At 37.5% G+C, this 72,089-nt stretch overlaps 1 protein-coding gene and 1 pseudogene across 1 annotated transcript; both read left to right on the forward strand.

Annotated features, from left to right (window-relative positions):
- Window positions 1–18,186: 18,186 nt before the first annotated feature.
- LOC137744454 (DEAD-box ATP-dependent RNA helicase 13-like) lies at window positions 18,187–43,543 on the forward strand (annotated as a pseudogene).
- Window positions 43,544–55,647: 12,104 nt separating this feature from the next.
- Window positions 55,648–61,313, forward strand: LOC137745629 (mitochondrial fission 1 protein A). The gene is made up of 5 exons (XM_068485614.1): window positions 55,648–55,784; window positions 55,961–56,099; window positions 60,180–60,301; window positions 60,837–60,900; window positions 60,987–61,313. Exons 1-5 carry the CDS (start codon window positions 55,692–55,694, stop codon window positions 61,067–61,069), a joined length of 501 nt encoding a protein of 166 aa, XP_068341715.1. The 5' UTR covers window positions 55,648–55,691; the 3' UTR covers window positions 61,070–61,313.
- Window positions 61,314–72,089: the final 10,776 nt, after the last annotated feature.

The following is a 72,089-nucleotide window of genomic DNA, read 5'->3' on the forward strand; positions in this document are numbered from 1 at the left end:
AATCAAAGAAGGGCACCAGAATAGCTTGTCAAAATGTCTAGCACATAAGTTGGGGTGGTAAACCTCCAGCCCGCGTTCATAGCGGTCATTCCTTACTCCCCAAGCTAGGTCCCTTGGTTGAATACAACTGATAAATCTCTCTCTGCAGAAGGAGTTAGCGTCTTCTCCAAAAGCATCTTGGAAAGCTTGGTCAGAGAACCAAGGATATCTCTTTAACACGGATACTCCCCATTCCAGGTATGCCCGAGTCCTGCAGACTCTGAAGAAATAGAGACAAGCGAATGTAAAGTGATTAGTTGGAGAACCTTCGGCTAGAATTCGGGTAGGAGCAATACCCTTGGGGAATTCAATGTTGGAAGCCCAAAGCTCGAGGAAATACCATTTAAGCCAAAGCTGAATCATCCAAGTTGGACTATTAAGATTGGTTTCAAATGGTTCACCCTTAGTAATCTCATACAGAAGATGGTAGAGATGAGAAAGAAGGAAAGGGCTCGTGGCTACATCGTCAAAGTTATGAAGAGCTTCTACTAGAGGAATCTATTCCATTTTCACTCCTTTAGATTTATTGGGGAAGACATGTTTGTTGAGCCAGTAGAGGAGAAAATACATTTGCTCATGATCTCTCTTGGCGTTAGAGGAAGAGAAGCCATATTCCTTCTTGGTAAACGAGATGAAGCCTGTAAATGAGGTCTCATAACTCTTGAAGGTTGAGGAGTTATACTCCATTTGAAGAAAATGAGCAGAGCTGCCCAAGCTTTCAGTGGTCGGGCAAGAAGAATGAGCCCAATCATGGGTAACATCTACAACCCTGCCCAAGGGCCTTAGCTCAAAGACCTATGCCATATCGAGGATGGTCGGGGACATGGGGCCCATCCTAAAGTCGAAGGTATTGGTGCCCAAGTTCCAAAAGAGAAGAACCGTAGTTAACAGCTCGGGCTTAGCGATCACAGTCGACTTGGACAACATTATTAGCTTATAAATTTCGTTGTTTGTCCATTTCCTTTTAAAGACGGGCTCGAGTTCATTTATCCATTGTGTCCATACCGTATCCTTCATAAGTGGGAAGCCGCGACGGTGGTTTGACCATTTAGAAGACGAAATGCCTAACTTAGCCTGAAATAGGTTGGGAATATACCATTTCTTCTTGGGCATATTGTTTTCTACAGCTACAGGGACCTGAGAAGTCCATGCAGGCCCCAAGAAATGTACTCTTCCCTCCTCGAAGAAAAGTTCAGTATGTAGGCATGCCTGAGGACGATGAAAGCAGTTGAGCAAGTGGCGCATAGTGGAAATCCCCTCACAAGTCTCGCAGAGAGATTGAGTTCAAGCAACTTTGGGTGCCATTGAGGATTTTGAGGAAAAGATGAGAAGAAAATCAAAATTAGGGGGCAAGAACTGAAGAATGAAAGAAGTTTCTGGAAAGTCTAAAGGCTCTGAGAGTTTTGGGAGGTTCTAAGGATTTGAAGGCTCGAAATGGCTAGAGTATTTAGCCAAAGGGTTTCAGTGATAATTATATAGTAAGTGGTTAATTAACGATGGAATTTGTGGGTTAGTGCAAAGGTTTAGTTAACAACGGCTGTTTTAAATGATGTAAGTCCTGAGTGAAGGCGTGCGACAATTATTTAATCATTATTAGCGTCTTGGGTTGCAGACTTAACAATGAAGGGACTTGCCCGAAGCCCAACACCAAGCCCAAAGGAAAATTGAAGCCTTCTCAGCCAAATACAAGCCACGTGTTTACCATTGAAGAAACAAGTGATGGAGACTAACCTACTACTAGCCAAAGAACACTTTCTAGTGGTATTCCAAGTAAAAAACTGATGACTTACTACCCTCCAAATGTTTTCGGGCAAGAGCAAAGTCACAGCAGTTGGGCTAAATTGCCTATAAAAGGAGGAAAAGGCCCCAAAGACAAGGACACTCATCCAATCAAACAAACAAACATTCAAACTCTGCTCTCAAGCCAAATTTGCATTCAAAAGCTGAAATCAACCCAGATTTAATCATTTTTAGTGACAAGATATCTCTTACCCAATTTAAAGGTTTGCTATCTCCCTTAGTGGCGTATTATCGATTCCCTTGTGTAAATTTGTGTATCATCCATCCTTTTTTAGCATATAAACCCCTGTTAATTCAAAGAGAAGTGATTGCAAGAGGTTCAACCTTGACAGACAAGGTGAAATCTTGCCCGACACTCTTTGTTTGTTTTCTAAATTTGTAAATTTATCACTTAATGCATTCTCTAGTATGTATTCAAGTTATTTCCATCAATTTTCCTATCTTAAGAGTTTCCATTTGCATCTGGATCTGGTTAGTTTAATGGATATGTTATCATTAAAATCAATCAAGAACCACGTAAATGGCTTAAAGGGACTTGGACTCCCTTCATTTGAACATACAAGACTATGAACTAAAAGTCCTTATTTACAAGGCAAGAAAAAGAACTTAATGTGGACTTAACCCATTTACGACAATCCTTTGATAATAAGAAGTCTGATTAACTTGGGGCGCAAGTAATCAACTAAAAACACTCTTGTTCTACATCTGCTATACTAAGATAGCAGTGACACGCCTAGCACTTAGTTAGTTTTGATTGTGAGCCTCAAGGCCTACACCTAAGGCCCCACAAAGGCACCTTTCAGAACTAACTTTGTCCTCTTCTTGTAGCACATCAACAAGCAAGAGCCCGACTACACATCCAAAGTGCCAATCCCTTGGGTAGCTGTGCTGAGGTCCAAGGATCCTTCTCTAGAGAAATCTTCGCCCGAACAAGTGTAGTGTTCTTACGTGGTTGAGTAAAATGACATTGGCAGGTTACTAGGTGTGCTAAATCCCACATCACCTGTATGATGACATGTTAAGTGTCTTTATATGTGCAACCCCACATTTCCATGTAAGTTGTGTTTCTCAGCCTAAGAACAAATTCGTTTGGGCGTTGCTTATTAGTATCATAGTTGAACAAATCTGTGTTAGGACACTGCTGAGGTACTCGGTCTAAGTGTGATAGATCCTACATTTGTTGGACTCACATTAGTGTGTTTATTACCGAATGGAGATCCTATTTGGATCTCAGTGTTTGGAGCTGGCATACTCAGAGATCTAAACCACTCATTTTAAATCTTACGAACTCATTATCTCATCCCACTGGCTCACCTCCACACAGAGTAAAGGGTCTAGATCTCTTTCTCTCTTTCTTAAACGGCCTGAATCTTTGAATCTGTGGTTTTTGGACTTCAAGATTCGGAGAAGATTTCAATTCATTAGTACCACCATAGGATTGGATTTAAAAAAAAAAAAAAAAAAAAAAAATCCTTGTGGGTGAAACCCAAAGCGAGCAATATCTTATTATGTGAGACAATTTATGGTGTACAGTTACAACTAAAGGTGAAAACACTATTTTAGATTTCGACAATTTTACTATAGATTAAAAGTAAACTATTGACCAAATCGACCTATCATGTTTGGTTATTTTGCCTCTATTTTAGCAAAGGTTAACAAATTGGGTGACGTGGACCATTTGTGGTCGTTGGTCTTCACACATGAGACAACCTGTTCCGGTACCATGAATGAAGGAAAAATTGGCTAAACTAAGATTATTTGAGTATATATGCACTAAAAAATAAATCTTAACCGTAAAATTCAAAGCCTAGTGGTGAACCGCGACTCAACTCAAATTTACAAGAGAGAGTTGAGAACCATTATACCTTTGTAAATGTCTTTGCATTTGCACAGGTTGTTCACCCAAGAGAGGGCCTTCATTCCTTTGTTCTCCTTTACTTCTTCGGATCCTTGACTTCTTGACTTTGGTTGGTGGAATAGGAACCTCCAAGTTTCCATGATCATTATGGAACTAGTCCAAGCAAACAAAAATGCTCCATATAAAAGAATTTCTCCAAATAAACCTTAGTTGTTATTTATTCGTTCCATCTTAATCATAGATGTGTGACCTCTTAAGTTCTAACTAAACCAGCAAGTGAAATTAATTAATAAATTAACTTAATCCCACAATCCATAAATGACACCTAACATCATGTCATGGTTACTTGGATTAGATAAAGGTATTCATAAAATAATCATAATACTCTTTCAAACTTTGATTGTAATTACAATGTAATTCGATTCTTTTATCACTCATATCTCAATCACGATATATGTGATATAAAATTATGTCAAATCATATGTAGATATGTTATCACCATGATGCATCTCATGTTGAAGCAGGTCTTACAAACATAACTTGATCAACAATTACTCTGCCATAAATTTTCGAGATGGATCTTCAAGCAGCTTCGAGGGAGATCTCCTTATATTGAACAGTTACCACAAGGTGATAGATACCGTATTGCATATTCCTATATCTCCATACTCATACACATGAACCCGTGCCATACACTGTCGAGCCCTGCGAGGTAGTGAGGCCTTTGTGGTGAAATTGAAAGTTCATATTTGTAAGCACAAGATATCCGATGATGCTTCAAGTCTAAGAACTATTTGCATACTACAATATAAAGATTTGTATCGTTTGACATATGGTAAGAATCCATTTGTTTAAGCTTCTTTGGCGATCAGTGTTTAGTGGATTTGTTCAACAAACAGGCACAAAACCATGTTAACCTTAATGCGATATGCATCGGCCTTTCCAAATAGTTAATGTCCAGTTGACTGTCCAAATGGTGAGAAATTTTTGTTTATGGACTAAGTAGGAATTTTGTTTATGGACTAAGTAACTATGGAATATAAGTTTCCCTACCCTAACCTCGTTTAGAACATTGCTCTCATACCTTTATGCCTATGGACTCATCCATAGTATATAATCTCTATAATATCACTACAAAAAGATAAGGTTTATGTGACGACATATATTCATCACGAAAAGTGAAAATGTGTCACATCCAATGTAACTACTAATGTCACTCATAAGGCGTCACCAAAAGTCCATGTGATGAATTTTATGCTTGTCACATATTTTACGTATGATGCCATCTACACCACCCATTAAATGATTAGGATACCGGATTCAAGGAGATATGTGACGAAATAAGCGTAACAAAACACAAAATTTAGTGACTTATAAATTCGTCACATATCATATGTGTGAGTGACACTAAAATCGTCACCCATTCCTTTGATAAGTGGGGCAGCACGCGTCACATATGTCAAAATCAAATAGCCATTGGTTTTCAATATGTGATGAACAAACTATCACATATTCATGCATCAATTGAAGGATAAGTGGAAGAAAGATAGTGAAAACATATACAATTGAAGATGAATGATAAATAAACCAAACCAAATGGAGCTCATATAAACATACTAAACACCCATTTCTTCAACAATGTTCAACTAGCAATGCAAGAAAAGTCAATTACAAAGATAAATGGAAAAGAAAGAGAATATGCATACTAGAATGAAAGGCAGGTGGACTTTAGAAATTGCAAGGCCAGTCTAATAGCAATACCTAGTCAGCAAGCAACAGTAAAGTCGTTGCCAACTATTTTCCGGTATTTCATAAATAATCATGATACATAATTTCGGAGCAGAAAATATTAAATCTTCAACAACTCAGACACATCATAACTAAGCATTTAGTAGAACACACAAAAGAATTAAAATTTGGCACAATGAAAGTACAGAACTGCCCCCATTTTAACAGTTTTGTCTTTCTTTTTTCCAATTGCACAGTAAAATGACGAAAACAAGCATGGGGTACGTGTTGCTTTTCTACGTTTGTGCATTGTCATTGCCTCTTTACGACAATGTTCCTCCTCTTTCTATCAAACTCATTGAACTAAAATCCACTACCTAGCTTCTCCTCCAGTTCCCAAACCACCGCTACCACCATTACCACCACTTCACCTAATCTAACAGCGCCGCATCACACCTGGAATCTCCCTGTACCACCAAACGCCACGATGTTTCCCAAATTCTTCTTGACTGAAGGTAAGCGAATTAAGTATTATGGATTATATTGGTGTTGAAATAGGTTTGTTTACAATAACTTTTGGAATTATTGAATTTGTAGGCTTTGTTTGGTATTCTGATTATTTTGGCATTAGAGTCTAGATTGGAATTTGATTTTCATTCACAAATTTTTGATAATCCCCAACAAGAAATTTAGGAATGTGAATTAGTTTTTTTTTTGGGGGGTTCATTCGGCTTACTTTTTTTATGACTCTCTTTCTCTCAGATATCTGCTTTTTCTTCTGTCTTTGCATATTTTGTTTTTATGTCAATTTTGCAAAGTCCCCAACAATTGTGTGTGAGTGTATCTTTTTTTATTTATTTAATTTTTTGATTAAATTGTATTTTGTTGTGAGGTAGTTGGGGGAAGTGGAAAATGAATTGTATAGATTGCAAAGTTCCCACAATTATGTGGAAATTGGAATTTGATTCAGAAATTTTTGATAAAGTTCCCAACAAGAAATTTAGGAACGTGTATTAAGTTTTATTTTGGGTCTTTTTTTTTTTCCCAATTTTTGGGTTTTTGTTTGGGTTATTCTTTGAACATTCTCCTTTTCCTTTACGCTTGGTTTCGTATATGATGTTGCATGCAAATAAATAACCTTGAAGAAAGCCCGCAAGCCACTAAAATGGCAACTAGCATATCTGCTTATTTCTATGTTTCAAAATATGGGTTTTAGATATTTTTCTTTGTTTTTGTTAATTTTGGAATTTGGCTCCTAAATTTTTTAAAGTTTTGAATTTTTTTTTTGTTATTTAGGATTCAAGATTGGATTCTCCCAATTTCTGGGCAAAAGAAAATAGGGAGAGAAAACCAGTATTGGTGACAATGTACCTGAAAAAGTTCAACTTAAATGTATCGCTGTTTCATTTTCAAATATAGTTAGGAGACTTTATCCTAAAAATGGTTACAAAATTTAGAAAGATCAAAACATCATAATGTGTTTGCTGCTAATACGAATTTGTGCTTTCTTAAATTGCATGCTGAAGTTATATTTTAGTATACATGAGACGAAATGCTTATCTCAATTGATGCTTAATGTTGCACATAGTCTCTCAAATTTCTATAAAATTGAGTAGTTGTAAATGTGTTGAATATATTTATCATCTTAATAATTCCACTAATAAAGCATGTGTCACATCCCGGCCCGAGACGGATCATTTCCTGGACCCGCTCCACCACCGTAGCACGATATTGTCCGCTTTGGGCTTATCATTCCCTCACGGTTTTGTTTTTGGGAACTCACGAGCAACTTCCCAGTGGGTCACCCATCATGGGATTGCTCTAGCCCCCTTCTCGTTTAACTTCGAAGTTCCTACGGAACCCGAAGCCAGTGAGCTCCCCAAAGGCCTCGTGCTAGGTGGGGATGAGAATATATATTTAAGGATCACTCCCCTGGGCGATGTGGGATGTCACAATCCACCCCCGTTAGGGGCCCGACGTCCTCGTCGGCACACACGCAACCAAGGTTAGGCTCTGATACCAAATTGTCACATCCCGGTCCCGGACAGATCACTTCTCGGGCCCGCTCCACCACCGTAGCACAATATTGTCCGCTTTGGGCTTACCATTCCCTCACGGTTTTGTTTTTGGGAACTCACGAGCAACTTCCCAGTGGGTCACCCATCATGGGATTGCTCTAGCCCCCTTCTCGCTTAACTTCGGAGTTCCTACGGAACCCAAAGCCAATGAGCTCCCAAAAGGCCTTGTGCTAAGTAGGGATGAGAATATATATTTAAGGATCACTCCTCTTAGCGATGTGGGATGTCACAGCATAAGACTTTTTTCAGATTAAATCCATATTTAAAGCGAGCCAAAAACATGATTACATTTATTTGTGTTGACATGAATAACCCATGAATTTTTATTTTGTATTAAATTACAAATAACTAAAAAAAAAAAAAAAATTATACATATGTGTTTAGACTTCTATTCTATCACATGTATATTGGCTTCCAAATTTGTAGCACAATGAAGATAGATCCGTTTCGAAGTTTGTTACCTTTTCAATCTAACAAGAAGATCAAAGTTCGTGTGTGCAGGATTTGGATACCAAAAGTTATAGGAAAGGATTATAAGTTTGGTGGTGTTCAGTGTATATTGGTTGATGAAATAGTAAGCAAATATTTTTTCCTTTAGTTATAATAATACCATATTCTATGAATTTGTCAGTAATATTAACCTAAATTCTACTGAAAAGGTATATGTATTTTAGTTATTTGCAAACTTACAAATGACCTTCTTGAAGAATGAAAGAAATTAGATTTCTACTTTGAATGGTTATTAATTAAGACCTAAGCAATAAAACACCATTGAAATAACATGTCCATGCGAACAAACCTAGAGTGAATGGATTGTAATCAATCCATTGCTTCATGTGATTATATAACATGCTATAAAAATAATGACGACTTATGTTGAATGAGTATATATCATTTGAGAAACGAGTTCCTCAAGAAATAAGTGCATATTATTTTACTGAACAAGATTAGTTGTAGAAATGAGTTCAAGGCCATTTGCATACTATATACCTCATATCTATAATCATAGACTGAGTAGATTTTCTTTAACATAACCATGCATAATTCTTCTAATAATTTGAAAATAGTTACTCAACATAAGACTTATGGTAAGAAAATATTATATTATAGATTTTGAGCATATTAACAAATGGTATTTATGTTGCTAATGACATTTATTCTTAGGTTTAATCGATGTAGCTTTAGTTCAGAATAAATGTATACTGATGTGATTCAATGGTGATTATATCATTGCTATAGAGTTGCTTAATATATTGAAAAACACTTCCAAACAAGCCCATCGTTTGTGTTATTATTTTTTGTCTGCATGACTTTGAAACTTAAGTAGGCTATAATCAAGCTTTTTTTAGCATAAGGTTTGCCGAATACTTCACTGCACCTTACCTGCAAATTAAAGCACTAAGAAAATTTGGGACAATCCATTAATCATAAATTGTATGATATAACAACTACCCAAAATTTCATTTGAAGCTACAAACTAGCCAAACAAATTTGTTTCTTTTAAACTTAAGCAAGCTACAATCAAGTTTGGCAAAGTCTACCAGGTTGATCTGAATCATTTAAAAGACAAGTAGAAGGACCTAAATTTATCTGCCTTTATAGTTCATGTTTATTAATTTTTGTTAAGGTCAAATAGATTAGCTTATTAAAACCCATGAGATAATATTTGTCCTTATTGCCAATAAATTTGCTTATCAAAACATGTGTGACATCCCACATCGCCCAGGGGAGTGATCCTTATATGTATATTCCCATCTCTACCTAGCACGAGGCCTTTTGGGAGCTCACTAGCTTCAGGTTCCATGGGAGCTCCGAAGTTAAGCGAGTAGCGCGCGAGAGCACTCCCAGGATGGGTGACCCATCGGGAAGTTCTCGTGTGAGTTCCTAAAAACAAAACCGTGAGGGAGCGGACAATATCGTGCCATGGTGGTGGAGCAGGCCCGGGAAGTGGTTCCCCCGGTTTGGGATGTGACACATGTACATTGATTTAGTCTACCATAATAGCATTTGTATTACACTTGGACAATAGTTTATAGAATCTAGCCTTCAGAAACACAAATCACGTTTGTATATGCATTGGATAGTAATGCATTAAATTTGTAAAAGTATGCAAATTATTCTTCAAAATTTGTGATTGTACAATGCTTTAATTTTTTACTTCAATTGGTCAATGCTAAATGAAAAAAGCTATCACCATCCTTTTTGTAATTTTGATCTTAACTTGAATAAAAAAAACATATGCATCTTTGTTGGGCCGACTCATTCTGTAAAAATGTTGCCAACATCAAATGGGATCGAAGCAATTAAAAGCTATCAAAAAATTGTATGTTCAAGACTTAAGTATTCTAGATCCATATTTGTACAAGGTAAACAAATTCTTCCCAAAGTTAGAGAATTTTGAAAGTAAAGTACTTCTCACATGAAATAAAAAGAAATCTAGTAAGGATAAAAATTATATGATGCTTTAGATTTATGGATTAATAGGGTGTACAAATCTCAGTACAACTGGGATTACAAAAGCTAGAAAAGTTTACAAAGCACATACTTAATGTCAAGCCATTAGTAACCATTAAAAGAAAAGGATAAAAAAAATACGAACACTTTAGGTTCAACTTTTTGCAAGCAATGCATGATATATTGATACATTTAAGACCTTTCATTTACCTCTAGTTATGCCAAATGTATTGCATAGATATTATGCTAGTTATTACAACCTGCCATTCATAGGTTTTGAACTTAGAAGGTAAAGAGCGTAAAATTAGAAGAAAAAAAAAATCTGAGCTTTGATTTCTCTATTCTGCAACATGAATAGTATGCATAAATATTGTTTCACAAAACATATATTTCAAGAATCGAGTAATGATTTTGATATATTATGTCATAACCATTTGTCTCACATCAGTCATAAAAAAATATTATTGATATGTTAATCACTATCTCTACACATACTTCAGAATACTTCAGTCTTATATAGCCATTACAGTCGAATGGTGGTACAACGCATGCTCATGTTGCTACAAACAACTAAGAAAGAAAGAAAATAATGAATTGGTAATTTGTCTAAACACAATGTCCAAACTCCCCTCTTCTAGTAAGACAGATACTTATGACTACTTTCATGTTATTTTTCTTTACACTTTATACTCAAATATTTTTGTCATATATTTAGGTTTAAAGTTTAGACCTTGAAGACACCAGCAATGAGACCAGTGCCATCATCATTGGTTAATAAGCAGAACAATTGTTGAAAATTCATGCTATGACTTAATTGTTGAAAAAAGGTTTACTAATCAACAAGAATTACTAGATGGAATTCTCCAAAATAGACGTAGATAAAAATTTTCAACTTAGATCTAGAACCTTGAAAAATGGTTTCAACAGAAATGATCTTATGATCCAAGCAATATTTGATGACAAGGTACAAGATATTCAATCAACCTCCAAAGCTTCTTATAAAATAGTGGTAGAATTTCAGGAGGAAGATACAGCTGCTCAAAATTTTTCATCGACTCCACCACATTTTAAAAAAAAAAAAGTTAAAGTATGACTCTCCCACCGCTTCATCCATCATTGTCACAACATCATATGCTGAAAGTTCAGCTTGGAAGGCTCTTTTCAGCTCCGAGACAAGAAAAAAAAAAAAATCAAAAAAGGTAAGAACTTCCACAATAACTCAATAAGTATCTCATTCGCATCTATATTTTCACATTACCAAACATCTACTAATACCTTAATCCCTTTTTTTATTTATATGGATTTAAAGGAAACTAAAACTTTTGAAGAAACTGATGAACAAAATATTTCAGACATTAAAAATTTTCCCCCATCAAATCTCGAAAAAAAAAAAAAAAAAAACAAACATTAATACGTTACATCTATTAATTATTAATACATATATTTTCAAAATTCAAATTTTATCACATTTCTTATACAAAAATATAATCTCAATCTACAGGAAAAAGAAGTACAAGGATGAATGAATCACTTTGGAGCAATACATAACAATAAGAAAATTTTGTGATGAGCTCAGAAACAGGAAAGTTACATGAAAAATAGGGCAATGCGGGCAATTTTTGTAATTGTATATAGTTGGGACTTGGAAGTTTGTCCTTATTTGTTGCAGAAATCTACCTATTTTGTTGTACATGACTTTTAACGTAGAGTTAGTAAAATGTGGGTGAAACCGAACGACTAATTGATGTGGAAAACTTTTGAAAGCTTATATAACTGGGACTTTGAATTCTCCCCTTTAAATTTTACATATGCTCTTGATGTAAAGTAAATGTAAATAAAGGACTTATTTTACCATGTGAGTTTTGAATTATTTAAAGATAGATGTGTTGGTTGGTTGTTTTATGGTTATGAATTAGATGTACAATGAAATATGTATTTGTGAATGCGATTGAGTTCTGCTAGCTTTTGAGTATCATCTCATTGCTAGGTGCTCTTATCCAAATTTTTTTTGGTTTTTTTGGAAATTATTCATAGTTGTAGTGAATTAAGGTTTAAATGCTAGTTAAGGTACCTGAAGCTTATCCAAAGTTGTTGAGAGAGAAATTGTTATTGATTTTGGTCTATCTTCAAATATCTCTCTATTTTCAAGTCAATCATATTTATTTTGAAAAATCTATTCGGAGTAATTGTATATCTAAGCAGTGAATTATTTGGGATTGTTCATGGAGCATGAGAACGTCAGTGTTGGGTTATCTGAGAGATAAATGTATGGCACACGTGATTTAAGTATTTTATTTTTATTTGTTTGTACACTTGTAAGGTTTCCAAATAATTTGTATCAAATTTTGTTCATTTTTGTTTTTATTTTATTTTTATTTGTGCACTGGTGGCTAGATTATTTTTTTCACTCACCTCAGGTCTGGAACCTGACAATGCTGCTGCGAGAGGGGTCGCAAAGATGGTTAGGGTTATAGGAGACTAGGCGGAGGGGCCTTAATGGAGACCTTTGGACAAAAAGGAAATTTACAAGGGAAGGAAAAGATTTTGGAGAATCTTCCATTGCCATGCCAACCCGTAGATAGATCGGCCGACTATGTCTAGTAAATTTTACATGAAGAATTGAGAATGCAAAGAATAAGGAAAGTATGTATTTTACATGAACCACTTTGGTTTGGTTGGACGAATTTCATATGTTTAAAGACTATGAGCCGAACCGATTTAAATCGATTCGGTTTGTTCAAATCAATTTGATTAAAAACCAAATTTTTTGAATTGGTTCAAATCAGTTTGATCAATTTGATCGATTTGTTGGTTTTTGTTACCACCCTAAACTCTGATTATACTCGTTCCCCTTGCATCGAAGTTGAAATCCATGTCCTTGAAGATAATACTGTGTTTGGATGAGGGAAATAAACTTGAAATTTTGACAAAAGTCAGGATTTATAAATTAGCATGCATAAATTCCTTTGTTTGGATTGATAAACATAGAAATTTAGAATTTATGCATGGAAAAAAAAAACTTGGAATTTGGGACCTTCGCTCTTTGTTTGGATGATGAAATTTAAGATTACTAAGGAATTTAAAATGACGAAAATTGAAATGACGGACTTCTATTTTCTAGAATTTCTGAATTTTCTTGTTAACCGAGAAGACAATGAAATTTGAATATGGAATGTGCTATTTTTAAACTCTCACTCATAGAAATTAGGAAATGACACCTATTTACATGGAATTTAAACTTGAAAATTGAACGTCCCAAATTCTAGAGTGGTTCGATATGAGATCACAAACCCTAAAATGGGGTCCCGAATCCCAAACCAAAAATTTTCGGTATGGGAATTTGAAGACCAATCCCGAACCGAAATTTCGGTATTCCTAATTTTTGGGATTCGCGATCGAGATGCATCGGGATTGGATTTTGGGTTGAAACTTGAGATTTTTTGGGTTGTGGGCCAAAATTTGGAATTTTGGCTTGAAAATTTGTTGTCCAATTTCATATCAATTGAAATTTAGGTTTTTTTACCTCATACCAATTTGAAGTTTCATACCAATTAAAATATCAATTCATTCATATCAAGTCAAATTGATGTTCCAAAGTTTCAAACAACTTAATTTTATACTTCTATTTCTAATATAGTCTACTATCAAACTACTTAAATTCAACATTCAACATGCTATATGCAACCAAAATATATATATATATATGGTTCAGTTCAGGATTCCTGAACCATTGAATATGTAATCCCGATTCTCGTATCGAAAGGTTTGAGATCGGTTCGGTATGGATCCCAAAAATTTCAATATGGGATCGGGAATTTTTTGGTTTTGTTTAGGATTTTCAGAAAAAATTTCCAGCTCTAACAAATTCCAAGTTTTTTTTTTTTTTTTTCTTTTTCCACGCGAAAATTCTAAATTTCTATGTTTATCAATCCAAACAAGAGAATTGATACAGTCAATTTATAAATTTTGACTTTTGTCAAAATTTCAAGTTTATTTCCCTCTTCCAAACATAGTATCAATTCCCAAGTTTAAATTCCATGTAAATAGGTGTCATTTTCCAATTTCTATGAGTGAGAGTTTAAAAATAACAAATTCCATATTCAAATTGCATTGTTCTTATAGGTTAACTAAATAAGAAAATTCATAAATTTGAGAAAATAAAAATCAGTCATTTTAAATTCCTTGGTAACCTTAAATTTCTTCATCTATTTATTTACAACGCCAATTGGGCGGAAAAATTTAAGGGACCAAATGGAAAAGAAAAACCACACTAGGACGGATAAAAGTTCAAGGACCAAAATGAAATAAATCTCAAAATTGTAGGGTGAAAATCATGAAATTAACCCAAAATTATAAGTATACTATTCCCCAACCCTCCCCCTTCAACCTGCCACCTCGCTCCTGCAGCCTCAGTAGGCCTGGCAATTCCTGATACGACCTGATAACCCGACACGACATGACACGAAATTAACAAGTGTTTAGGTCGACACAATAACGAACCGGGTCGTTATTGAGTAACCCGATAAGCACTTGTTAAGATAACGGGTTGGTTCGGGTATACATGTGGGCAACACGATACACAATAAGCAGAATATTAATTTAATAATTTTATAACCCTACAAAAATATTATAATAATTATATATGTTAATTTAACAATTTTATACCACTAAAAACTATAATATATATATATATATATTAAATTAACTATAATAATTATACCCCCAAAATATTAACTATAATAATTATATATATATATATATATATTAAATTTTAAATTAAATTTTATACCCCTAAAAACTATAATAATTAATATGCATCATGCCACCCTTTGAAAAAAAAAGGGAGGGAAAATGAAAATTATAAGAAAAGCTGAAAGGGAAACAAAAAAGAGAGAGAAAGATGGGACCTAGAGGTATTTTCAATTTTGCTTACTAATAGTAGGGTGGGTTTTTCCACCGTGGTCTCTCATGTGTGCACTTGTTATTGTTAGGATAAGATTCGACAGCTGTGTTCCTGACACGTGTACGTCATTTACTTCTCTCTCTCCTTTTTTTCCTGAGAAATTTTTCATTATAACGAAAACACAAATAGTACACCATGTGTTTTAATAAAAGTGGTGAGAATTTTTATTTTTTTAAGTTATTAATTTTTTATCACACATATCCCACTATTTTTATAATAATACTTGATTTACTACTCCGTGTACCGGTCAATTATACGTACAAAATAAATAGATTTAAATCTACTTAATAAATGATATATACACACACCATTGAACTTGATGGAATACGCATTTTACGAAACTAATTTCAATGATTCAACCGTCAAACATGTTTGTATATACTTCGAGATCGCATACGCCAAAAATTGAAAAAACCAAACATTCTGAGATCAAGTAACGGTACGAAATTTTTCGACGATTATAAAAAAAAATCACGATTTAACGGTTATTTGAACTCTGATTTTGATGATTTTTTACATGTACACTCATTGACTCTATTTGAATACAATGATTTTATTTGATCTTCAATTTAAAATATTTACATTAGTGGATACCACAAAATCTTATGTTATACTTAATGAAAGTATAAATAAACTCTTAAGTGTTAGTGAATCTATTGTTTTGATGGGATACGCATTCTACGAAACTAGTTTCAATGATCCAACCGTCAACCATATTTGTATATACTTCGAAATTGCATACACCAAAAATTGCAAAAAACAAACATTCTGAGATCAAGTAACAGGATAAAACTTTTCGACGGTTATAAAAAGAAAAATCATGATTTAACGGTTATTTTAATTCCGATTTTAATGATTTATTACAGCTATACTCCTTAACTCTATATGAATACAATGAATGAACTCGATCTTTAATTTAACATATTTACACTAGTGGATACCACAAAATCTTATGTTATACTTAATGAAAGTATAAACAAACTCTTAAGTGTTAGTGAATCAATTGTTTTGATAGGATACACATTCTACGAAACTAGTTTCAACGATCAAGCTGTTAAATATGTTTGTATATACTTTGAGATCTTATATGCCAAAATTTGAAAAAAAAAAAAAAATTTCAGAAATTAAGTAACGGGACAAAACTTTATCAATGAAAAATCATAATTTAACGATTATTTTAACTCCGATTTTGATGATTTTTTACAGCTACACTCCTTGACCCTATATGAATACATTGAATCAAAAATATTTACATTAATAGATACCACAAAATCTTATGTTATACATATGAAAGTATGAATAAACTCTTAAGTGTTAGTGAATCTATTATTTTGATGGAATACGCATTCTATGAAACTAATTTCAACGATCCAATTGTCAAACATGTTTGTATATACTTCGAGATCGCATACGCCAAAAATTGCAAAAAACAAATATTTTGAGATCAAGTAACGGGAGAAAACTTTTCGACGGTTATCAACGATAAATCACGATTTAACGGTTATTTTAACTCCGATTTTGATGATTTTTTACAGCTACACTCCTTGACCCTATGTGAATACAATGAATGAACTTGATCTTCAATTTAAAATATTTACACTAGTAGATACTATAAAATCTTATATTATACTTAATGAAAGTATGAATAAACTCTAAGTGCTAGTGAATCTATCGTTTTGATGGGATACACATTCTACGAAATTAATTTCAATGATCCAACCATCAAACATGTTTGTATATACTTCGAGATTAAATACGCCAAAAATTGCAAAAAACAAATATTCAGAGATCAAGTAACGGGAGAAAAGTTTTCAACGATTATCATTGAAAAATCATGATTTAACGGTTATTTTTACTCCGATTTTGATGATTTTTTACAACCACACTCCTTGATCCTATGTGAATATAATGAATGAACTCGATCTTCAATTTAAAATATTTACACTAGTGGATATTACAAAATCTTATGTTATACTTAATAAAAGTATGAATAAACTCTTAAGTGTTAGTGAATCTATCGTTTTGATGGGATATGCATCCTATGAAATTAATTTCAACGATCCAACCGTCAAAGTTGTTTGTATATGCTTCGAGATCGCATACACTAAAAATCACAAAAAACAAACATTCAGAGATAAAGTAAAGGGACAAAACTTTTCGACGATTATCAATGAAAAATCACGATTTAACGATGATTTTAATTCTGATTTTGATAATTTTTTACAGCTACACTCCTTGACCCTATACGAATACATTGAATCAACTCGATCTTCAATTTAAAATATTTACACTAGTGGATACTCTTATGTTATACTTAATGAAAGTATGAATAAACTCTTAAATGTAAGTGAATATATTATTTTGATGGGATACGCATTCTACGAAACTAATTTCAATGATCTAACCGTCAAACATGTTTATATATACTTCGAGATTGCATACGCCAAAAATTGCAAAAAACAAACATTCTGAGATCAAGTAATGAGACAAAACTTTTCGACGGTTATCAACGAAAAATCACGATTTAACGGTTATTTTAACTTCGATTTTGATGATTTTTACAGCTACACTCCTTGACCCTATATGAATACAATGAATGAATTCGATTTTCCATTAAAAAATATTTACCCTAGTGGATACCACAAAATCTTATGTTATATTTAATGAAAGTATAAATAAACTCTAAGTGTTAGTGAATCTATCGTTTTAATTGAATACGCATTCTACGAAAATAATTTCAACGATTCAACCATCAAATTTGTTTATATATGCTTCAAGATCGCATACGCCAAAAATCGCAAAAAACAAACATTCAAAGATCAAGTAACGAGACAAAACTTTTCAACGGTTATCAACAAAAAATCACGATTTAACGGTTATTTTAACTCTGATTTTGATGATTTTTTTACAGGTACACTCCTTGACCCTATATGAATATAATGAATGAATTCGATCTTCAATTTAAAATATTTACACTAGTGAATACCACAAAATTTTATGTTATGATGATCGATGAAAATTGAGGATTTTGTAAAATGAATAATATGCAAGCTTTGAATTCTATTGGCAAGGTTTAAACTTTTGAGAAAGGCTTCACAACCTTGAAAACAAAAACTCTTTCATTTTGTATATCCTTGCACATTTAATATTTTGTAATAAACTAGTAGTGTATGGATGTTTGTTTATTAAGCTCTTATTTTCAAGTGTAGATGTAGTACTTAAACGATAAATGTGTTTTAATGTTTTGAAATAATATTTATGCGGCAATGTGTGGTATGTGAAAATTTAAGAAAAAAAATATTTTTCTTAACGGGTCATAATGACACGATACGATACGTTAAAATTACACTGTTACAGGTGATACACGAATACCACAGATACGACTTGGGAGACTAAGGGCTGGTTTGGTATTGCTGTGCTTTAAAAAAAAGCTGTTTCTGCTGTGCTGTGAGAATAAGCAGCTGCAGTAGAGTGTTTGGTAAATTTTTTTATAAAAGTGCTTTTGAAAAAAAAAAAGCAGTATTAGAGTGTTTGGTAAACTTTTATGTAAAACAAATGTGAAAAAAAGCCGGTTTTTCAAAGCTAGGTTTTACAGCTTCTTGTTTTTGGCTTTTTTTCATCCAAAACTGTGAAAAAAAGCTGAAGCTGAGTGTTTACCAAACACAAAAACAGCTCCAGCTTTTTTTTTGATAGCAGTTTTTTCAGAATCAGTACCAAACCAGTATAAGCCTCAGTCGCTGCCTCCTTCCTGTTACAATGGCGCCACCCCCTCTCGCGCGGATTGAAGAGAAAAGCCAAGAAGCAGCAAATTCAACAGCAAGACGCAGAGCTCGAGCGCTTCGATTCGCTCCCATGGAACCCCTCTCTCCCCAACGACGACAACGCCTTCTCGCAAGTGGTCGGCAACAACGAGCTCGTCGTGCCATCTCTCTATCCTATTACATTGGTTGACTAATGATAACGACTGTTCAACAAAATTGCGTTTTGTTTTTCTGTTTGGTTACTGGGAAAATTTGGAAAAGAAAATAGGGGAAAGTTGATTTCTGGGGTTTATGGGTTTTATGTTTGCTGTTGTTATATGAATGAATGCAGGTTTCCTAATGCTTGAGGAGATTGATGAGGCCGCATATGGGTTTGAAATTCCTGAACCACACGTAGAAAATAGGAATAGCAAGGAAGACAGTAAGCAAAGGGAAAAGTCCAAGAAGAGGAAGCGCAGCAGCGGAGTTGATGGGGGTGCTGGTGAGGGGTTGAGGCTGATGGCGAAAAGATTTTGGGCAAGGCTGATAGCGAGCTAAATAAAAAGAAGAAAAAGAAACAGAAAAAGAAAAAGAAGCTGGACCAAGCTCAGAGAATTGAGAGTGTTGATGGAAATGGTGACAATGAGGTTGAAGATAAAAGCAAGGATGAGGATGTGAATTCTATGAAGAAGAGGAAGAAGAAGACGTTGACGAAGAAGAAGAACAAGGCCAAGAAGACCCTGGAAAATGTGGAGAGTACAGTTGGTTAGTCTTGTATTCTTTTACTTTTAGAAAATTTAGTGCTGTTCTTTATTTTATTTGTTTATGTTTTGTTTTCTGCATTGGTGCTGGGCTGTTTGTTAGAAATTTTGGCACTGTGCATGCCAGTGACAAATTTGATCGAATTCATATGATTTTAGAGCGTTGTCCTTGTTAACTTATCAGGCTATAAATTGATCTGTAGTACTAGTTTCATTAGGTTTGGATCAAAATTGTTTGTGTTACTTATGTTGGGAAGGAGAGAGTGAAATGAAAAGGTAAAGAAGAAACGGGGAAGAGTAATTACAACTAAAACTAAACAACAATTTGAAGTTGGTTTTGGTTTTTTATTTATAGACTGTCAGATGTGTTGTTTCTCCTATCCCCCTCATCTTTGCCACTTTCTTCCCATATCCATAATCTAAATAACAAAGAATTATGAAATGTGCCCATAACACGTTGATGGATTGGTGATAATCTCAATTCAATGTTATTGTCAAACATCACTTCGTGCATATTTAATAACTGCATTAAAGATTATGGGATTAGGAAATTTTTTCAGACTTTGAACTGCACTTTCATTATCTTTTCTTTGATAAGAGGTGTACTTTCAATTGATTGATTTTCCAGGCGAATGACACGGAAATTTATTCGTTCTGTATAAAATTTGATGTTTCTTACAAAAACTAAACCTACATAGTAGTGTGTGTAATTTCTTACTTTCTGGTCTTGGTTAGTCTGGTCGGGTGGTGCACCACCATAGGTCGATCACTTTTTCCTTCCAATCTCATCACACAAATAAAATATTCACACGTTTAGTTCAGTTTTTTATCTTATTGTATATTTTCTTGAAGCACACATAATTCTGACAATGCTTGTTGGACGTGTTACATTAAGATACTCATGCCACTTTCTGCATTGATGTATGTGATTCTAGATGATGATAGCAAAGGAAAACAAGAAATTGACGAAGAGATTTTCGATGAAGATGAGTATTATGCATGGCATGAGTTGAGACTCCATCATCTGATCATGAAATCAATATATAGGCTTGGGTTCAAGAACCTAACGCCAATACAAAAAGCTTGTATTCCTGCTGCTGCTCATCAAGGGAAGGTTGGTTAAGGTTATTGTGTAAGATCTTTGGTAGGCAAAGATCATTTCTTGTTTGGTACTCATTAAATTGATTTATATGACAGGACGTTGTTGGTGCTGCTGAAACAGGGTCTGGAAAGACACTTGCTTTTGGTTTGCCCATTTTGCAACGCTTATTGGATGAAAAAGAAAAGGCTGTAAGGATGTTTGATGAAAAGGGGGAGGAAACAGAGAAGTTTGCTCCAAAAGGTCTTTTATGGGCCCTTATCATTACTCCCACAAGGGAACTTGGACTTCAGGTAACAAAATTGATTGCCGGTTGATTCTGTTCATGTAATTTTTCCACAAAACAACAGTTTTCCTTTTCTGGAAACTCTTTTTTTTAAGCCTTTGGTTTCTATAATAAATGAAAGTTCATTCCTACTGGAATGAATGATTCCATCCCCATATCATCCATCAGGAGTCCCACATGTATGGCCTACATGGACTCCATATGTTTTTTTATTTCCTTATTTGAAGTTAACACTGAAGGCATGTTTGTTTACTTCTTACTTTTATAATAAATGAAAAGGAATGGATATATGATAAACAACCTGCCCCACCTACCCTGACCCACCTACTTCTTCATTCCCCTGGTTGTTAGTAAGCACATGGATACTACTGATACCATTCCTTGTAAGTAATCATGCCCTAAATGAGCAAGAATGAGAAGGATTCCCATTCCATGCAAACAAAACAAGACATGAGTGTAGGAAGTACAAACGTTTTTATATCGAGTACCTGAAGTTCCCCGAAGTTGTATGTCTGAACTAAAAGTCCCACGATATAGAAGAAAACGATATTGTAAGTTCTATGTGCTACATGTGCTAGGCGGAAGAAGCATACATAGTGGCTAAGTAAATTTGAAGAGAAGCCAGTGCAATTGGAAGACCCTTGATAATAGCCAAACAAGAAACCTGCATTTCTAACGCACACATGTTTAAGCCCAACTTGTGAGCCTAAAAATGTGAAAGAGATATATCTCCTTAATAGTGTTAGAATTGATAACATCACCCCTTAAATCTGTTATTCCCTTTGTCTTAATTTTGCACCTCCATAACATAGGAATTGAGGATTTTGTCATTAGGAATAAAATCTTCATGCAACCAAAGGAGAAGGGCATTATTGTGTTATGAGGATTAAGGTTTTTAGATGCCGTTTTACTATGTAATATAACTGGAGAACTAATAAATACACTAAGCAGTAACCTCATAGAATTTCGGTAGCTCTCTGTCCTCATGTCATTTTTAATGACTAGAGCTTATAAGTTTACCCTGTGAGCTTTCCAAGAGGCACTCTTCTGTACGGTAGAGCCTATAATATTTCCTGACTAATCCATATTGCTTTGGAGAAACTTTTTTGTATTGCTTAATGCAACAGTGGGAACATGTAGTAGTAACTGAAGAAACATCAAACTACTACACTGTTTGTTTTTCTTGCCTCTGGTGTGCTTGTGTATATTTCATATCAGCTTGTAAGAAAATGAAAAGTTCTGCTGCAGCCAATGATAGGATTGTTTAGGACTTATAATAGCAGGGCCAGAAAAGTTAGTTATAGGTTCTGAAAATCGTAAAGTATCTCATGTTTATTCGCATTCTATGGGAAGCAGCAGTTTGCTTGTGCCTTGCCTTTTTTTTTTTTTTTTAAACAGTAATACTGAAATTTCTTTTTGAATAAGTTGAAAATGTGGGTTTTGTGAACCTTGTTCGATTCGGAATCTGCATGTTGAGATTTTTATTTTTTCATTTCCAGGTCTTTGATCATCTTAAGGCAGTTGCCAAGGATACTGATATTAGAGTGGTTCCAATAGTTGGAGGGATGTCAATGGAAAAGCAGGAGAGACTTCTAAAGGCTAGTCCTGAGATCGTTGTTGGGACTCCAGGGAGATTATGGGAACTTATGTCTGGTGGAGAAAAGCATCTAGTTGAGTCAGTACTGAACTACTAATAACATTTGCTTAACGCAAGACATTGATTCTGACAATAAATTTTGTTTTTCCCTTCATTTTTCCCGTTTTGATGCATGTCAGTATGTTCAATTTCTGACTTATCATTATTGTGCAATGTGCTGTTTTTCAATTTCTGAGTTATCATTATTGTGCAATGTGCTGTTAGTATTCATATATCTTGTTTTTGCGTGATGATTAAAGTAGTAGTTTTTTCCTCTTTAAGTTGGACTACTAAAGACTAGATCTAGGAGTTCAAGATTAGCTAGACTTGTTTACATATGTGTACTGATTATATTCTGCAGTTGATCACACATAACTATGTTACCACAGGTTCACAAGTTTACCACTATAAAAAAGGTACAAGTAATTACTTAATAAGAAAACTGGAAATATAAAAAGGTTGAACTTTTTGTTTTTTTGTTTAATCACGCTGAAGTAACTTGTGATATCATACACGTACGCTAATATAAATGTACGTAGCCTTCATTGGAAGAGGCTATCCTGTTCTAGCTTTTTCACTGGTCCATAATTTAGAAAGAATATGATGACTAGTCGCAATTGCGGTATCAAGTAATGCTTGTGCTCATGCTCATTAATGAGCTAGATGCATGCATACACCTTTGACATGTATAGATAAATTGTTTTTTTGACTAATTTTTCTGTTTTTCCAGTTACATTCGTTGTCTTTCTTTGTGCTGGACGAGGCTGATCGAATGATAGAAAATGGTCATTTTCATGAAATGCAGTCAATAATTGACATGCTTCCAGTGAGGAATACATCAACTGAATCCCATTCTGAAAATGCACAAAATTCTGTTGCAATGTTCAACTTCCAGAGGAAGAAAAGACAAACATTTGTTTTCTCTGCTACTATAGCACTTTCTCCTGATTTCCGTAAGAAGTTAAGGCGTAGTTCACAAAAAACCAACCAATCAATGTCTGATGGGGTGAATTCTATAGAAGCTCTAAGTGAGCGAGCAGGGATGAGAGACAATGTTTCCATCATTGATCTGACAAATACATCCATTTTGGCAAATAAGCTTGTGGAGTCATTTATTGAGTACGTGCCTTTCACCTATCCATCTATTATCTGACATGAGGAACTCTTTTTCGTGAGACCTATCCATCTATTGTCTGACATGAGGAACTCTTATTCAGGAGAATACAGTTCACCTTACCGACTGTCATTTTAGAGCATAATGTTTTCAATCTATTTTTTTTTTCCATTCAACCGTGTGAACTCTCTCTCTCTCTCTCTCTCTAATATATATAATATTTATGTATGTCTTTCCTGCATACATATATACACATAGGCCTGTTGGTGGTTTCGTTAGTAACTAAGTTAGCAGCAGGACATCTGACACCTCAGATCCACTTTGTAGGTTAATGTACTCGATCCACTATGCATCATAAGTAATAGATTGTACTTATAAAAGTGTCTATTCGTAATCTTCAATTTATTAATTCAGCCATTTACTTTTTATTTTTTGAAATTTCTGTTTATCTATTGAATTATGCGAAGCTTGATATGTTTGGTTCTGTTTATACCTTAACTTGTTTTCTGGTTATTTCTACAGAAGTTGGTACACAATTTTTAACTTTCCCCAAGAACACTATAGATATCTGGTAATTTGTCCCCCAAAAAATGTGATTATACAATTGATGCCTTTTTCTTCCCTTCGGTTGGACCACATGTTCATAAGAGTTAGTGCAAATCACTTCTATACCTTAGTTTAACTGGTTCATGATTGGTGACTAGCTCCATCTATGGTTCAATGCCTTCGTGATGGATGCAAAGAAGGAAAATATATTTATTTTAGGCCTGAGCACAAAACCTAATCTCCATGTTATGATTTAGGGTTGAGCACTCATTTCTATTACTATTTATTTTTGTGCTGGCTTTCAGTTGTCATGTTATTCAAGTGTTCCTTTTTGGGTATTTTTGGTATCTTATTACTTTTGGACTGCTTGTATAAATTGTAGTAGGGTTTATGATTTTCTCACATTATTCAAATATTGGTTTGAACTTATCCCAGTTTTTCTGTCTCCTTGTATTTTTATCTTTTTTCTTGTTGTCTGCCTTTTTTGTTTTCTCCTTCTCTAATCTTTCTCTTTATTTTTACTTCATTCTCCTTTAGTTTATCGCCCTTTACTGCATCCTTGTTATTTCATGATAGCAAGTAGTAATATTTTTTCTTAAACAAAATTAAATTATAAGAAGACTATGGGCAATAGGTTTTTCAATGATCAGACATAGATGCTCAAACAGTGAATTCCTCTCCCTGTTTTCGTTCATTAGTACATGTGAAGCCTTCATGCCATTTTTTTTCCTGTTAGCTTCCTGTGATTTGCTGATATACTCCACTAAGTTTGCACTGTATGTATATGCTTAATAGTGAGAATGTGAATCTCAAGAAAGGTCCTTGGAAGACAAGGATTGCTATTTCTGCTATTGCAGACCTCGAAAAGGTGGCCTCCTTTTTGGCTAAAAAGGACGTGATAACAAACAATGACATATCAGAAAGCTCTGTATTTGCAGTCTTCCCTTGGCTCTCTACAATGCCTACAGTCTTTACGTTTTTCTTATGCTAAAAAATGGAGAGAATTTTCTTGCACTGAGTTACCTAATAGCTTTAGTGGCAAAGTAGTGGTCCTCTTAAGACACAGAGTGCTGTTTCCTCCAATGCAGGCCTCAGATTGTCTTCTTTCCTTTTTTAAGAGAGGACCAGATAACAAGTAATGGCATCTCAGAAAGCCAGTGCTTTGTATCTTCAATCTGCTCTTGGCTCGCTACGATGCCTACACTTTTTAGTAGTTTCCTTTTGTTCTAAAACAAGGTAAGTTTTATTAAGCCAAGTTACATAGTAAAGGAGTCCTCACAAGACACTGAGTATCGTTTCCTCTTATTCAGACCTAGGAAGAGTGTCCCTTCTTTTGACTAAAGACAGTGCTGTCTACTTTAATCTGCTCTTGCCTCACTATGATGCCTAGACTCTTCAAATTTTTACCAAAGGTTTATATAATAAAGAAAATTTTCTAGCTACCTTTTGGTGTTAAATATGTCCTGTTAGCACACTGAGTGCTGTTTCCTCTAATCCATAGCTTGGAAGGGTGTCTACTTTTTTGGCTAGGGGAGGACCTGATAACAAACATTGGCATATTAGAAAGCCAGTGTACCTTCAATATGATCTTGGCTTGCTATTAATCCACTCATTCGTGGTTTCTTATTGTCTATGAAATGAGGAAACTTTCTTTCACAGTTGTCAATTAGTTGTATGTATGTAGTTAAATGATCTTGTATTAGATTGATTTATCTGGGTGAAATTGTCAGATCTTGATAGTGTCATGAGAAATTGTAGATGTTTATATTTCTCTGAAATCAGATTAGTTATAAAGTCAAGTGATTATTTTATTTTATTAAAATATTGTTTCTAACTAAGTAGAGGGGTGTTAGATTGAGTCAATCACGTTGTAAGTAATTTTTTCTTCGCCAATCGTTTGTGGAGCTAATATTTGAATGGTGATGAACAATCTTTACGAATATTTTCTTTTGTAGATAGCAACTCTGGGGTAGGCATTGACTTTTGTTATGCTACATGTCGAATTTTTTCTCAAAGCTTTTAACTCAATGTTATTCTTTATGCACCTTATCATATGGTTGGCATTCGCTAAATATCAATTTGAGTGAGTTGACTATTTGGAGTTGGAGAAGGTCTAGTATTATAATGTATCAATCTTGTTTGATCATTCACCCTCACTTATGTGGTAATGCTTGGGTTCATTTGGCATAGCCGCATAGGTCATGGGTTTGCTTGGTGGTAGATGGGTGGCTTTTGCAGTCTTCTTCCCTCCTCCAATGCCTATGCTTTTAAAACTTTTAAGATTTATGTATTAATCTGTGCAATCTTATGGCCCAAATTTTCTTCTTTTATTGGAATGTTGCAATATGTCAGTGACAATTTTTAACTATTGACTTTGTAAAGTAGTAACAAACTTCCTAACATATGGTTTAGCTTGCATTATGGCTCATGGGAGTGTTAATACATGTGTCATGGATAGTTCAGAGAAGGAGACTTCTTTCTCCCCATGGCTGTGATATGGTAAAAATGTAGCTGAGAGTGGGTCATCTCTTCTCTACCCAGTATAGGGAGTCTAATTTGAGCTGGGAGGGGTGTAGTTTTGGTGAGATGTGCTGTACAGAGCTCTTTTTTGGTAATGCTTTTGATGTAGCTAAACAGAATTGTGTTTGATGTTGATCAGGTGGAGGAGAAGGTATATTTGTGAGAGTGACTTTGATTTTGGGCATCGATGCAGAGTTTTGGTGCAGTTCATGTATGCTATCTTTTTAGATTGGAGAGACTTTGTTTTCTGGTGCTTTGTTCTGCTGTTCTGGACTTTTTTTTTTTTTTTTTTTTTTTTAGCTGTGTTTTGTGTTCTAGCTTTAAGTGCAGTGGACTGTTCGTCCTCTGTTTCTGTATATTTTTATTTTAATCAGTTGTGTTTATAAACTTTATTCAAAAAAAAAAAAGTTATGTTTATAAACCAAAAAAAAAAAAAAAAAAAAGGAAAGAAGCACCCATGTCTTATATTAGTTTATTTTTTTTCTTTCTATTTTGTAAAAAGATACTGCATTTTGTTGCTAGTTGATTTTGTTTGAAATCTAAATGGAAATTGCAATGGTAATTATTTGGGGGGAATCGGAAAAGTAATTTTTATCCATGACTTGGGTATTGAGTTGCAATCATCTTATTAAGCTTGCATGTATGAATGGGAAAATGTAAAATTTATAAAGATGCCTAGATCATACTTTTCCATGACTGCCTTGACCCTTAAGTTCACAATCCCTTACCTAAAGGTTACATATTCTGCCTTGTATATGCAGAATTAGCTATAGCCTGCCCTTCGTAGCTCTGTTGAATGGGCTTATGTTATTGGTGCAATTATCTCACTAGGTTCTTTTCATATCTTATTATAAAATGACCAGGAAAGTTTAGGTTTTAGCTTAGGGTAGTGGTTTTTTAGAGTCCCATTTTTTTCTGTATACTACTTGATTTTAGCCGACCCCACTTAGTGGGAAAAGGCTTTGTTGTTATTGTTGTTGTTGTTGTACTTCTTGATTTTAGGCTTTCATTGTCCCTTTGTTTCCTCAATCACCAAGCATAGAAATAAGATATAGGAGTGCAAATGGACAAAGTGGGAGTGTTGAAATCACCACCCTGAGGTTAAACTTTGCCTTGGCTGTAGAGTAGACTTTGCCTCAAGTTAAATATACATCCACTGATTTGTTCTAAAGGCAACCCAGTTAAGTCTTTATAACAAAGAATATAAATTGGGGCCAGTTGTGTGAATCCATGAGAAGTGCTTGTGTTGTGCTATAAAGTTGCTTAGTTGTCTCTCTGGTTTTAGTTCATGAGCCTTTCAGCGGATTGTTACTTAATCATTTTAGGATTGCAGATGCAGGGAAGAAGATAAAGACGCCTACCTGTATTATATTTTAAGTGTTCATGGACAAGGTCTCACAATTGTATTTTGTACATCAGTTGCAGCTTTGCGACACATATCATCACTCATGCGCATTCTTGGCATCAATGTCTGGACACTTCATCCTGCGCATTCTTGAAGGTTTGGCTTTCACTTTTCCAATTAAGTTAAATAAGGTTGTACCAGATATGTATCGCGAAGAAAAAGTTATGTTTAATATTTATTCATTATGGTGAGAGACAAATTCAGATTTGGTGTGTAAGTTTCGGCGATGTGAATGCTTGATAAAAATTGTTTAGTATTCAATACTATTAAATGGTTATTTAGGAATGAAATGAAAATTTGAAGTTCAACATTTTCAGTCGAAGTTTTGGAGGAGCTGAAGGAAATGGGTTTATTTTAAAGAGAGCAGTTATATGATGAAACAAATACGTATTTTTTAAATTAGGATAACTCCAGCGAATCAAACTAAGAAATGCAAAGGGATTCTTCTTTTGTTTTGTTTTTTTTTTCTTTTTGGTACTTTTCAATCATCTTACCAAACTTGCTAGAGTTCGATCTGAAATGTGTATAATATTTTTTTGACCTAGCCAACATGACCATGGACAGATCTGATGGCTTTTTTCCTTTCTCCTTTCATTACAATAGGACGAATGGTAAAGTTTTACTAATTGTTTTCTTTTCTTGCTTGGTAAAGAGAATAAAAATTTGAAGGGCTTCATCGAAAAATATTGTTATTGTGAACTTCCTATATTGTACTGTGCTTCTGGCCGGATGGAGATGTGGACACAATTTTCTATTTAGTTAGGATGTGGTATTTCCTTTCGTTGGATAATCATTACCAGCAGAGTTTTCCTTTCATTTTGTCACAAAAGTATCCTGATTCCAGATCCCTGGTCATGGACTTGAAAGCTTACCACTCTTCATCGTGCTGAATGCAGGCAATTGATCGTTTTCGTGGATTTGAACATGGTTTACTTGTGGCTACTGATGTTGCAGCAAGAGGCCTGGATATTCCTGGTGTTCGAACTTTTGTTCACTATCAGCTTCCACATTCAGCAGAAGTAAACATCTGGATGCTTTTCACCATGTTTGATGAGGGCCTCACATTTGCTGACGGGTGTGTTGATCTTTTTCTGTTCACTAGGTTTATGTTCACAGAAGTGGTAGAACTGCTAGAGCTTCTGCTGATGGGTGCAGCATTGCACTATTTGCACCAAATGAGACCTCCAAATTTGCTTCTTTGTGCAAATCATTTTCTAAGGTAGCAATTTTGGAAAGATGGCATTCTTTTGAATTTTACGTCAAGGAAAAATTAAGTGCTACTTTGAATTTATCAACCACAGCAATGTTTTCAGTCCTGTGATTTCTGTCCACAATTATCCTTATTATGTTTCTTCTTTTGTACCCAGGAAAGTTTTCAGCGATTTCCCATGGACAGCTCATACATGCCTGTGGTCATGAAACGGTTATCTCTTGCACGTCAAATAGACAGGATTATGCGGAAAGATTCCCAGGTATTACTTCAATTTAGATTTTTACAGTGCAATTCTAGGGACAACGGGACTGCAAAATTGGTTGGTCCGGTCTGACTTGGCCTGAGGCATGAAAGGGTAGGCCTTACACACCCTAGGGTTCAATAAGATTCAAACCCTTTTCAGGCAGAGATTCCTGACCCAGTTGAGGAAAAGCTAGGCCTAGGAGGCTAGGCCTATGCCCTAGTCCAAACGATTGAATGGGCCATAAGACCAAGCCTAGAACTCACAAGGCTTTACGTGACTCTTTAACATTTTTTTATTTCAAAAGTCAACTAATTATATAGTTAAATAATCTATATTATTACTAAATGAAATCTCTTTAACACACACATACACACTCCAAAAAAAGACTGAATCTTTTTGTCAACCTAAATATCGAAAATGTCAGGTTTTTCATTTGTACATTAAATTTTTTTAAATGATATTATTTTAAAATGAAGGCTAATATGGTATTAAACAAACTCTTTCCATTACTATCTCCCATACCATACCCTATTTCTCTCTCTTATTTTTAACTTCCATCTCACAACCCAAACGTCCATCACATTGCACCATCACATTGCACATTCATTACGTGCATGTGAATGTGATGTTTCTAGTCTAGAAATAACTTAACTATTAATATATGTTGAACAAATACAAATAACTTGAATTATCACTATACAATAATTTAATCCTAAAAATAAAAAAAAATAAAAAAATAAAAAAAATCTTGTAATCTAAAGATAACATAAAGTATAACGTGTTGTAATGTAAGACTCAACCCAATAGGCATAAGTAGACCGAGCAATTTCTTACATGACCTGTTAACACGACACATAAACGACACGAAAATAACGGGTTTCGAGTCAACACGAAAACTAATTGGGTCATTATCGGGTCACACGATAATAACCCATTAATAACGGGTCCTTAACAAGTTTACACAAGAGTGACACGCGAGTAACCTGTTTCGACACGATAAGAAAAAAGTTATTTTGATGCTTTTAATTTTTTAAACTACTAAAAAAAACTTACTATAAAATACAATAGATATAATGAATATGTATATATTGTTTATTAATTATTATTCTATATAAATTTTAAAATTTAAGTTTATTTATTTATTTTTATAATATATTATAGGCAAAGATTGAGATTCAAAATCATAAAACACATTAAAAATAAAAATATCAAGTAATTTAAAAATAGGAAAACTAATGAAAAGTGACACACCCCGACCGAGATCAGGGCATGCTGGCCGTCACACGAAGGTGACGTAGCCATGTGCGCGTGCGGAAGCTAATAAGAAGGTAATATAAAAGTACTAATAATTAAAAACTTAATAGCATACAAAGTACTAGTGTATGTGAGACACAATTCAGAGCAAGTCTACAACAGTCCAAAAGGAAAAGATACGACATATTTACACCCGAAGGTGACCCTACAATGGTGAGTATCTGTCAGAAATGCCGGGACGCCCTCTGGGATAAACCACCGAACTTGCTAGACCACTAGAACCTGGAGGGGCGCAAAAACAAAAGCGTGAGTGGGCAAAAACAAAGTTCTTTGAAAACTCTTTAGCAAAATACATTCTAACCCCTCGCCGTAAAACCTGTATACTTCCCAGAAAATGAACATATATACGTATGTATAGATATGTCAATCATGCTCCACATATGCCATTCATGTTCACAATATGCCATTTATGCTTGAGAATATGCCACAACAGAATATCATAATCAAATATAAATGCTCAAGCGTAATTCACATCAATAACATATAATCTGGCAGCCGGGAGTCACCTAACGTGACCTGTACGGCTGCATCTAGAGCTCCACTCTCAACTCAATATCTGAATCTGCACACGAGTCGGAACCACCTAACGTGGTCTGTACGACAAGCTGGGTGTATTATATATATGTATGCTCTAGTGCTACGATCACGTGAAGCTGTGCGATAAATCGCGGGTCACCTACAAGTCGGAACCACCTATTGTGGTCTGTACGACAGGCTTGCACCTATCTTGGATCCAAGGCGAGCATGCGGTGCTGGTGAACATACACGTGAAGGCTGTGCCCTGGCCCTGGGCGGGAGCACTAACACCGGGGGTGCAGATTATGAGCTCTCTAAGCATTTCAAACTACTATTGCATAATAAACAGGAATGCATAACCACATGAATACCGCTTACCTGGCACTTACCTGTGCGTCCACAGCACCAAATACACATTTATATATATGTATGCCACTACTAATACATGCGATGATGCGTAAACAACATTCATACGATGCATGGCATAAAACAAATAACCTTTTCTATTTAATTTCTGGGAATTAATATGTATATAGGTATATACGGAAAACAAAAGCCCACTCACTGGTAATTAGAAGGGTCGTAGCCCCCCTGCCTCGAGTGTGTACGCTCGTCCTCGGAAAACGAATCACCTAAACGCGACAAAGTTACGAAAACGTTAATTTAAAAGCACCTAAGCAACTTCTCGTAATAACTTCTCATACATTGCTCAAATTGGACAATTGAATATACCAACGTGACCTACACAACCTCAGGATCACACACATATTTTTAGAAAAATTTTTGGACCACGCACGCGCCCCCACGCGCCGGCCAAGGCACGGCCCTACGCGCCCCCACGCGCGGCCACGTGCACTGCACACTGACGGTGTCAACAGACGCCGTCAGGAATATTCCGTCAAACTGACGGAATATTCCGTTAAATCTAACCAGATTCCGTCACTGCCGTTAGGAATATTCCGTTAGACTTAACGGAATATTCTCCTGTCTTCTCCGGCGAAAACTGGGAATTTTTCAAACCTTGTTTTCTCCTTCGTTTTTCAACCAAATTTCACGTTCTTTATACCAAAATGAAGCCTAGGACTAGTAGAACAACGTTAGACTAGTTTTAAGGCCTAAAAATTAAGGAATCTCACCTGTCTTCAAGGTCAAAACTCGGCCAACTTTGCACAGGACGATCGTGACGTCCAAATTCACCCAACGAACTACTCCGAGGCTCCTTAGGACCTCACAAACACATCTACAAGCTTAGAATCTCCTAAAACAAGCTAGATTAGGTTTGCATGAACAGTGCAATAATCGGACCTCGTTGAAACGACGTGAAAACATCTATATTCTTACCTGAAAATGGCACCTTTGAACTCCTCTCAGCTCCACGAACACGATGGTGGTCTTAGTTTCTTGATTGGTGAAGGTTTGATTATGCTTGTATGCGTGTCCGTGTGTAGAGGAAGAAGAAGAATAATGGAGCTCGGGGAGGGAGAGAGAGAGAGAGAGAGAGAGAGAGAGAGAGAGAGACAAAGTGACAGAAAGTGAGGGAAAGAGGGAGGAAATCCCGGGAGAAAAAGAAAATGCATGATTGTGTGTGGTCCCACAACCCACACAACACAACACTTAACGTACACAAACAAATTAGGGTAAAATTGTAATTTCAATGTACGTTAAAATGAAATTTGGGACGGGATGTTACAACCTACCCTCCTTAATAGAATTTCGTCCCGAAATTCAAAACAACCACATATAACCCCTAATAATCGAAGAACAACCTAGGATACAAATCCCTCATCCTATTTTCTGTCTCCCATGTCGCTTCTTCAACCGAGTGATTCCTCCACAAGACTTTCACCAAATTCACCGTTTTGTTCCTCAGAACCTTTTCTTTCCAATCTAAGATCGTTAACGGTTCCTCGTCGTACGTCAAATCTGGATTTATCTCTAACGGTTGAGGAGGTATCACATGTAACGGATCAGCAACATAATGTCGGAGCATAGACACGTGAAAAACGTTATGCACTTTGGCCAACTCCGGAGGCAACTCCAACCTGTAAGCTACCTCACCAACTCTTTCTGTGACTATGTACGGTCCGATGTACCTGGGACTCAACTTCCCTTTCTTTCCAAACCGCACAACACCTCTCCATGGTGAAAGCTTTAGAAATACCCAATCTCCGACCTCATACGTTCTGTCCGTAGCATGTCGATCTGCTAAACTTTTCTGTCTGTCCTGAGCTGCTTTCAGGTTAGACCTAATTACCCGAACATTTTGAGTCGTCTCCTCGACAATCTCCGGGCCTACTAAGACTCTTTCGCCAACCTCTGACCAATATAACGGAGTGCGACAAGATCTACCATACAAAGCCTCAAATGGCGCCATGCCAATGCTCGAATGGAAACTGTTGTTGTAAGCAAATTCCATCAAATCTAACCGCTGGTGCCAAGCATCACTGAATTGTAACACTGATGCTCGCAGCATATCTTCCAAGGTCTGAATAGTTCTCTCGGACTGTCCGTCCGTCTGTGGATGATATGCCGTACTGTAAAGTAGTCTCGTACCCAAAGCTTCCTGAAAAGCTACCCAAAACTTCGATGTGAATCGTGGATCACGATCCGAGACAATACTTACAGGGACACCATGGTACTTCACAACCTTTGAGATAAACAATTCTGCTAATCGGCTCAAAGAGTACTTCTCTCTCACTGGAATGAAATGTGCCGACTTAGTGAGCCGATCAACGATCACCCAAATGCCATCAAAGCCATTATGTGTACGCGGCAACTTGTACACAAAATCCATAGTGATATTTTCCCATTTCCACTCTGGAACGGGAAGCGGCTGCAACAACCCAAACGGTTTCTTTCTTTCTGCTTTAACCTGCTGACAAACAGCACAACTGCTCACATACTCAGCTATCTCCCTTTTTATACCCGGCCAATAGTAGAATGGTCGAATGGTATGGTACATTTTAGTTGCCCCTGGGTGCATGGCATAAGCCGAGATATGTGCTTCATCTAGAATTTCCTTCTTCAAATCCACATTACTAGGCACGAACATTCTACCCTCTAACATCAACATGCCATCAGAATCACGAACTCTGAGATCTCGCCTTCTTCCTTGATCTCGAGCTCGAATTAGTTCTTGAATCTGTTCATCAGCTACCTGAGCTTCAAGCACCCGATCAACCAAGATTGGCCTAACTTGAAAATTAGCAAGTAATGCCACTTCTCGATCTTCTGCTTCTAACCTTACTCCCGTAGTACGTAGGTCCACCAAAAGAGGAATACGACTAGTGTACAACGCATTAATACGGCCCTGTGACTTCCTGCTAAGTGCATCGGCCACTACGTTCGCACGACCAGGGTGATAATCAATCGTGCAATCGTAATCGCTGAGCAACTCCAACCATCTCCGTTGACGAAGATTAAGTTCCTTCTGGGTGAAGAGATACTGAAGACTCTTGTGATCTGTGAAGATCCTGCACTTCTCTCCGTAAAGATAGTGTCTCCACAACTTCAACGCAAAGATAATAGCAGCCAACTCCAAATCATGTGTAGGGTAATTCATCTCATGGGTTTTCAACTGCCGCGAAGCATAAGCAATCACCATACCATGCTGCATCAATACACATCCCAGACCATTCAAGGAAGCATCGCTATAAACCTCGAAATCACCACTATCGTCCGGGAGTGCCAAAACAGGTGCATGAGTGAGACAATGCTTCAATTGCTGGAAACTCTGCTCACACTTATCATTCCACTCAAACTTAACATCTTTCCTTGTTAACCTCGTCAGTGGCAAGGCAATTACCGAAAAATCTTTAACGAATCTCCGATAATATCCCGCCAAACCAATGAAACTTCTCACCTCAGTGACGGTTCGTGGTTGCTCCCAACTCTCCACAGCTGCAACCTTCTGAGGATCAACTAGAATACCTTGAGCAGAAATGATGTGCCCCAAAAATGCGACTTGATCTAACCAGAATTGGCACTTACTAAACTTAGCATACAATTGGTGTTCCCTCAACCTTTTCAACACCAAAGTAAGATGTCGGACATGCTCTGCTTTGGACTTAGAATACACCAGAATATCGTCAATGAAGACAATGACAAATCTATCCAGGTAAGGCTGGAATACCCGGTTCATTAAATCCATAAAAGCTGCTGGTGCATTCGTCAACCCAAACGGCATAACCATAAATTCGTAATGACCGTAACGAGTCCTGAACGCCGTCTTAGGAACATCATCCCTACTAATCTTCAGCTGATAGTACCCAGACCTCAAGTCTATCTTAGAAAATACACAAGCACCTCTCAGCTGATCAAACAAATCGTCGATACGAGGCAATGGATAACGGTTTTTAATCGTCACCCGATTCAATTGCCTGTAGTCGATACACAGCCTCAAAGTCCCATCTTTCTTCCTCACAAACAACACTGGAGCGCCCCAAGGTGAAGTACTAGGTTGAATAAATCCCTTATCCACTAATTCCTGTAACTACACTTTCAATTCCCTTAACTCAGCAGGAGCCATACGATAAGGAGTTAAAGAAATAGGATTTGTACCTGGAAGTAACTCAACATTGAACTCCACATCTCGATCTGGGGGTAAACCAGGTAAATCTTCAGGAAAAACATCAGGGAAGTGTCTAACCACTCTCACATCCTCAATTCTGCTAGGTACCCCTGACAACCTTTAGTCAACAACTTCTTCGCTCGCAAAGCCGAAATAACACCATGTCTTACTCCACTCTGCTCACCCACAAAAGTAACCTCAGGTAATCCAGGACGGTGAAACGTAACTACTTTCCCGTAACAATCAATGTTGGCACGATAGAAGTGCAACCAATCGTTGCCCAAAATCACATCAAAATCGACAATATCTAACGGGATAAGATCAGCGGGCATAACAACACCCTCTACTATCACTGGACATCCTGGGTACATACAATCTACAACACATCTCTCTCCTCTAGGCATAGCGAATTCTAAATCGTACCCTAGAGGTGTGGGGCGAGGTTGCGTTACTTGAGCAAATGTATGAGAAATAACGGAATGTGTAGCTCCACAATCAATTAAGACTCTAGCAAAATAACCAAGAATGTTTAACGTACCCATAATCAAGTCCGGGTTGTTCTGAGCATCCTGCAGGGAAATATTGTGAATACGCCCCTGGCCCTGCTGTCGTCCACCACGACCTCTGCTCGCTTGAACACCGCGACCTTGAGCTCCACGCCCCTGACTGGGCTGACCCATCTGTCTCGAAGACCCTGCACTACTAGTAGCATTCTCATTCTGCTGATACTGTCCTCCTTGGTACCACTGAGAACCACTCGTTGGAGCTAGAGGATACGGCATGTAGTTGCTGGGATACGGGGGATAACCACCTTGTGAATACGGGTCCTGGGGGTACTGATACGGTCCCGGAGCATAGGGAACAACATCACCCTGATAGTGATAGGCACCACCTCTACCTGCTTGACCACAATTACTCGGACCCTGGATTTGCCGAATCGGTGCAGGTGGCGGCATAAAGGTCTGCTGCGGCTTCTGCTGCTGACTCTGGGGACAATTCACCGCTCTATGTCCCACCTGTCCACATGTGAAACAACCACCGCTAATCTGCCTGCACTCGCCGAAGTGTCGGTTATTACACCTACGGCAAAATGGGACTCGGTTTCGGCCACCATCACCTTGTCTCTGGCCTCGAGCACCTCCATAAAACCTACCTCCACGTCCCTGTCCAGAGGCACTGAAACCACCACTAGACGAACTCGAACTGGCACCACCCCTTTTGAAGTTTTGAGTTTGGCGAGGCCCAAGCGATGTTTGACCTTTTCCTTTGTCGTCTTTCTTCTGATTGCCGTTTTTCTCTTCGTCACTGTCACTTGACATATTCTCTGAGTCCTCAATCCTCAACAATATCTCATAGAACTCCTGGTAGAACTCACAGTGAGTCGTAGTCGCCATAGAACGCCATCTCTTCTTAGTGCCCAAACGGAAACGACGAAGCATCTCCGCCGGATTACCAGCGACATCCGGATAGTAGCGAGACAAATCAGTGAACTTACGATAATACTCGTTAGCCGTCATCTTTCGCTGTTTCAACTCAGTGAATTCCTGTTTCTTACGATCGATGTATTCAGGGGGTACAAATCTCCTCTGAAACACGTCCTTGAAAACATTCCAATCGGTCCTCTGAGCTGGAGTCAACCTACGAAGTTCTTGCTCCCACCAAGCTGCAGACTCCATCTCCAGAAACCAAGAGGTCGTCTCGACCCACCTTTCCATAGGAAGGTTCCCCTGGTTATGTAACACACGGAAAGTCTTCTCTATGTGTTCCAACCAACGCTCTGCGCCTTCGTGACCCTCGTTACCTTTAAACTTATCCAACTTCAGGTAATACATAGTTTCCAAAGGAGTCCTCTGGGGAGGGCGCATCACTGTTTGAAGGGCTGTAGCAATCACTTCTCCCAACTGAGTAAGATCAGGGAAACTAGACTCATCTGAGCGACGTGGTTCCCGACGAGGCGGCATGATTCTGACAGAAGACACCAACTATTAGAATACTCATAAAGACACAGGACTGCCAAACCTAGGCTCTGATACCAAGCTGACACACCCCGACCGAGATCAGGGCATGCTGGCCGTCACACGAAGGTGACGTAGCCATGTGCGCGTGCGGAAGCTAATAAGAAGGTAATATAAAAGTACTAATAATTAAAAACTTAATAGCATACAAAGTACTAGTGTATGTGAGACACAATTCAGAGCAAGTCTACAACAGTCCAAAAGGAAAAGATACGACATATTTACACCCGAAGGTGACCCTACAATGGTGAGTATCTGTCAGAGATGCCGGGACGCCCTCTGGGATAAACCACCGAACTTGCTAGACCACTAGAACCTGGAGGGGCGCAAAAACAAAAGCGTGAGTGGGCAAAAACAAAGTTCTTTGAAAACTCTTTAGCAAAATACATTCTAACCCCTCGCCGTAAAACCTGTATACTTCCCAGAAAATGAACATATATACGTATGTATAGATATGTCAATCATGCTCCACATATGCCATTCATGTTCACAATATGCCATTTATGCTTGAGAATATGCCACAACAGAATATCATAATCAAATATAAATGCTCAAGCGTAATTCACATCAATAACATATAATCTGGCAGCCGGGAGTCACCTAACGTGACCTGTACGGCTGCATCTAGAGCTCCACTCTCAACTCAATATCTGAATCTGCACACGAGTCGGAACCACCTAACGTGGTCTGTACGACAAGCTGGGTGTATTATATATATGTATGCTCTAGTGCTACGATCACGTGAAGCTGTGCCATAAATCGCGGGTCACCTACAAGTCGGAACCACCTATTGTGGTCTGTACGACAGGCTTGCACCTATCTTGGATCCAAGGCGAGCATGCGGTGCTGGTGAACATACACGTGAAGGCTGTGCCCTGGCCCTGGGCGGGAGCACTAACACCGGGGGTGCAGATTATGAGCTCTCTAAGCATTTCAAACTACTATTGCATAATAAACAGGAATGCATAACCACATGAATACCGCTTACCTGGCACTTACCTGTGCGTCCACAGCACCAAATACACATTTATATATATGTATGCCACTACTAATACATGCGATGATGCGTAAACAACATTCATACGATGCATGGCATAAAACAAATAACCTTTTCTATTTAATTTCTGGGAATTAATATGTATATAGGTATATACGGAAAACAAAAGCCCACTCACTGGTAATTAGAAGGGTCGTAGCCCCCCTGCCTCGAGTATGTACGCTCGTCCTCGGAAAACGAATCACCTAAACGCGACAAAGTTACGAAAACGTTAATTTAAAAGCACCTAAGCAACTTCTCGTAATAACTTCTCATACATTGCTCAAATTGGACAATTGAATATACCAACGTGACCTACACAACCTCAGGATCACACACATATTTTTAGAAAAATTTTTGGACCACGCACGCGCCCCCACGCGCCGGCCAAGGCACGGCCCTACGCGCCCCCACGCGCGGCCACGTGCACTGCACACTGACGGTGTTAACAGACGCCGTCAGGAATATTCCGTCAAACTGACGGAATATTCCGTTAAATCTAACCAGATTCCGTCACTGCCGTTAGGAATATTCCGTTAGACTTAACGGAATATTCCCCTGTCTTCTCCGGCGAGACGCCGGCGCAAGCGACGGCGCCGGAAAACTGGGAATTTTTCAAACCTTGTTTTCTCCTTCGTTTTTCAACCAAATTTCACGTTCTTTATACCAAAATGAAGCCTAGGACTAGTAGAACAACGTTAGACTAGTTTTAAGGCCTAAAAATTAAGGAATCTCACCTGTCTTCAAGGTCAAAACTCGGCCAACTTTGCACAGGACGATCGTGACGTCCAAATTCACCCAACGAACTACTCCGAGGCTCCTTGGGACCTCACAAACACATCTACAAGCTTAGAATCTCCTAAAACAAGCTAGATTAGGTTTGCATGAACAGTGCAATAATCGGACCTCGTTGAAACGACGTGAAAACATCTATATTCTTACCTGAAAATGGCACCTTTGAACTCCTCTCAGCTCCACGAACACGATGGTGGTCTTAGTTTCTTGATTGGTGAAGGTTTGATTATGCTTGTATGTGTGTCCGTGTGTAGAGGAAGAAGAAGAATAATGGAGCTCGGGGAGGGAGAGAGAGAGAGAGAGAGAGAGAGAGAGAGACAAAGTGACAGAAAGTGAGGGAAAGAGGGAGGAAATCCCGGGAGAAAAAGAAAATGCATGATTGTGTGTGGTCCCACAACCCACACAACACAACACTTAACGTACACAAACAAATTAGGGTAAAATTGTAATTTCAATGTACGTTAAAATGAAATTTGGGACGGGATGTTACAAAAAGGGCTTGAAAACTTTGAGTTTTGACAATAAGGACAAAATAAAGGGTAAAGTGAATAGTACCAGGATTGACTTTTAGTGTAAAAATATGGTTTTTCATTATAGTAAAAATGTGACTTTTCATTAAAGTTCTATTTAAAAATACCAAACACATTAAAAAAAATAAAATAATTAATTTACATGTGTGAAAAATATGAAAAAATATGCAAACACTTGTAGTCGCATCCTCTATGCTTTGAGGATAGGTATATGATCATTTGAATTTTTAAAACCATACAAACTCTCATGAATAGTATTTTTAAGGGAGTTCAAAATAAACAAAATTCATAATCATTAATGTATAAATTTGAAAGATGTGAAAGCATAATAAAGTCATAATTGCATCCTCAACGCTTAGACAATGGTTACATGGTTGTTTAGATTTTTAAAACCCTCCAAATCTCATGAACAGTGTTTTTTATTTGAGTGCAAAATTAATAAAATTAATAATAATTATTGTAGAAGTGTGAAAAATGTAATCACTTGTAATGAAAAGCTTTATAACTTTCATGAAGGGGTCAACTCCAAAATTTAGTATGTATATACTAATTTAGTATTTTGTTTTACATTTTTTTGGGTCAAATTATGTTTTTCATTTTCATTTTTATTGATTTAAAATATATTTTTCTTAACGGGGAACGAGTCAGGTCATATTACCTGATAATATTAACGGGTTGATTTCGGTCGGGTCATATTACCCGTTTACTTTAACAGGTATTACACGACACGACCCGTTAAGCTATCGAGTATGACATGAAAATGACACAAATACGAAAAACACAACACGAATACCAGGTCTAGGCACAAGCCGCTCAACACAAGTCCCAGCCAAATTGGCCTTGTGTTGTGCCTAATGCCTTTTGAGATGGGTCTGGCTCAGTCTAAACCAACTGGTTATGGATTGTCATGCTTTTGTATGCCATTGGACCTGCTCCATGCATCATGCCTAAACAATAAAATAAGGTGGGTCAGAAATCATGCCGTGGGTTAATTTTACAGTCCTAATGAAACCTATTATCTCGTAACTGAACACTGGTTGTGTTGATTGAAGAGGGTATTGAAGCATTGATTAGTTATTCCCACACAAACTTCTTAACCAGTATCTTTCTATTAGTCCTTTGACTTGCTAGGTGTTTGTTGTTTTTCTTTCTTAGATTAGAAGTTATTAATCTGCTAATTCTTCTTTCTTCTTTGTGCTTACCTGCTCTGCTGTATCTAATCGTTATTATCATATTACTCTTCGTCTCTTTCAATTTCTCTAAATTATGTTTGATCTGCATATTTTCTAGTCTACTCTTAATTCCCCTTCATGTCTTTTACAAAATTTTCTTGTGATGAATTATTGTTTAATCTTATTTTCTTTTTAGGAGAAATCGAACAAAAATTGGTTAGAAAGAAATGCAGAATTGATTGAATTGGTTGTGGACCATGATGACAGTGAGGAGGAAAGGGTGAAAAGTGATAAGCAAAAGAAAGCCAGCTCTGCGAGTTTAAAGAAGTTGCAGTAGGTTGCTAATACTATAAACATTCTGATTTCTGAAAGTGCCTCTTATGATTGTTCAGTATCCGTAGTCTAAAGTTTGGAGCTATATCATCTGATCTACTTTTGTTCGGAAAACAGGAGCTCAAGATGTTACTTTCGCAACCATAAGAACCGAAGTCATTTTCACATCGTTATTTGACAGGGGTAACTATCTTAGGAACTTAAGTGACTTTTTCCTTCTGATTGGAAATGATCTTATTCACTTTGACCTTCATTTCTAGAAGTTATTTGTTAATTGTTGTTCTCTTGGCAAAATGAGTTTTCATGCTATCATTTTATTTAAACGTAGAAACAAAAACTAATATCCATGAAAAGAAAGATGACTTACAAGGAAAGATAGGATATCAGTCGCTTGACTGATAGCTAGAGTGTAACATTCAACTCAAAACACCCACCTAATAAGATTAAATACATTGAATGGAGTATCCTTGAAATACTCAGGAAACGAGTATACTGTCCTGCAAAGGAAGGGCCAAATATGGCACCTCATAATTGAAAGGCCATTTGATGTAGAATGCACTAGGATTTTTACTCTAATATAGGGCTATCTTAGTATGTTGCACATTTTTTTCCCACCCTTTTCATAGTTGCTTAATCACTTCTGTTTGTAATCTGACATCTTAATAACCATCTTTTCCCATTTGAGGTTTCGGAGAGTTTTGGAATTGAACTAATGATTGGTTGGCACAACCATATACGATGAGTATGATCTCCACCAAGGAGTATTTTGATTGATGCATATGTAACTTTATAAGGGGTTTCAGATCGCTGTGTTTGCATCTATGACCACAAATAACATTTGTTTTCAGTACATGAGATTGATCCTTTGTTTTATTATTATTTTTTCAGGCTGGTGTGTCACCTTTCCTGCTACATCAATTCAAAGAATTGGCTGAGCAAAAATTTGGTGATGGCAGTGACTTGGGAGATAAGAAAAGAAGCAAATTGGTAGTTATTGGTCAGGATTGCATGGAACCACTCCAGGGACTTCGGAGTGCTGGGCATGAGGTAGTACCTAGATGCTAGAGTCATAGTCTGTGTGCTTATTCTTCCTATGATCTGATTTTAAATTTTTATTGCATGAATGGATGATGCATGATAAATTATAATTACCATAAGATTATCAGCTGATGTATGAGAACGTGATATTGAAATTACTACGACAAATTATTGGATTACTTTCATTTCACAACACTTTATTGTGATGAATAATAAGCCCTCAAAATTAGGATTTTTCATTTTATATTTTATGTCCATTAGAGTTCCAGTATTTTATACTCTTTCTCATTCAGGTACACAGTGATGGGAAAGAGGTGGCTCAAAAGCGAAGAAACATGGTGACTTTGAGGAGGAAAAGAAAAGAGGAGAAAACACGTACATTCTTTTTCCTTTTTCTCTTTGTTTTTGGGTGGTGGATGTGAGGGGTGGTTGGGATTTGGCTTCTGTGGGCTCTGTTTGTATTGATATTGTTATTCCTTTCAGGTTTGAGAGATCAACGGAGAAAGCGGAAGAAACAGATGAAGGGAGGAGATTGAGCTGAATGGCTAATTGAGATTTTGTAGCTCTGACGTTGATAATCTAGGTCAAACAACATATATCGTAGGATGAGGTATTATCTCAAATTTGTTCTAGATTGTTGAACTAGGAATAATGGAGCTCCAAGTGACGGCAATTTCCTTATCTCATTATGTTTTGGTAAAGTAATGTGCTTAATGAGCATGCAATGCAAGCATTTTGAAAGGCAAGGTGCTTTTATTCTCGCTATTCGTGTTATCATTTCAGCTTTCAGTAACGTATATTTCTTGCTGTAACTTGGGAATTTTGTTTTTGAATAAACGAAATGAGCTTAGCCTCACAATGGGTTAGCAATAATGTGATTTAAATTCGTCTTTCGCGTGAATCGAACTTAAGACATCCCTTACAAGTGAAAATGAATACCATTACACCGTAGTAATAAAAACACACGGCACTAGACCGTAGTAACAAAACACGATTCACAGGAGAGGGCATTAGATGTACATCTCAATTGGATCTGCCAAAATTGATCCCCCACGTCTTCTTTTGTTGCCCAAATCCCGCTAGAACTTGAGGAAAAGATGAAGGTAGCTTAGTGTTGGGGCCTAAAAATGTCATCTACAAGTCCAATCATCCGTAGTTTTCCTTTTTGAAAAGCATTCCTGGAACAAAGACTACTTTCTCACCATGGCAACAACTGCAATCAGAGCCTATACAAAAGTAATGCCTCATAGCCCAATCGTTGTGGAAGTGTCACAAGCCAAGCTTAAACCCATGCATAAGGTACGAAATGAAGAGCATGTAAATTTATGATCATGCCAAGTCCTATTAATACATTAATATTATGATAAAAGTCACGCCATGCTTAAATGAGCCCAAGCCACTTAACGGGGATTGCCGAGTGGTTGATGGTGTGGATGGTTATGGAAGTTCACTGGGCCTACGTGAAATTAGGGTTATGGAAGACTTTGGGCTGCTTGAGGGCCCAAGGATCCAAGCCCATACCCTTTGCATTTCATGCAGGCAAGCATTGAGAGAGAACTAGTCTAGTTTGCCTATTTCCCTAGCAAGCCAACCCTCCTAGTTAGGACCAAACTAGATTACGGCATTAAATGCACTCTAAGCCCAACAAGTCAGGCATTTAATGCTGACTTTCCCTTCCTAACTTGCACAGACAACCAAAGCACGAAAGCCATGAGGCGCGCTACCTGAAGTAGTGTTTACGGAAGGTTGGCCTAGGAAAGTTGTTCCTCGGGGTGCAGGTTTCAACAATGCAACTACTTTACACCAAAAGGGAAATAGTAGGAGAGCTAGGGAGAAAGGAAAGGGTAGACCAAGCCACAAAAGGAAATTCCTTTGAAGCCTAGAGAAGAAACAAAGAAATACTCCCGTTGGAGCCTAGAAGGATCCCTGCTTCTATAAATACAACATTAGTACGATGTAAAGAGGGAGAAACACAACTACACGAGGGAAGAAGAACGATAAGGGCAAGAATGCACCACGCATAGCAAGCTTCCTCTAAGTGTAAGAAACTCTAGTTCTTTGGAGATAAGCCTTCCTTTCACCCTGAGCCTTCCAATAATCTTCCTTAACTCCTGTAAAACCATTAGCAACCTTAGATTAGCTATTTCAATACCATATAGCCAACAACAACGTCTCTCTAGTGGGCTCTTAGCTTCCACACCATGCATCATTCGTGCAAATCATAATTTATTGTGATTACTTAGTCGTTCTTAGTATTTATTAGTTTAACACTCTTCAAAGCTGCCAGGATCAGTGCCCAGGGAAGCACTCTGTCAGCGCCTAGGGAAGCACTTCGTCAGCACCCAGGGAAACACTTTGTTGTGCCTAGTGAAACACTTCATTAGCACCTAGGGAAACATTCCATCAGCACCCATGGAAACACTCCATCAGCATCGAGGGAAGCATCTCATCAGCACTGGAAGTACTTAACATAACACTAGACCAAACATCTAGGAGTTGCTGGAAGTACTTAACGTAACACAAGACCAAACATCTTTGAGATGCTTCGGGCCTATTCCTTACTAATTTAGCAATGGGGGACATGAAGGTTTTGACTCATCTCTTTACAACAAAAGCCCATCATAGCCTTTGACTCAAAAGCATCCCCAACATTCACCAAAGCCTTGCCCAAATTATAAGAACCAAATATAACATTATAAGGCCTCATTTGGTGTTTAGGTAGTTGATAGTCATTTCTTCGTTCAACAAACTAGTGAGTTATCTAGTTTAATCCTAAACACCACACGACACATAAGTACATAATGATATTTAGTAAACAGCCACTTTTGTTCTGTTGAAAATTATCAATAGGCTTTACAATAAGCATCTGGATTATGCAAAACCAATCGCAGTAGGTATTGGGTCATGACGATGACCAAATGTCCTTCAAAGTAGGGTTTGAGCTTTCGAGCTGCAACAACTAGCACCAAAATTAGCTTTTTGATCTTTAGGTATCTAGTTTCTGTATCAAGGAAAGCTTTAAACATATAGAATACAAGTAGTTGGGCCTCGGGCCCCCAGCTCTTCTCATATGAGGGCAGAGCTCACTATTACTTTTGATACTACCAGATAGATGTACGAGTTTTCCGCTGCTTTCGACTTGGATAGTAGTGAAAGTGATGTTAGGTACTACTTCAGGCCTTGAAATGCTTTCTTGCACTAGTCGTTCCATTTGTCCTTATAGGCCCTCTTGATTGCCTTGAAAAAGGGCTTGCATCGGTCAGTGGATTGCGAGAGCAAATGATTGAGTGCAACTGCTTATCCGGTCAAACTTTGGATCTCCTTCAGAGTTGTAGGAGATTTCATGTCTAGGATCATTCTAATATGCCTTGGATGAGCCTTGATTCCTCGCTAGGTTACAAGGTACCCTAAGAACCAGCCTGAAGAAATGCCAAAAGTGCACTTGGCTGGGTTGAGCTTCATTTTGTACTCTCGGAAGAGGTCAAAAGTCTTTGCCAAGTTGCCGATGTGGTCTGACCATTGCTTGCCTTTCACCAGGATTTCGTCGACGTAGATTTCCATGGTTACTTTGATTTGTTTCTTGAACATCATGTTTATAAGTCGTTGGTAGGTTGCTTCTGCGTTCTTGAGGCTAAAGGGCATGACCTTGTAGCAGTATGTGCTTCGCTTGATCACAAATGTAGTTGTTTCCTTGTCGGGCTCGTACATGGTAATCTGATTGTAACTTGAGTATACATCTAAAAACCTGAGCAGCTGGTTCCCAGATGTTGAGTCAACGAGCAGGTCAATTCGGGGAACCGAGTAGTTGTTATTAAGGCATTCTTTGTTGACGTCGGTGTAATCCACGCATACTCTCCATTTACCTTTTTTTTTTCATCACTAGCACGAAGTTGGCTAGCCTTACTGAGTGCGCCATTTCCTAAATGAATTCGGCCTCCAGTAGGTTGTCGATTTCCGCCTCAATAATCGCTACTTGCTTGGGTGCGAAATGTCGCCTTTTCTATGTCACAGGTTTAGTAGTGGGGTCGACGTGCAGCTTGTGGCAAGCTATCGCTGGATCAATACCAAGCATGTCAGAGGGTGGCCATGCAAAAACATCATAATTTTCCCTAAGGAAAATTGCAAGTTCTTCCTTTTTCATCGGGTTTAGACGTGAGCCTCTCTTAGCAGTCTTCTTTGGTTGGTGTAGGTCAATAATGATGTGCTCGGCGTCTTCACCAGGTCTCCATCCTGATTCATCTGCCAGGACATTGTCGACCTTGACGCCATCTTCCTGACCCGACTACTGTAATTGCTATTTGGTGGAGGTAGAACCGTCTTCCTGCATTTCAGCTGTTACTGCTAGGGTGAAAGACTTCTTCTTCGATTCCTTGAGAATTTGACAGTGCACCGCCGAGACATAGCCTGGTTACCTTTGATATCTCTGATTGCTCTTGTTGGGATGCGAAATCGACTTTTATGATACTTGATCGAAGTCACAGCTCCAATCTTCACTAGCCAAGGGCGACCTAATATCTTGTTATGGGGAGATTGTTCCCTGACGATCATGACGGTTTGCAATGAGACAATTGGAGGGCAGGTTACGTCGAGCGTGATTGTGCCAATGGTAGTTGAGATGAGTCCGTTAAATCCAGTCAAGATCTCTGCTTTATGTTTGATCGTGCTTTCCAGGCCTATTTTCTGGATGACTGAGTTGCTGTTGTCCACCATAATTCTGTCAACGATGGCATGGGCCAGTTGAACATAAATTACCAAGGTGTCATCGTGGGGAAAGTCTACTCCCTCTGTGTCCTGCTTAATGAAGCCAACGATTGGTCCAGGTACAACATCTACTGCTTGAACATGAAAGACTGACCTCGCCTGCTGGATCTTCCTCTTCTTGGAACTGTTGGTGGCCCCTAAATACTTGGATTTGGCAAAGATGTCGTTGATTCAGATCGTCTTGGTTGGGGGTTTGGCATCGACATCTTTTTCTCGCCTTAGCCGAGTAGTTGGTGTGTCGACATATTGGTCGCACTTACCTTCCTTCACGAGGTTCTAAAGGTACTTGACCCATGTGATGCAATTGTTAGTTGCATGCCTTGGACCTCTGTGGAATGCGTAGTACTTTGTCTGGTCTATCTTGGAGATGTCTCCTCTCATGAGTTGCAGCATGTTAAACCACGACTTGTCCTTGAGGTTGCGAATGATCTGGTTGATCGAAATTGAGAACTTGGTTTACGTCTTGGGCGCTGAGCCTTCCTTTGCTAGGGACCAATCCTTGCATTTGTTTCCTGGCTTGTCCTTGTTATTGAGCGGTTTATCGTCCGCCTTCTTTTGAGTTGGCTCTACGTCTTTAGGCGGCTGCTCAGGCAGCTTCAGGGAGCGCTTGGCTTCATCCCAGAGGGAGTACTTTTCTACCAAAGCATAAGAGTTTGCCAGGGTTAAGTTCTCGCCCATGATCAATTCTCCGAAAAGTGGGTAATCTGCTAGGAGCCCATTCCAGAAGGCTGAGCATGCAATGTTGTCATCGCATTCCATGATCATTGCCTTCTTCACCTTGAACCTCTTGAAGTATGTGTGGATATGTCATTCTTCATATTGAAGAGGTGGTCAGACTTCTTCTTGATCAAGCGGTAGGACGAATATTCCTTAGTGAAAACTAAGAAAAGTTCATTGAAGTTTTGGATTGAACGTGGTGATAGGGTGTGGAACCAGCCTTGTGCCTTGCCTTGGAGCATCGTGGCAAAAAATTGCTGCAGTAGAGGGTCATGATGCTTCGATAGTTCATCTCCTTTGAACAAGGTGAAATATGGCGGGTTGAACTTCTGTGGTGGCTCCGTCTGCTCGATCTCATCTGTAAACGGTGGCCTGCTAATGTTGGCCCCATCTTTATAGAGGGCATCATTCGTAGTATCAATGCGTTGGAATCCGTGCAGCTGCTCTGTTACCAGCCTTTGTACTTTCTCCTGGATTTGCGCCTGGTGGGGTAGCAGAGCCTCCAGCTGCCTTCGATGTTGACCTGCTGGTCCATGTTGCTCTTCGGTAGGTCCTGCTAATCTATGTCGCGGTCACGGTGCACATGGTTCATTCTGTGCTGCTCGTCATCACGCTTGGCGAGAGCTGCTAGTGGAACTTAAGTTGGATTGCTCTTATGTTTTCCTTGGTTCATCATGTGGCTGCCTACTTCTGTGCCTCGCAAGAAGATCTTCTTATGGGCCTAGCTACTTGTGGAAACTTAACCTGGAATATGCTGAGTGCTAGTCGAAGTGTGGGCCCAACCTCTAATGCACACTGACTTGTGAACCGAGTCGGGAATGAACGTTTCTTTGCCCATTTAGGTGGAGAAGAAGTTTTCTCGAGGGTCCAAAAGAGAGTGCACATTACTCGAATGCACGGTTCATGGCGGGCTGAACAACTTTTTGTTGGGACATCGTTAGAATGAGTCACGTTCTTCTTCCCTCGTCTTGCTTCGGGACACCTCGTCGGGGGTGCGCTGTGCTCGATGCGCTCAAGGAGCTGGTTCACCAAGGTGGTCTGTTGAATTGGTAACCTGTTGGGGCAGGTGGTGTTCACCATTTGGATTGGAAAAGTCTGGATAATAAGCGTCTCCATGTGGGGTGGAAGTGTAGTGGACTATAGGTATAAAGCTTGAGCCCAGAACTGGCATTCTTACAGAAAAATGGGGTGAAAATAACCCTAAGTTGATCACGAGACCAATGGTCAGAATCTGGATTGCCGGAGGTAGCCTCGGATTGGATTAAGCCGCGGGTCATGTCGCCAGAGCGAGTTACTGGGTGGGCTAACTTGGCTGAGTGGTCGGGCCCTGCATGTAGACGCGCTGGGCTCACGCGTATGGCTACTAGCCTTGGGCTTGCGCTGCGTGTTGAGCCAGCATTGGCTCCTTGCAGGCTTGGGTTCGCCTGACAGTGGGCAGGACTTGACTAGCAACGAGCTGGGCTTGGGCCGCTTTTCCTTGGACCACTTCTACTAGCTGGGCCAACTCTGCTGGGTCCCCGTGGGCCTGGGCCTGGAGCACTTGGGCTCGCTGGATGGCAATTGAGCTGTTGTAGTGGTTTGGGCCTTTTGCCCTGGCCTTGTTATGGTAGCTACCATGTCGTTGGCCTCCTTCCCTTTGGGCTATAGGTTCTTGTGCAACGTGTTGGGCTGCTGCAGCATGCGCTTGGCGTCTAGCTTGGGCCGCTGCTGCTGTTGCAATGGTCCTTGTCGTGGCTGCAACGTAGTGGTTGCTACAATGGTGTGGCTTCGTGGCGGTGGGGTTCTTCCTGCCGTTGCGTTGGTCCTTGAGGATTGTCGTCGTGGGGCTACATCCCTGTCTTCATTCTCTGGTCCAAATCCTTGTACGTACGAGGTTTCGTTCGTCCTGGTTTCCGAATTTCCTACCATTGTATCATTTCTCCAAGGATTGATCAAGAAATTTTTCTAGGAAAAATTAATTGATACGACGTGTGAGAAATTCAATGTAACAGAAAATTCAAGAAATCGACTGCATGAGGCTTCTTCGAGTATTTGAATCAGTTCTCAATAAGAGCACCAATTTGTCGATGCAAATTTCCGTCGTTTTTAATCTTGACGAAAATGCACCTACAAAACAATCAACACCTTTGATCAAAGACCTAGGCCTCACTAGCCCAAGAGGTAGGGGGTTAGACCAACGGATCTCCGATGTCTAAGTCAGTTTCTCCAAGGAGAGTAAAGTGTTTAGGGCTTTTTAGGGTAGCAAAAGCTTCTGAAATTTGGTAGAATAAGTGGTATATATAGGAGGGAAGGTCTGGCCATAGTGTTAGGGTTTTACCTTATACATGGCGCCATCCTATTGGCCAAGGTTTATGGAGAAATATTCTCAAGATATTGAATAGGAAATAATATCTTGAAATGGAGTAATTATCCTTGATTGATTTAAATTGGGATTACTTACTTGAATGAAGTCAATCTTCAATTGAGAATGTATTAAAGATAGGATTTGGGTAATTAATTAATGCTTTGACTTTTCCTTGTCAATGGCAGATGAGCTGTGGGCAGTCGTATTCAGCTGCTGAGACCTTCAGGTGTGTGAGCTGCGCGTAGAAGTATTTGAGGAGTCTGCCCATTTAATGAGGGCAATTTTGTCTTTCATGGGCAAAAGTCCACGTGTCGTCTCTAAAATTTTTGGAATTATTTTAAACTTCACAATTAGTACATTGTCAAGTTCGTACACATATTTGCAGCAATATTTGACTTTAGGCCAAAATGAGACGTGTAAAGGATGTGGACATTAGTATATGAATTCTCGAGGAATATAAAACATTGTTACAACTTCAAGTTTGTTCTTAACATGATTTTCACTTGGAACTTTAAGCCAACATGATATGCACTCTAACTTTCAACTTTGGGTTCACATTTTGTGACCTCAAGCTCTTATTTAGTTGTGCATGAATTACAATTAATATAAGGTAGTAATAATTATAGATGCATAATTACACCACACACGTTGTTTATATCAGTGTGAATATATATATATTATTTTTTTTTAACAAACGATAAACTAAAAGGCACATGGGTAGGCTTAGCCTCATAATAGGCTAGCAATGTGGTTCAAATTCGCTTTTGGTGAAAATCGAATCTAAGACTTTTCACTTACAAGTGAAGACTTGGTTTGGTACTGAGGTGATTCTGAAAAAAGCTGGGAGCTATTTTTGTGTTTGGTAAACATTCAGCTTCAGCTTTTTTTCACAGTTTTGGGTGAAAAAAAGCCAAAAACAAGAAGCTGCAAAACCCAGCTTTGAAAAATCGGTTTTTTTTCACATCTGTTTTACATAAAAGTTTACCAAACACTATAATATTGTTTTTTTTTTCAAAAGCACTTTTACAAAAAAGTTTACCAAACACTCTGCTGCTTTATTTCACAGTCGCTTATTCTCACAGCACAGCAGAATCAGCTTTTTTTAAAGCACATCAATACCAAACCAGCCCGAAGAGGAATACAATTAGACCGTAGTATTAAGTGACTATATCAATGTGACTTTAAATATAAACAAAAAAGTGTAATAGAATATTTCTTACAAACCATTAATCATTAAACAACGAGTAATACTCGTTACACATGTATTGCCGGATGTATCGCGTATTACAAATTATTAAACAATTAGCAATACTCTCTACACATATATTGCCATCAGTATTGAGTATTACTAATGTGATCATATAATTGAAAAGAGTAAATCTCAATTTACTACCCTCAAGTTTCATGGTTTTTAACATTTGGTACATGAAGTTTTTTTCGTCCTAGAGTCATACCTAAAGTGTTAATTTTGAGATAGTCTCATACATTCGTTAGTCTGGTTGTTACGTCTCTCGTTAATTGATGACATGACGCCCATGTGGACAATGACTGCGCGCCATGTGTCATTAAGAGGTCCACGTGGAAATTAAAAATTTTAAAAAATAAAAAAAATAAATGGCTTAAAAATTTAGAAAAATTAAAAAAATTAAAAAATTTTATAAAGTAAATTTTTTTTAAAAATAAAAAAATGAAAGGAAAAAAAACCAAAATTCATTCCCACATCCAGGAACCTCCTTCTTAACTGACCGATTCTACCAATTCTTCCATGCCCTCAAAACCATCTTCCACCTCCTCTGCCCCATGTACCCATTACGATCTTCCCCAAATAGTCGAACCCATTGGATGACCTCCAGGGGCTTTGTAGGAAGATCGGTAGATTGTATGACCTACTTCCTTCTTCGGCTATGGGTTTAGCTTCTTCATCGCACCAGAACCCCCCAAAATTTCAAACCCTGTCTTTTTCAATTTTCAGAGAGTTGTTAGGGAAATAGAAGGTATTCCAATGGTGACAAGTCATTGGATTCGAAGTGGGGTCAAAACAGGGACGAATGGGTTCTAAGATTTGAGGTAAGATCTAAACATAGATGAGAAATGGGCGTGGATGGTTTCTAGGTTGCAAGGTCGATTTGAGCACACGGTTTTTGGGTTTTTGGTGTGGATGATTTCTGGATATAAGCATATGGCAACATAAGTGGCATCCATGTACGATGATGCTGCCCATTTTCTTGCTGCCGTTGACAAAAAAAGAGGGAGGAGTTCGATTCTACTTCCCCGTTGTTGTTATCGACAGAGAAGAAAGAGAGAAAACCCAGGCGGTGGTGCTGATTTGGGAAAAGAGAATTGGGAAATTGGCTTTGGTGGCTCTCGAAAAGAAGAGGAAGAAAGAGGGGTTGTGAGGTGGAGGAAAGGGAAAGCCCAAATCCCGTCAGACTAACGGATGTACAAGACTGTCTCAAAATTAACACTTTAGGTATGACTATGGGAGGAAAAAAACGTCATGTACCAAATGTTGAAAGCCACGAAACTTAAGGTAGTAAACTGAGATTTACCCAATTGAAAAATAATAATTTTATGAGAATGGGGGCGAAAATAATGCACCATTCACATTATAATTAACTCGGTGGTAAACCAATTAACAAATCAGATAAGCAGTTGACTTGACAACGTAAAAACAACGAGAGAGCAACGCATTTTCACGTTGTCGTAGGAATAAGATGTGAGCACATAACTGGTGATGAAGAGATGTAGAAAGAACAACAAAGCAAATTTGCATAGGATTAAAATAGGAGTAGGCTTCTCTCCCCTCCTATTCCCATCCCATTCCTTCTCCTCCTCTCACAAATTGTTATTGTACTGACAATGTGTTAAAAAATACAAGAAGATGAGAAAACCTATAGTGAGTGTGAGAGTATTGCTTTCTTTGTATCAGTCTGCATACACTTTGTATAGGAAAATTTACACAAGTAAATGGCATGGAGGGAAAGTTCTAGCATGACACACTACCCAATCTGCATACACTTTCACCTAAAGCCTTCAGTTACATTGGTTGCCCATTGTCAAATAGGTTTTTCTATTATGCAACGGAGTATGATATAACGGGTTTTACACCGTTAGAATTTAGACTATTTAACCAAACATTTGATACAATGATATATCGACACTTAAAAGGTGGGAGAATAAATTTGTTGCGAACTTGTTATTCTTGAAATTAGAACCTAAGACATTTCACTTACAAGTGAAAAGAAATATTACATCAATAGACCAAAATGTTTAAAATAGAAATTTTAAGTTTACATTATTTCATTGCATATGCTACAAAACAGAGCATAATCGAAAGTTGGATAAATTACACAAAACTACTTCAATTATGAGCGCATAACAATCTCATACTTTATATTTTAAACATTGCAATATCATTCCTTATCTTATGAATTCGTTACACTGTCATACCACCGTTAACTTTTCTGTTAAATGATAACGTGGTATGAGCGTGGCCCATTCATTTGCTAATTGAAATAAAAAATTAATTAATTAATAAAAAAATATTTTTTATTTATTTAACAATTAAAATTAATTGAAAACAAACAATTTTTGTGAACCCCTTCATCCAAATCTCTTTCTCCCTCAAACTCTCCATTCTCTCCCAACGCTCACATGATCACATCTCTTTCTTCTTTGTGTTCACAGAGAAGTCGAGCCCAGATGGCCACCCACCAGACCACCACCACAATCATGTCGCTCTCTCTTCTTTTCTCCCTCAACGCTCAACTCCCCAGTTTCTCTAACCTCGCATCTTCTCGGTACAACAACACAGATGGATGCCACCACCACCTCGCGGTTTCCTGATGAAAATCTGTCAATTCCTCGTCACATTGGGCGAGACTAGGACCACAGATCACTTCCCCTTCATCTTAAGGTTCAGATTAGAGCATGGGAGGCTCGAATCTGCCTCAATTATGCGAGAAGCCACAAACCCAGTTTCGGGCTGGCAAGCTCAGGCCGTTCTCAGGCCATTTTCCTACCAAGATTTGGCCTAAAAAGAGTATATTTCTATTCCTTGTTCTGTGATCGTCATTTTGAGATAAAAATTTCATGTTTTTTGGTTGAGATTTGAGGTTGAACGGAGCATAAATTTTTCGGTCTTCTTACTTGCAGAATTCAGCTGTTGCAGCAGTGCAACCTGCAACCCAGACCAAGTCGACCCAATCACACGAATGGCGAGGCAATAGAACAACGAACGGACGACCAGTCGTTGCAGAAATCGCCGGCTAGTGTATGGCCGTTTTTTGAGCTTGGCTTCTCCATGAACACAGAAGAAAGAGATGTGACCGTTGGGGAGAGAAGGAAGAGTTTGGGATCAGGAGCTCGCAAGATTATTTGTTTTTAATTAATATTAATTGTTAAAAAAATAACAAATAATTTCTTAATTAATTAATTTTTTATTTCAATTAGCAAATAAGTGGGCTCTGCTCATGTCACGTCAACATTTAACAGAAAAACTAATGGAGGAATGACATTACAATAAATTTATATGATGAGGTATGACATTGTAATATTTAAAATGTCAGATATGAGACTGTTATGCGATTCATAATTAAGGTAATTTTGAGTAATTTATCCAAAAAATTTCGAGCGAGGATTCTCTTATGGCTCTTATATCCATGCCACTCAATATAGGAATTTAAAGTCAAACTATTGGTGCGTCCTATTTCTTCATTGTGTCAACATGGATCTTCCACGTTATTATGACAAATCAATTGTAAGATTTAGCTCACTCTCCAATTATTTTTGTGGGAATTTAAAGTCAAAATACTGGTACTTCCTATTTCTTCATTGTGTCAACGTGGATCTTCCACATTATTATGATAAACTCATTATAAGGTTTAGCTTACTTCCATACTTTTTTTTTTTTTTTCTTTTAGATAATCCCGTTTGTTAAAAAAAAAAAAAAATGACGATATCCATTGGCAAACCTATAAATAGCAATCCAATCCAATCCCAAGGGGAAGGCCCTACCTGCGAATTGAGAGTCGATCATATTTCATTATTTGAGAAATCTCACAAAAATGGAACAGTTATTCAACAAGTTCTTCGATTCCGTCTCTAACCTTTTCAGCGGCAGCGATGAGATCCCCTGGTGCGATCGCGACGTCATCCACGTAAGTTCCATACAATACACTGCTCATTTCCAGTTTGTTTCCCCAGAAAATTCCCAAAGGAAATTCAAACAAAGATCTGGGTTCCTCTTTCATTTGCTTTTAATCTATTGAGTACCTCCTTGTTCATCCAAATTCTTCATTTTTTTTATTTTTTATGATTTAATTAAAATTATTAGGGGTGCGAGAAAGAAGTAGCAGAAGCCAACAAGGGTGACTCAGATGAACACAAGAGCGAAAGCATAATGAGGTTGTCATGGGCGCTTGTTCACTCAAGGCAACCTGAAGATGTGCAGCGTGGAATTGCAATGCTTGAAGGTAACATTTTTCTTAATGATTATTTTTAATGGCTATACCTATAATCTGCATTTCATCTAATTTTTAATTTAATTCTGAAAGTTTTTACCTTTTAGGTTGGCTAAGCTTATTGCTTTTGTTAATTGGATACATGTTCTTAGTAAATTCCCTTTTATCTCTATTTTTTTATTTGGTTTTGTGCTTTTGAGCTGGTGTTTTCGATTTCTTTGACCATTGAATTTGTGATTACTTTCACGATTATTCATTGTTGATTTTCTCTAGTCGTTTAAAGGCATATGTGTCGATTTGGCTTCTAAACTTGTATGGAAAATTTTGAAAAATAGTCAATTTTAGAGGCACGAATTGAATTTTAGCCAAAGTTTCTAACTTCTTATGATTCTAACCAAAAACCCAGATAAAAATTCTTAATTACCCTTAGCAATCCATATCCTTTCCGTTCGGAGGTGTAGGCAACAGTATTACTTAGCCTGATTTCTGTGTAGGCCACCCGGAAAACAGTCTTGGCTCCGACTTTGGCCTCTTAGGACTTTATCATCTTCTAAGTTGATAATTGGAGACTACTTAACTAAGCAGGCACATGTATGCCATTGAATAGAAAGAACATGAATGAATGGTACCCAACACTACCTTTCGTGTTTGGTTTGCAATAAAATTAAGAAATTTTGAAGGAGATTTCATAAGCCTCCTTTATTTGGAATTCTATATGATCATGTCTGTACATGTGTGAGTATGTTACTTGCAGTTTGGATTCAGGGTTTTCTTTTCTTGGGTTTTGTGATGGGTTCTGCATTGTGAAATGACAGGGAAGAGTGCTTCGTTTAAAATTGGACTTTGTGTGTGTTTCTTTGACTTCTTGTTTGGATACAAGGTTTTCCTTTTCTGGGTTTTGTGTTGGGTGACTTGTTGTTTGGATACAAGGTTTCCTTTTATGGGTTTTGTGTTGTGTTCTGTAATGTGAAGTGATAGAACAGGATTTTCTCTAAATTTGGGGAATTTCTATTATTACGGATAATTAAGACCTTTTACTTGAGTTTTTGGTTAAAATTATAAGAAGTTAGTAAGTGTGGTTAAAATTCAATTCATGCATCTAAAATTGGCTATTTTTCAAAATTTCTCAACTTGTATAGAGATGTTAATTTCCCCTTCAACTTTAATTTTAGCCAATTATTCACTGAACTTTAATTTTAGCCGATTACCCCCTGAACTTTATAAATAGTCAATTTCTCCCTTGACACTAGATTTTAAAAAGTTTCATTTTTATCCACTTTGATCACGCGGACAACCCATGACAACTGTATGGGGGCAAAGAGAATGAAAAATTGGATGGATGAAAATTTGATGAAAATTTTAAAATCCAACACTAGGGGGGAATTGTCTATTTATAAAATTTTAAGGGGTTAATCGGCCAAAGTTAGAGTTCAGGTGGGAAATTGGCACCTCTATACAAGTTGAGGGGGCAAACCGACAAATACCTCCTGTTTAAAAGTGTTGCCAAAGTTATATGACATAGTGTTGTGTAACTCTAGTGTTCGCCAATTTGGTAACATTTTTGGGTCTATCTATTAATCATCTCGTTTTTACATTTTACTTCTTGTGTTTGAGATATGAGGAAAGTATACCAGGACAAAAGGGATGGAGAAGGGTGGTGGGAGAGCAGGGAAGAAATAGAGAACAACGAATAAAAACTAAATCTTGAAAAGTGAAAATAACTTAGATTAAGCCTTTGCTTATGTGTTTCTTGTGCGTCCCTCCTACTGTCCTTCCTCCATTCTTTTATATCCCTCATTTGTACCATGTATTTCCTCTCTGTCTCAAACACAAAATAAACAAAAAACGTTCATCAAACGGACCCTTCGTTTTTTGTTTGATAATTATTGAAGAGGGAGAGGGGAGATGGGGATAAAAAGGAGTAGAGAGGTATGAAGGGGAAAGTAGAGAGAAGGCATAGACATGTTTCTTAAAATATAAAACCTAAAAACATGTTTGAATGGTTGATCAGTTATTTATTCTCACATCCCTCATTGTTCTTCCATATCTGTTTTTATGTCCATCTTGGCATCTTTTAATTCAATACAGACAAAAAACAATAAATAAAAACTTTAGGGTCTGTACTGATTCTTGATTGTACGCTGAAAGGCATTCAACCTATTCTGCATTACAAGAACAAGCATTTATGTTGCTCCTTTTTATAGACTGTATATTACAGTGCGGAAATGGGTAGTGCCCATTTTCCCTCTCTTTTCACCCAATTCTGTTTCTGTTGAACAAGGATTGATAGTGTTTGGACCGATTTTACATTATCGGCCCAAGCAATCGAGACCGTAGAATGAGTAAAATTTTGAGCCGTTGGATTGAAAGAATTGTTAAGATAATTATTATTGTAGGATATATTGTGCTTTTAATCATGATGTTATCTTTTAATGGTGGATTATCTTGATATTTTCTTGTACAAGATAGATGAGATGCAAATTATATCTCCAACTTGAAAGCAAGCAATGCAGTTTAATTTGATTTAGGGTCCTTGGAATTTAGACGTGTGGTGGATTAGAGCATTGGAGCATTCTATCAAGAGTCCTAATACATTGTGGCATTGGTTGGCAAGTGGATATTGATTGGCAGAGAGGTTAATGCATGCATAAAGATAAGGATGCCAAATTGGAGTTGGTCAGCCACGTGTGAATCAAGAATGTCCTCCACGTGTGCTTGGAGTTGGTTAGCCATGTGTGCATATCATTGGCATATTTCAAATCAGGATGCTTATCAGCACAAGGATATATGCTAATAATTGGTATATGCTATTAATTAGCACGAGGTGGTGTCGTGCTGGTAAGTGATAAGGCATAACAATCTTTTGTTTCGTCTGAGATTGTTATGAAGGAGGAAGCTTTGATATTGACGGCAGCTTTACAACACTAGCCATCAGGGTGATATCCTATAAATACGAGATGCGTAGAAAACAGAAAGCCCCCTCTCCAATTCAACACACAAACTGCCATGCGCAAACTCTTGCTCCATGCGAAACCTCTCAACAACCTTGAGATTTTTATTTTCTTTTTCCGCTAACACATCTTCAGTTTGGATAAACAACACTGTGAAGGTAACCAGGGAACATCTTCAGTTTGGATATACAGCACTGTTGCCGTAGAATTAGCCAACCGCGAAGCACCTTTAGTTTGGATGAATAGCACTGCGTCGAGGCCGACTGATTACTTATCCAAGTCTCGGCTGACAAGGATTTTCGAGTCTTTGTTGGTAGAAGTCATCTCATTAGCCTTCTCGGCGAAGTGAGGTGTTACAAGTTATTGGGCTCGGCACATTGAACGCTGAGTTGTTGATGATTGGATATTGACAAGTAAGTTTTAGAGTTCGGCATTTTGACGGCCGAACCACATTTACCATCAAGACATACATGAGTACTTGTGTGTTCATATAGTTTGGTGCCAGTTCGGCGTGTTTATACTCTTACGAATTTAATCACCGTGATCGAACCCAACGCCGACGATCCTTGAACTTCGCAAGACTAGCAGCCTTGTCTTCAGGCTTTAGAACCTTATGGCTGAGACGTGTTTCTTTCTCTGCCGCAGTCGTAAGATCAAGAAGTCAGCAGCGTGATCAACGCAACGTCAACATATTTTACTCCCCAGCCGAACTCAGCCAATGAGTTGGCACGCCTCGCACATAACCGAAGGACGTAGTTAGCTTATTAATTACTCGGCATGCGCGCCACGTAGGCTTGGTAGTTTTTAGAGTCAACAGATAGTGTTAGCATAGTTTGTAATGCAAGTTTATCTTCTTTCTTGATTCTTGTCAATAAAAAAGGTTCTCTCCCAAGAAATTAACCATAGGATGGTTGTTTTTTTCATTCTGCCATAAAAAATTGGGACCTAACCCATCCATGGAACAACATATTTTACAAAGTACAACAAGCCGAGCGTTTCTCAGTTTCTTGTAATTGATAACTTTTGCTTACCAAAATTCTACCAATTTTTATTTCATTCATTCGCCTTTTCATTTTAAAACAAGACTTAAATTATTACATATAGCTTCTCCTGTAATGTGGTAATTTCTCTGTTAGTACAGCTTCATTGGCCAACGGTAGCTCCCCTTTGCATCAAAGGGAGAAGCTTTACCTTCTGGCTGTTGGATACTTCAGAACCGGGGAATATTCAAATTGCCGGCATCTAGTGAACCAATGCTTAGAGGTTTGTTCTTAATTTTCTTTAGATTGCACCATATTTTACTAGGAACTTTTAGGGACATATTCACCTCTATTTTCTGCGACATGTTCATGTGTCTTGCATTTATCATATGATTGGGTGATTATCATTCAGTGAAGGTCTACCCAGAACATTGCTATTTGTACGTAGGATCTGTTTTTAATACGTTAAAAAAGGTTGACTTATCGAAGGTATCCTTTGTGGTCCTTTTCTGTAGTCTTGAGTGTGCTGTGTTTGAGCATCTATCGTAATTACCTGATTATCAGCATGGTGAAATTGACTTGTCTTTTATTTTGACTATTTATTGAAGATAGAAACTTTGTGAGTTTGACCTTTTACTGACTCATGCTCATTTTGTTGCTGTTTTGTGAGTTTGACCTTTTACATGTCTTTTATTTTTGACTATTTATCGTAATTACCTGCATTTTGCTGCTATTTTGATTTCTAATGTTTGTACAATATTCATGCTCATTTCGTTTTAAAATTGTCTTTTTAACCTTTTGTTTTATTTACTTTGCAGATTGCCCCTGATTGGAGACAGGCTCTGACCCTTAAGAAGACCGTTGAGGATAAAATAGCCAAAGGTTTTGAGTAGAATTCTAGTCGTTTTCTTGTGGCTGCATTGTAGCAACAATTCAGATGGATCGTAAACACTTTGTTTCGAATGCAGATGGCTTTGTGGGAATAGGCATTACTGCTAGTGCTGTTGGGCTTATAGCAGGTGGGATTGTTGCAGCGTTGGTTCGCAGGTGATAGGCATAAGCCAACAATGTTCATAATAACTTGCTATCGATTACCCTAATCAGACCGAGAATAGGGTAAACAAAGTCTCCAGCTCCACACCTTTTATTTTCTGAAAAAAAGAAGCTTCAAATCGAATATATTTTGTGCGGGAATTAATAGGTTTTTTCCTTCCAGTTACGCTGTTAACCATTTGATAATGCTTACTGTGTTTTGCCACTTCAATACTGCAAATATATATATGGAAAGTTGTTCTGTCTTTTGTTATTTTGGATCTTTTGCCTGGTCGCTATGGAAGATGTCCGATTAATGTTTGTTTTATGTATGTTGGCGCGACTCTGGTTACCCTTATCAATCTAGTTCAATACTGTTAATGCTCAAACTCGGTGGAGAACGATGGATTAACTGCAAACAAAGTACACTTAACTAGTTCACTTATCGACCTCCAGTCACCATGGAGGTTGATAAGTTATCTCGTACGTTTGTGAGAAGCTTGGTAAAACCTGTTTATGTGCCATGACGGGACTGGCTTAACCATTCTTCTTATGCTAAATTAGGTTGGAAAATTTTACTACGTTAACTAATGATTAGTTGGTTCGAGTTAAACACACAAGTAACTTAAATTGTTCACGTTTTAATACTATAATAATTTGATTTGATTTGATTTGATTTTTTTTTTTTTGAAAGGTTGCGTCTCATTTCAAAAGTAACACCAAATTATATGGATGTCATTTGTAATTGGCTCAAATTTTACTTTTCAAGTGTGAATAAAGAATGGGGAAGTCTAAGACTGAAGGAGAGTAACTTCTACAACAAGATAATCAGGCATTGTGGCATTTCGTGTTAAGCAAATATCATTTGAAGAAAAAGTTACACTTTGCTTTTGAAATGAGACACAACTTTTCAGGGAAAAAAAAAATCAAAAGATTTAAACGTGAACAATTTAAGTTATTTTTGTGTTTTAAGTTTCAAGTCATTTGTTAACTATCAACGTGACAAGTGTAGGGCCCAATTTTACTATCATTTTAATAACTCTGATAGGAAAAAATATGTGCAGTAATCGCTGATAATGCTCACCACCTGTAGCCTGTATTCGGAGGCTAGTCACAACGGTTCTTTAACCAAAACATGCATTGCAATGTTCAAACTTGAATATATTGCAAGTTTTACAATTGATAATTGCTTTTTTATTCTTTATTACTTACGAAAACTTTAGTCTCTTCATTCTTTATTTTTTTTTTTTTATCTACTATTAGATTGAACAAATAAATAAAGGCTCGAATTAAGAGAAATGCACAAAGGAAAAAAAAAAAAGGTATGTAGTAATCACTTCCCCTTCGAGCAAGTGGAAGGATAAAGGCAAGAGTAAGCGCAATACAATTGAATTGCCCTTACTATTCACTTTGAACAGTAATTGCCTTTATGCAACTCTTTGGGCATGGGCAAGGGTAAGGGCAATTCACAAATATACTTTTTATCCCTTATTGGCCTTGTCCTCCATATATCGTCATCGCCTTAGATTACTTGGATGCATAAGACATTAATTAAAATTGAATAATACTTACATGAAGGGACTCAACCAACTGATCCCCGTGCCGAACATAAACATCAGCAAAGATGTCGATTTTCGGGAATTTTAAACCCCCCTGGAGTAGAAAAAGATAAGGAAATGTTAGTATGGAAACAAAAAATAAATAAAAATTATTAGCGACATTTTAAAATTGGAAGCAAAAGCTTTAATATATAGCTTCCACTGCGCCTCCATCCTATATGAGAAGGGTCTTGAATAGTTGTACACAAAATAAACATATATAGCTTTAATGATCTTGTTTGCCTTCGTCTTCTTCTGTTATACACAAAATAAACATATTAGTTGTAATGTTTAAAGAAAAAAAAAAAAAATATATATATATATATATATATATATATAAAGTAATGAACATTAGTAAAATTTTCAAAAAGTAAAATGAAATAAGTCCTATTTAAAAACGCACCACATAGCCCGACTCCTGAAAATGACCGTAGAGCCAAACCCAACTATCTTCTCGGTCCTCGAACTCCTTCAGGCAACCCTCCTCGAGAGCAACCTGTGAATCATCAAACATCTCTAAATATTGGACCAGGTCGCTTTTCCACTACTTGTACCGTTCGGAGAAGAGCCGATTGAGGTACGCCAACATGTGCTCATTCATGTTATCAAAATTGTAGTTTATCTGCAATGTAACAAATATTACAAAAGTATTAGTAATTAAATACATTAATCAATATAAATATATTTATTTTATATGAAAAGCATTAAAAAGGCGAGGATACTTACTGACAAATGATTGCGCACCGTGTTTTTCACCTCGTCCGGCATTGCCTTCCAAGACTTCCATCGCATAGGGCAAAAGGTCTGAACAACATGCCCATTGCCCAATGTCGTGGGCCAATGCGCTATGCTGCTTCATCGTTGGTGCAGCCTAATGTCGCTCATTGTATCCGATTGTGATACAATCATTGGGTCACCCAGGTGACCTTCGCTGTCTTCAATTGCTGACAAGGTGCCCAAGTGTTTTTCTTGATTGTAAACCAATTAAAAATTAACATTAAAACTAAAACTAATAACAAATGCTACTAAAATTTTGGTAGAACCTCCCTATAATTAAAACATTTCCCAAACCATTAAAGTAACATAAACAATATATGTATTCCAACACAATGATCACAACAGTATAATAATGGGTTGGGAACAATGACAAAAATAAACAATATTATATATAATAACTTTTTAATCCTTAAATGACATAGCTTAACACAATTAACCTAAAATAACAAAACTAATTTAACATGGGAGTGAGGGAGTTAATTAGGATAATATACATGGTTGTGAACCCAAGGCATTGGTTGTGGATCCTGATGGCAACATCTGCTTCAGAGTGCGGGGGTGCTGGTGAGCACATCGGGCGCTAACAGGTAGCGCCACCAAAGAAGTCAAAGACGCTAGCACCTGTTGTCACATCCTGGCCCGGGGGGGACCACTTCCCGGGCCCGTTCCACCACCGTAGCACGATATTGTCCGCTTTGGGCTTACCATTCCCTCACGGTTTTGTTTTTGGGAACTCACGAGCAACTTCCCAGTGGGTCACCCATCATGGGATTGCTCTAGCTCCCTTCTCGCTTAACTTCGGAGTTCCTACGGAACCCGAAGCCAGTGAGCTCCCAAAAGGCCTTGTGCTAGGTAGGGATGGGAATATACATTTGAGGATCACTCCCCTGGGCGATGTGGGATGTCACAATCCACCCCCCTTAGGGGCCCGACGTCCTCGTCGGCACACACGCGGCCAGGGTTAGGCTCTGATACCAAATTGTCACATCCCGGCCCGGGGGGGGACCACTTCCCGGGCCCGTTCCACCACCGTAGCACGATATTGTCCGCTTTGGGCTTACCATTCCCTCACGGTTTTGTTTTTGGGAACTCACGAGCAACTTCCCAGTGGGTCACCCATGATGGGATTGCTCTAGCCCCCTTCTCGCTTAACTTCGGAGTTCCTACGGAACCCGAAGCCAGTGAGCTCCCAAAAGGCCTCGTGCTAGGTAGGGATGAGAATATACATTTAAGGATCACTCCCCTGGGCGATGTGGGATGTCACACCTGTGGGTCTCGAGGACCAACTGGGTCAACCGTATTCATGGGGCTATGGTCCATCTCTGCCGGAGTAGTGGCGGCAATAGTAAGAGGTGTAGTCATCGGACAAGGTGTAGTCATCATTGCCTTCTGACTTCTAATGAGCTGTGACATCTACAAAATTGGAAATAAATTTGTTAGATTACAAAAATAAAAATTATTGTATACATGCAAAATAATTTCTACTTAAATTTAAAACGAACAAACCATTACAACCCTAAATCTAACTCATTGCCTTAATTCTAACCCAAAAATTAAGAACCCTAATTGTAACCCCTAATTTAAAATCAACTACCCCCTAACATAAGAACCCTAAATATAATCCCGTAAATTAAGCACCCTAAATCTAACCCCATTGCCCTAATTCTAACCCTTAACTTTTAAAATTAAAAAATCCCCTAATTAAAAAAACCCTAATTGTAACCCCTAATTTAAAATCAACTAACACCTAACTTAAAAGCCTAAATCTAACCCCGTAAATTAAGCACCCTAAATCAAACCCCACTGCCCTAATTCTAACCCTTAACTTAAAATTAACACCCCCCCCCCCCCCCACCCCCCCAAATTTAAGAACCCTAATTCTAACCCTTAATTTAAGGACCTTAACTGCAATCTACTGCCCTAATTCTAACCAAGGTTCTTAAAGACATTAGGCGGCTAAACAGGGTCTAGGCAGGTGCTTAGACGGATTTAAGTAAATCCATTATATTTCGTGTAAATAAATATATGTTTATACTTAAAATATATATAATTTCATCATAAACTACAAAATAGAATAACATATATACTATGAAGTATTGGAACAAAATGAAAACATGGGGAACAAGCATATAGTGTGTGTTCATTTATGTATTCAACAAGTCTCTTACAATTTATTGAAAAAAAAAATGTAAAATGAAAATTATCTATTTTTTATCTAAGTGAGTTGCAACCTAGGCGAATCTGGGTGGGCGCCCCAGTAGGTCTAGGCTCCCTTTCTTAATTTTGAAATGCCTAGGCATTAACCGGGGCTGTGGCCAGCCGCTTAACGCCTAGGCGGGCCTAAGCAGGGATTTTTAGAACAGTGATTCTAACCTCTAATTTAAAAACAATAACCCTAATTAAGAAGCCTAATCTAACCCCCAATTTAAAATATAAAAAAACCTTGATCTATAAATCCTAATTAACATGGCAAATAAAGCAAATTGAAAAAAAAAATTAAGAGGAAATTACCTCTTGGAGATGAAGATACGATGTCGGAGAGAGGGACGGATAGACAAGGTGAGCGATAGAGAGAGGAGCGGAGAGACAAGGCGAGCAACGGAGAGAGGTAGTGAGGGGGTGTCAAGGAAGAAGAACTAAGGGTGAGAGAGGGGCTGCAATGGTGTCGAGAGAGAAAGAGAAAGGAGAGAAATTGTGTATCGGAAAAAAAAAGGAAGAAGAGAGAAGTGAGGGGATGAAGACGATACATGGGAATAAATGAATAGAATCTTGCATGATGGAGGCTTTGTCGTGTAAGGTTTAAAAAATTTCAGACACTTGCACGATGAATGCTGTGATTTTGTGGCACAAATTTCCTTTATGCGACGAAATCAAGGCATTCATCGCGCAAGTGTTTGAAAATTAAAATTACCTGCGTAAAATTAAAACGCTTGCGCGATGAAAAAGGGTTGTTTGTCTCACAATTATGTTTAAAATGGTTTTTTTTTTAGACTTTTTATTAAAATTTATTATAAAATACTAATAAAACAAATTTATTTACAAAGTAGGCTTGGGCAAAAAATACCGAAAACCGAACCGAACTTGATCGGTTCGGTTTTTCTTTTTTCAGTTCATTCAGTATCGGTATAAAATTGATTCAGTTTGGTGATTAGTTGGTTCTGTTTTGGTTTTATGTTCGGTACCAAATCAGTTTTGGGCCAAAAACTAATTTGGGCTTTTTTTTACAAAAACTAAAAAACAGGCCTTGTTCCTTAAAGGCCTAGAACTGAACTGAACCTATACTTGGACCGAACCGTACCAAAATTTTGCTACGGGTTCTGTTTCGGTACCACCTCTGTACCGAACCATACCGAATAGTGCCCAGGCCTATTACAAAGTAATTCACCTATAAAATGCATTAGCCATTTAATGTATATTACAAAAAAAAGTTACAAATAAGTTGCATTAATCTTTATCTAAACTATAATAACTTTCACTTTCGTCGGTATCATTATTTTCAGTGTCCCATTCATCGTCATTGATAGGTACATCACCATTGTCGTTTGTGCACACTGGACCATCGTATCGTGGAAGATGATCGAGGTCAATTGTGATCGATTGAATCGGTATTTCGATTGAAGATACTCATTCTATCTAAAATGGCTCTTGGATAAGATTAGTATCTTGGAGTGTCTCCGCACCAATTTCCATCAAAGATTCTAGATGTTGGTCAGCGATATTGTCGATGTCTTCGTTCTAGTATACCATACACATTCCCATGATCTATCTTTTGAACAACTTTCCAACCCCTCCCGGCTTTAGGGTCATCTAGATACAAAATTTGTTTTGCCATGTTTGCTAAGATGTAAGGGTCGTCATAGTACCAAGTTTTGGTAGTGTTCACTGATAATAATCCATGATCTCTTTTAACACTTCCTTGCCTATTTGGGTTTGCATCAAACCATCCACACTTAAATAGGATCACTTGGCATCGGTATTGTAAACCAATAGCACGGCATTTGTTAGTTTACCATAGAATTCAATGTTTGTTCTTTCGCCTCCACTTAGGAGATGAACACTGCTGTTTTGCATACACAACTTGTTATCCCATGCAGCCCCTAAGAACTTGACGCCGTTAACATGGCAACTCGAGAATAATTTAGCACGAATCGGTCTGAATGCCAAGTTATATAACTCTTCACTGTGCGCTGGGGAATTCGATGCTTTCAATTTGTTTGTTCAAGCAAATTAATCGGTACAATATATGTCCAATACAAAACACTTCAGACTTACATATTCGAGAAACCACTGCGGAAACAATTCATGGTGTTTCTTGGCATATAAATGTGAAGGATGTGCCCGCTTTATCATATCTTCATGCTCGTCTAGGTATGACATTGTCTCGTCACAATTGTTGAGCATGAACCAATGTGCTACCTCCATATCCTTTTTGGAAAACGACTCACCTCATATCGGATCTCCGAAGGGTCTAGTTATTTGGGCAAAAACTAAAAGTTTCTCCTTTCTCACACCCTGTCATTATTGTGAGAATGACGATTGAAAGTTGTCTCAACACCCTTTGAATACATTCCACAAAATGTAAGTGCTTCATATGCCACCTAAGCTTGTATAATTGATCATTCGGGTTTCGCTTTGTTTCGTACACGTTTCTTCAACTCCCCGAGAAGATTGCCAAAATAAAACGATACGATACAAATTCTACTAACCATCAGATAATGATTAATAAAAAATGATGATAATTATATACCTTTCTATTGGATACATCCATTGAAAGTTGATTGGTCCAACAAGCAATGCCTTATCTGGTAAGTGAACCATCACTTGGATCATACTTGTGAAGAAAGCTGGAGGAAATATCATCTTAAACTTGCATAGAACTTAGACAATGCCATGGTGCAACTGATTAAAATCCTTCTTTCGCAACGATCTTGACTTTAATTGCGAAAAAAATCTAGACAACAACATGATTGGTTTCACTACATCGTTTGGCAAGAGATGTCGAATACCAACAGGAAGTAGGCGTTGCATAATCACGTAGCAGTCATGACTCTTTAGTCTAGCTAATTTACCCCCGTCAATGTTCACGTGATTCGCGATATTAGAAGCATACCCATTAGGAAACTTTACAAATGATAAAAACTTTAAAAACTCTTTTTTGTCATTCGATTTCATGGAAAAAAAAAATGCAAGATCCCTTCTGGCTTTATCATTGTCCCTATTCATCCATAAACTGCTTCGTATTCTCATTTGTTCCAAATCAAGATGAGCTTTGGTTGTGTCCTTTATCTTGCATTCGATATCTTGAATTGTGTTGACCAATGTGTCAAATACATTTTTCTCAACATGCATAACATCAAGGTTGTGTCTCAATGTTAGTTTCAACCAATACGGGAGCTCAAAAAATATAGACTTGTGCTTCCAATTCATATGCGTAGAAGGTCTGGTCCTACTTACAGTTTTCTTGAACAGAGCAAAATCCAAACGATTAGCTATTCTAAAATCTGATCACCAGATGATTCTCTAGTTTTGAGGTGAGGTTCTATTTTCTCGTCGAACTCTTTATCCTTCTTTTGCCACTCGTGGTCCCATGGCAACCATCTCTGATGACCAAGGTAACAAACTTTTCTTGCGTGCCAACCAAATGTTACGTCATCCTTGCATACAGGGCATGCCATATAACTCCTAATGCTCCACCTGGAAACCATTGCATATGCGGAGAAATCATTCATAGTCCACATCATTGCTGCTCGCAAAGTGAACATCTTGCTAGTACACTTATCGTATGTGTGCACACCTTGTGTCCATAAATCATTTAGCTCATCCACCAATGGCCTTAAGTAAACATCGATTGACTTTCCAAGATCCTCAGTTAGCAATAGAGTTATCATCATGTATTCTTTTTTCATGCATTTCCATGGCGGCAAATTATACAAAAATACAAAAATTGGCCAAGTCCCAATCTAACATTCTGAGGAATAGTAGCAAAATCAGGGAACATTTGATCAAACTTTTTCCATGCCTCCCCATCTACAAGATGCCTCATCACATCGTCATCTACCCATTTTTCCTTAAGCCATCTCATGTCGGTGACAGTATGCGTTGACATATACAACCGCTGCAGCCTAGGCATCAAAGGTAAATAACGCTTGACTTTTTGTGGGATCTTCTTCGATCTATTATGAGATGTCATTTTGAATCTCGACTCATTGCATACAGGGCATTTATCCAACACTTTATTCTCCTTATAGAACAATATACAATTGTTTATGCAAGTGTGAATTTTTTCATAACCCAATCTAAGACCATTCAACAACTTTTGGGCGTTTCTATGGTCTTTCGGCAAACAATTGTCCTCTGGTAGCATTCTCTTGAAAACCCCCAAAAAGTAATCAAAACATTGGTTCGACATATGATAATTTTTTTTTCCGTGCATTAGTTCCACAATAGCTGTGAGAATTGAAAAGTCCTCGTACCCCGAGTATAACTCTTAGTTGGCATTTTTTAATAGTTTTTCATATTGTTCGAATTCTGCACTGTCCATTGGTGTAGGCACATCATCTTCCCCTTCCTGATTGGTATTTGTCGATGCAAATGGAAAAACATAATTTAAGATTTCGATGACTTGTTCATTAGGATCTATATTAGGTTCAACATTGCCCACTCTTGTCACGTTTGAAGACGAATCATTGTCTAATTGTTCCTCATTATGGTTCCAAATATTATAGGTCTGTACCATTCCATTCCTTACTAAATGAAATTGAACATTTTCAATAGTGTCCCTTAATGTGTTGTTACACCTCCTACAAGAACACCAGATTCTAGTTGCGTTCGGTTGTGTGTACATGCAAAGTCAATAAAATCATTGATTCCATCCAAGTATTAGTCAACGCATATCTTCGGGTTTGTCCATAATTCCTACAACCACAATAACAATACAACAATCACAACAACTTCAAGATGATCTTGTCACCTTATGCCTCTAGTAAGGGCCCTATCCCATTCGGGAATGCAAAGTTATGTCACGTAATTTATAGCTACTTCATATTAGATTTCGACGTGGAGAAATTTTGGCAGCATCTTTGTATAGTTCTTCAAGTGCATTATACAGATATGAAACACCTATGTGCTACCCGAAGAATGTATAGAGATGACACCAAAATCCCCATGATCGAAGTGTAATCCTTTAACCGTAAACTACACGCCATAACTTTGCATTCCCAAACTGTCCAAATAATGGGACAATTCAAGAATCAGTTGAACCGCAGTCATGCTTTTGCATCCATGCGTGAAATCTAACTAATCCTCAAACTGGAAACTAAGTTTTACTAAAAAAACACGTACGAAGTTAATTACAATTAACTCCGTACGTCACAACCCTTATTTGTACATACAAATTTGTACACATACAATTCAACATTATACATAACTAAAACATAAAAAATTTAACAACATAATATAAATATAACTTAACAACTTAATATAAACATAATAACATAATTTCAATATAATTTAAATAATTTATATATATTTTTTAAAATAAAACAAAGAAAATACCTTCCAAATCATTATCCACCAAGCACTAGTCACACACAATATCCCTATACACAATGAATTTTACGGCGTTAGTATGAATTGACATTGATACTTTTAAATGAAAAAGAAAAGGCTTACCAAACACACCGAAATAGCTCGATCAACCTAGAGAAGATAGAGATTTAGATGGACAAAGTATTAGAGGAAGAAATTGAGAGAAAATGGGAACAACGGATTGAAGAAAACCGAAGGGGGATGAGGTGCAAAGGCGAAGTTAGGCTAAACCACACAATGAGCAACCTAATTTGATATCAATGCTAGGAAGACTATCTACTTTAATTATATTTTGTCCACCACATGATGTGGTGGTTGATGGTTGAATTTTTTTAAAATAATTTAAATAAAAAAAATCCAACAATCAACCGCTACATACAGGGATGGAGCCACTATAGGCCTAAAGGGGGTAGATGATCCACTCAAATTTTTTTTTTTTTTTTTTTTTTTGGGTGCAGAAAAATTGTACAATTTTGCATCTCAATGACCAACCCTAATTAAAATAAAAATTAAACCTTACATGTTAATTGGTATCAAGGGAGATGCTAAGGAGACTCTTCCAAAAGTGGACCTCTCCATGGACTTTCCGTCACCTCATGTTTTTAGCACAATCCCCGTACCAACTGTTCGTGTTAATGTATAAATATAGAGAATAATCTGAATAATGACATTGAGGTACGACTTGAATTGTTTCCTTAAAGTGTTATTTGCCCCCATTCGAATGAGTTTGCTAAAGGGTTCTTGGCAAATTACTTCCAGGGTACAACAAAGTATGGAATATTCGATTAGCAAAACTGAATTATATTCCCATACAAATAACTAGAAAGAAATTGTACGAATGTGATGGCGAGAGAAGAGAGCAAGGAATGTAGAAATAAATTTCTGAAATTGTATGTGAAACATTATGCCACAATAGGTATTTATAGGCATTAAAGCACCCGTTCATCGAGTCCTTTCATTTTAGTTGAAGATATACAACCCTTCTTAATAGTATTGACCCAAAAGACATGTCTTCTATTTAGAATTTTCAGAAAATAAATTTGACTTATTACATCTTTTAATTTTACTCATACAATT

This window comes from Pyrus communis, chromosome 9 (assembly GCF_963583255.1).
Source record: "Pyrus communis chromosome 9, drPyrComm1.1, whole genome shotgun sequence".
Classification (NCBI taxonomy): domain Eukaryota; kingdom Viridiplantae; phylum Streptophyta; class Magnoliopsida; order Rosales; family Rosaceae; genus Pyrus; species Pyrus communis.

What these genes read in the sequence shown, in the direction of transcription:
- LOC137745629 (XM_068485614.1), top strand. Translation starts at nt 55,692, where the DNA reads ATGGAACAGTTATTCAACAAGTTCTTCGATTCCGTCTCTAACCTTTTC. An exon ending in GCGATCGCGACGTCATCCAC is followed by an intron (nt 55,785 to 55,960) that starts GTAAGTTCCATA and finishes TAAAATTATTAG; the next exon opens with GGGTGCGAGAAAGAAGTAGC. An exon ending in TGGAATTGCAATGCTTGAAG is followed by an intron (nt 56,100 to 60,179) that starts GTAACATTTTTC and finishes CTGTTAGTACAG; the next exon opens with CTTCATTGGCCAACGGTAGC.